Source organism: Leptonychotes weddellii, chromosome 12, assembly GCF_054177405.1.
Source record: "Leptonychotes weddellii isolate Sample4059 chromosome 12, ASM5417740v2, whole genome shotgun sequence".
Taxonomy (NCBI): Eukaryota; Metazoa; Chordata; class Mammalia; order Carnivora; family Phocidae; genus Leptonychotes; species Leptonychotes weddellii.
The window spans coordinates 33,318,201-33,390,289 of NC_138380.1; the positions used below are offsets into that span (position 1 = coordinate 33,318,201).

A 72,089-nucleotide genomic window follows, 5' to 3' on the forward strand; every position below is an offset into this window, starting at 1 on the left:
ACTTAGAGTTGTTTATCCTTTCATTTCACTATTGAACAATAAGCACAAATACATACTTATGGTCATAAATTAAAAAAGAAGAACAAGTACAGTTTCCCCTTTCTAGGAAGGCTGGGAATATGACTGGAAGAGTTCAGAGCAACCCATATGTTATGGACTAACTCCGTCCCCCCAAAGTTTGTATTTTGAAGCCCTAATCCCCAGTGTGATGGTATTTGGAGACGGGGTCTTTGAGAGGTAATTAGGATTAGATGAGGTCATGAGGGTGGGACATTCATGATGGGATTAGTAGAGACTGCCCTTTTAAGTAGAGATTGGGAGCTTGCTTCCTCTCTCTGCCATATGAGGACACAGCAAAAATGTGGCCATGCATAAGTCAGGAAGAGAGTCCTCACTAGAACCCAACCATGCTGGCACCTTGATCTAGATCTGCTAGCCTCCTAAGTTGTGAGAAAATAAATTTCTGTTGCTTAGCCACCCAGCGTATGGTATTTTGTAATGATGATCCAAGCAGATTAAGACACCACGAAACCTGGCTGAGTACATGGGGATTCTGAAAGGGATGAGGCAACTCAGTGTTGAGAAGGCAAGCTGAGAAGGTGGGTTACCCCTTCAGCCATGCAGATATTCTGTGGATATTTAAAGCCAATGTTTGGAGTGCCTGGGTGGGTCAGTTGGTTAAGTGGCTGCCTTCAGCTCAGGTCATGTTCCCAGGGTCCTGGGATCAAGCCCCACATCCAGCTCCCTGCTCAGTGGAGAGCCTGCTTCTCCCTCTCCCTCTGCCTGCCACTCTGCCTATTTTTAAAAAAATAAATAAATAAAAATAAAGCCCATGTTTGTTGACTCTATAGCATCCTCTCTATTCCAGCCCCATGAAGGCTGGAATAAACTCCTCAGGAAGAGTCCACAAAAACTGCCTCACACATTATCACAGATCAGTTGGAGCTATCCCTAGACACCAGCCTCTGCCATGCCACCTTCCCCATGGTCCCTGCATGGCCTTGTCATCATCCTGCTGACCTCATTCCCCCCCTCCCCCCGTGTAGGCCGCTCAGAGGCTATCTCTGTCAAGGTACAGGATATAAGGGTGGCCTCTATCTGGGAAACACTCAGTTGCTGAGCCTCACAAGCCCCAGTGTTACAGGGCTTGGGCCTTGATTAGGACCGCTTAGACTCACTCAAAAGCCTGCATTTTTCCTAAAACAAAGTCCTCAATCTTCATGGCTTCTTATGCAAACTGATCCATCTTTTCCCCAGATTTTCCACACCAAGGGAGAGGGCAACTCTTCTAAGTTAGACAGAAACTGGCCTCACACCCTTTGCCCAGAGCAGGGGCCAGCTGATCTTACACTAACGAATAAGAGGACCCACTGCACTGAATCTTCCATTAAAGATCTGGTCCCATGTGATTCCATTAAGAATACAGCTGGAAGGAAGGAAAGGAAGGAAAGGAAGGAAGGAAGGAAAGGAAGGAAGGAAGGAAAGAAGGAAGGAGGGGCACCTGGTGGCTCAGTCGGTTAAGCGACTGCCTTGGGCTCAGGTCATGATCCTGGAGTCCCGGGATCAAGTCCCACATCAGGCTCCCTGTTGGGTGGGGAGCCTGCTTCTCCCTCTGGCCCTCCCCCACTCATCCTCTCTCTCTCCCCATCTCTCTCTCTCTCTCAAATAAATAAATAAAATCTTAAAAAAAATGAAGGAAGGAAAAAAAAGAGAAAGAAAGAAGGAAGGAGGAAGAGAAAAGAATAGAGAGAAGAGAAAAGAGGCTCAGAGAAAGCACTCTGTGGGGTACCTTGTTATACACGTTGAGGCAAATAGACACATGAAGAGGAAGGCTGTCACTCCATATGCCAGACACAGCTGTATCTCTGTTCTAGTCCAGGCCTTGTGACACAGATACACAGTTACCCATCTGGTCTCTGCTATTTTGAAGCCCATTAATGAAATTTCCACTCAGGTAATTCTGGGAGAAGAGCTGAGGGGCGGTGTGAAGGTAGTGGCCCCTGGCAGAGCACAGCGAGGATGTTAAAGGTGGCCAGTTACCTGAAGAGTGTGTGAGAGAGACTGACTTTTGAGGACCCCTCTTTAATAGGCTTCTCCCCTACTGAAGACTCTGCCAAGGGAATGGGGAGTTCTGAGAAACAGGACATTTAGGAGCCTCGTCTCCTTTCTAGATGCCAAGAGGCATTAGCCAGCCCATCCGTGCAGGGAAGGGAGTCAACAATAGGGGGGATTTGCCATCTTTCAGGAGAATGAAAAATGTGATGTATTGCCTCCTCCAGCTCTGAGGTAAGGGGAGCAGAAGCCCCCGGTCTCATGCCGCAGCCCATCCTGTTACCTCCCTGAGAGCTTGGCCATGTTTGTTTTCCAGCCTCCAGGAGCATCTGCTTAGAACTTTGCCGAGTCCCGTTTACATCCCTGGCTTCGCTCTTAGGTAGCTTGCGGTTTGGCTGCCATCATCAGGAAGGCTCTGGGCAAAGGCAATAGCAATTCACTGACTATGTAGATGAGATAGCCCAGGGAAAGTTCGCTTAGTGGAGAAAACACAGAAAGCAGAAGCATACGCAGGGGAGCCATTTGTGCTCTGCTAATCCCCAAAGCATCTTTACAAAGAAAAATTAAAGGCAAATTTAGACCAGAGTTAAGTAAGGGATATTACAAACAGAAAGCTTTATCGGTGTGCTAGGACAATGGACATTTGGAAGTTACCAAAAGAAGCCAGTCTGAGGTCTGTATGTCGTGTGCTCTGAATTATCTGGCAGGTAGCACTGGGACCTTAGAAATTAAAATTGAAATGGGGGCAAAATACCTTAATGGAAATAAACTTCAAAGATTTTTTTTTTATTTCGTTAAAAAATAATTCACATCTGGGATGCCTGGGTGGCTCAGTCAGTTAAGCGTCTGCCTTCGGCTCAGGTCATGATCCCAGGGTCCTGGGATTGAGCCCCACATCGGGCTCCCTGCTCAGTGGGGAACCTGCTTCTCCCTCTGCCTGCCGCTCCCCCTGCTTGTACTCTCTCTCTCTCTCTCTCGGACAAATAAATCTTTAAAAAATAGTAATAATTCACATCTATATGGTAGCTAAAACTTTACAGTGTGACAGAATGGCCCAAAGTGACAGGTTTGTGATTGGAGGCATTTATAAAAAGAGTGATTCCCCCAAGTGCCTGGCAAGGGGGCTGTTCACAGGTCATTTTCGTAATCTGAGACTTGCCTGGCAGAGAAAGTGGTGGTTACCGGTGCCCTGGACACCCCATTCACTCTCTCTCTCTCTCTCCCTCTTCAGGGTCTCCCCCCATTTGCCCATGGCCTCTCCCTGCCATCCTACTGATGCAGCATTGCCCCCGTCATGCTGAAGTGAGTTAAGATTCTTGGATATTGAACCATCATTTCAAACTCAAGAGTTCAATTCATGAACATGCTCCTTTCTTCCTGTCCTCCTTGTCTCCCAACCAGCTCTACTTCTTGGCTTTGTTTCTGATAATAGCACCTCTGTTGTCTCAATCACCTGCAGCAAAGCCATCAGGTTACTTTTTACTTTCCCTCCATTAACCCTACCACCAACCCCACTGGGTAGCAAAGAACTAACCTCATGCAGAGAGAGGTCTGGCCTTTGCCTTGGCTCCTGAAAAGTGATCTTAGGCCCTTTAGCTGGCCTTCCTGATAAGAATGTCTTTGTTTACCTGGGGACCCTCAGCCTCAACAGATCATCTAATAGTGTGATTTATGTGGCACTAGGTAGGAACTGGGTTAGGAAGGAATTTTCCAAAGATGGCCACGACAGTATCTTTTACCCGCCCCTCCCCCCCATGCTCTTTGGATCCCTGAGCTGACCATGTAAGTGATCCGACTATTCCAAGGCTGTCATGTTGTGAGGAAGCCTGGATCACAATGAGAAGCCATGTGTTGGTGGTCCAGTTCATAGCCTCTGCCAGGTGCAGACATGTGAGTGAAGACACCACCAATGATTCCAGCCATCAAGTTATCCCCAGCCACTCAAGTCTTCTTGGCTGAGGTTCCAGACATTGTGAAGCAGAAGAGAACTGATTCCGCTGTGTCCTTCCCAAATGCGTGATCCACAAAAAAATTCTGTGAGTGTAATAAAATGGTGGTATTATGCCACTAAGTTTTGGGCTGATTTGTTGCCCAGCATTACTAACTGATACACTTTCCCGGCCACACAGGTCTGGGTTCGGCTTCCATTCTCTGGACTCCCATGGCATCTTGTACTTTTTCATTCTACCTTTCCACACTGAATTGTCATTGCCAGCCTGCTCATCTCTAACCCACACTAGGCATTAAGTCTGTGAAGTCAGAGACCACATTTACCTCTATGGATCTATATCTCCTCAGCACTCTGCACAATGCCTAGCAAAAAAATAGGGAATCAACTGGCCAAAAGCATCAGACAACAGGAGAAAAACAGTCTGGAACACACACCCAGTGAATCGGATGTATCATCTTCTTGTATGAAGGGAAGCACCTCAGATCACTGAGGGTTGACAAGAGCTCCAGCCCAAATCTTCTACAAAACCAGCTTTCAGGGTGTGAATTTTTCATGAATGGAAGGCAAGCTCTGCACTGGAAGAAAGACCCAGATTGTAGAAAGGCTAAAAGGTCAGGACTATGATTCCAGATGGCAAATTATACTGTGAGTTTAGACCACAAAGGGACTGAGAGAGAGAGAAACAATGTCTAGCTGACCTTTATCTAAGGCCTGAAATTAATTATTAATCATAGATCCTGACCCACATCTATTGAGCTGAATCTTACTTCAACAGAGGCATTTATGGTGCTCAAAAGATCTAGGGAAAAGGGCCAGGGTGTCACACTGGGGAATGATGAAGGGATCAGGAAGACTCACTTCCTGGATAAAGAAAAATTAAAGTTTGGCTAAAAAGCCAGGATTTTATTCAGGAAAACTCGATGGAAATGAAAACATGGGAATTCCTTGGCCAAGTAAAAACCTGCTAAAACAAGGAATATTATCTAATCTTATTTCCTAATTAGATGTAGGAATCATGGATTGCAAGCGTGTTTGGTGGTATGTGAAATAATGACCTGCCAACACAACAGCATGTAAATACAGCAGTCAAGGGAGCTTAGGTACTAGAAGGAAGATTTCCTTAGAAAGAAAACGAGAAATTCAATTTAAAAAACTATTTTGGTAGTAAATAATTCTACCTTTTGACATTTTCCTCTCTTCAATTCTCTGGAAGGTGTTAATTAAATAACAATTCTTACAAATCCAGAATAGCAGACTTGCTGAAAGGTAGTATAATCAGAAAGGACTGGGGTTTCACAGAGGTCCAAGATGGTTCTTTAAAAATTCACATCCACGTTCGTCTATGGGAGTCACTCAAGCTGAGAGCCATGTCTTTTCTCTTCCCTCAAGCCTGAAGGAGTCAAAAGTTTACGAATTTTTTTGAATATGTAAAGCATGCACATGGTATAAAATTCCACAGGTATAAAAGGGCATAAGCTACAACTAAGTTTCCCTCTAAGGGTGTTTTTTAAATGCCCAGCTTTATTCTGGAAATTTAGAATCTCTGATGCTTTATTTTGGACCTACAGCAAGGATAGCATTAGGAGTAATTTTCTGTTTTTGTACCAAGAAAATAAATCTATTCGATCGATGTGTAGTGTTATTATTACAGTCACTTTCTATCTTAATTCAACTCTTCTTAATTAAGTTACTTTCCCTCCTCACCATATTTTGAGACTTAGGACCATGGCAAAATCCTACCACCTAGTGGAAAAACTCTCCATCTTTCACTCTGAATCCTTTTTAGAATTTAGAATACATTAGCTGTTAGCCATGAGCTACCTATGTAGGTCACTTTGAAAACTTTGCTTTAAGGGAATGAACTGTTCAAATGCTTTAATCAATGAAAGATGCTGTAAACTTTGGTCTCAGAGGCGTCAGCAATGTTTCCATTTCTCAGACAAGCAATAGCTACTGGGACTTGCAGAGATCTACTTTCATTGTTAGGATTTTTTCCATTTTTGTATTCATTTAGTATTGATAACCTCAAGATATAGGCACAAGTGGGTGACATCAGGCACAGTTTTAATCTCTTGGACGTGCTAAGCATGATAAATTCACAGCCATATCAATCTATGGGAGTCACTCAAATCAAGAAAGAAGGTCTTTTCCCTCAAGACTGTGAAGCAGGACCCCACACTTTCAGTAGATTGTGAGGTTGCAGTTCACAATGACTGGACAACAATTCTATGTGTATTCATAGATAAGGATTTTCCAATGATTATTTCGTTTGACTACCCCATCACAGGCAGTAGTTTTGAAGGCACAAAACTTGATGCAGAGGTTAAGGACTGAGGATCCGACTGAGGCAACAGAGAAGAGAAACAGAGAAGAGAGGGAATGAAAATAGTTCATTTTCCTGAGAGACTTCAGTCCATTCTAGCATTAAATCTGCCTCAGTTGACACCAAAAGAAAAATAATATCTTTGCCCTTTTCCACATTTTCTTCCTTCTTCCAGATGGAATCTTGGTTTTAGGTCATTCCATCACTGGCCTCAGACGACAAAGAAGGGGTGGGGGAGGGGAAAACACCTGCCAATAGGGACACAGAAATAATACTTCCAGAAGTCCAAGGTCCTACCTTACATGGGTGATGCCTTATCTGCTCCTCTGTTTGAATATCCAGGTGCCTGCACATCTCTTTTGGTATTTGATTCATCATTTTGGGGTTCCTACACCATGAAATAGAGTGTCCCACTCCCCCAGACCATCTTCAACCTTCCTATTTCAACTGCCTCAACTTCCTACCCTGTATGAGTGCCCTGCATCTGAATGTACGTCATTCCTTTTCCTCCTATCTCCTCAGTCAAGGAAAATGCTGGCTGTCTTCTGTCAACAAACTCCCTTCCTGTGTTTTTAAAGGGAGCCTTAATATTTTCTGGATTATCCTGTCTTAATGAGGAGGTGAGGTCCCAGATATCCTCTTCTCTCTTCAGCTCCCATTTTCATACCACACTCTTAGTCACCAACACCAATTTACCCCCACGTTCAGAATTTCTGTTCTGAAAAGTCTGAACCCAAACTGATGTTACCTCCTCCTTCTCACTTTATTCCATCAGATTTGGTCATTGAATTTCCATATTGATAATTCCCTGGCATCCCCATTTCTCAGTAAACATTAGTATTAATCCAGATCGAGATGTTTTGAGGATGAGTTCAATGGAGGGATGGAAAATAAGACAGTTTGGAGGCTTGATTAGTCACTTTCAGAGTGTATGTCCAGCTCATAATAAACTTTTTTTTCACTGAGAACTACCCTTTTCATACAATATTGTCCCACACTCCAATTCAGCCATATGTGAATGGACCAGAAATAGTCACCTAGTAAAAACTGAGCCACAGATTCTCCTGGAAACTTGAAATGGGGTTCAAAGAGAGCCAGATTGTTTCTGGAACTGAGGACATATGAATTTACAGGCTATGATGAAGTTTTTGCACAGTAAAGCAAAGACTGATCTGCAGAGAAAGAAGAATGAAGCAGAGACAAAGGAACCACATAGTTCCAAAGGAAACAGACCAAGGAAATGCTCTCATTCCATCTGTTCTTCCTCATTCCTAAATCCTCTCACTTCCTCCTGGAAAAGGAACTTTAGCACTGCATGCAGTGTGTGGATCTGTTGGTGGTGAATTCTTTCAGCTTCTGTATGTCTGAAAAAAAGTCTATTTCTCTCTTGTTTTTAAAAGTTATTTCTGATGGGTACAGAACTCTGGGCTGACAGTTGTTATTTTAATTTTGGTACATTAAAGATATTGTTTCCCATGAAAAATCTGTCATCCTTATCACTGTACCTCTGTATTTAATGTGTCTTTTTCTCTGGCTGCTTTTAAGATTTTCTCTTTATTACTGGTTTTGAGCAATTTGATTACAATATGCTTTCTTCATGTTTCTTGTGCTGTGGTTTCATGGAGCTTCTTGGACCTGGAGATATTCAGTTTCCATCATATTTGGAAAATTGGGAGCCTTCATTTATTCAAATATTTTTCCTTCTGTCCTTTGAGTTCTCCAACCACACAAATCTCAGACTGTGTGGAGTTGTCCTACAGCTGACTGAGGAATTCTGTTCTGTAAAACAGTTCTGTTTACTTCTGCTGCCTTCTCTCTTTGCTTCAATTTTTATTACCTTGCCATTGAATTCACTGAAAAATTCTTCTGCAATGTCTAATCTGCTATTAATACATCTAGTGCATTTTTCATTTCATGCCTTGTAGTTTCATTCTACATGCTTTAATTTGGGTTTTTATACTTTCCTTTTCTCTAGCTTTTTAAACATATGGAATACAATTCAAGGCAGTAAACTGGGGCAATAGTAGGGCTTACCTTGTTTGTTTCCAAGCTCTACAGATAATGGTCCTCCAATGCCTGATGCCCATTATCTTGAAACCATAGTTGCATGTATCTTGGGGGGGCAGGGGAATGGTAAATCCAGTCCTAGTTACTCTGTCTTGATCAGAAGCAGAAATCCCTTCTCCCATTTCCTAAGGTGTAATGTTTGACTTTTCCTTGGATTTCAGCATATTAGCCAATGTCTTTCCAAAAAATTCTCTTCTTTGCCTAAGCAACAGTATCTGATACATTGAACAAGTAGAACTCATGGGGTTTCCTGACGACAACAACAACAACAACAAAACCCAAAACTATATTTTCATCTCCTGTATCTTTAAATCTCTTTACTGGGTCGGGGGAGGTAACCATTCTTCTCTTGATCTTGGAAAAACAACTCAAGGCAGTCTAAGTGGGGGTATTCAATATTAGTACTGTCCCATGTATACATCACTTCCTAAAAAGGGACCAAGAAAGCTAATGGCAGAGGACATCTTACATCTCTGAAATAGATGATAGATTGGCAGGGAAGGTGGGAAGTAAAAAATGAAAATAGAATATATAAATAAGCAGCTACAAAGAACTTAAGTAATATCATAGGCTATACAGCTCTATAATGTGTTTTTAATTTCGAATCATTCAGAGGAGCTATGGAGAACCACCATATTCACCCATAAAATATCCTTGAGTGCCACAGGCAGAATCCTAAACCAAATAAATCTCTGATCTGACCTAATATGGGTGGCCCTCCTTACCTTAACACAACCATTAAGGCCAAAGAGTAAGTTGATATGGAGCCAAAGAATGCTGAGAAATAGACACAAAATCAATTGAGATTCAACTAAAGGTGAGTGCTAACTAAAAGAATTTGGAAGTGAAACTCTACCTAAGAAACTGATACTTAACAGATGTTTGAAAAGATTAAAAAGAGGAAATGCCAAATATATTGTATAACAGGAGCCAATTATGAGAAAAGAGTGTGGATATAATTTGGACCATAACAATGGATGGGGGCTGGTGAGCCATCCACGGGTAAGCTAGGTTTCCTAAGATAAGGCAGCCAAGTGCTGCCTACACATCCATGGCTCCTCGAACACCACACTCCATTTTAAGCACTTTATTTGCTGAGGAACAAATGAAAATTGGAAAGAATCCAAGGAAACCTAAAAGTGATCATAGAAGAGCAGATTTTTTTTTTAGGACAACCTAAGTTAATTAAAGATGGAAAATCTGGTTGAAAGACAGTAAAAGCAAAGAAGGATGCATGGATGAAATTTCGTCATAAAAACAGGGCAAAAATCCTAACAGGAAGAGAGCAGGATGAGAACAGGACAAAAGAATTAAACCTGGAAAGACTTATAATGCAAAGAGTTTTGGGGTTTGGGACAAATGAACAACTAGTGTGAATTACAGGAAGCACAAGCCAGCCTTATGAAGGAGAGATGACTTGCTGGCCAGGTATTTCTTTTTCTAAACTTCATGAGTCAGAAATTGAGCTCAACACTGACTAAGAGCCAGCAACACAAAGATTTTCTTGTCTCCAACACAAGTTAGAGTCTCCAAACCAGGTCAGTTTCATGGGCAATCAACCCATGCAGTCGCACAGGACCCTTTGTTTAGTCTAATAATCTCCTATCATCATCTTGGAATTAATAATTTACAAAGGGCTGGGGCGCCTGGGTGGCTCAGTTGGTTAAGCGACTGCCTTCGGCTCAGGTCATGATCCTGGAGTCCCAGGATCGAGTCCCGCATCGAGCTCCCTGCTCGGCGGGGAGTCTGCTTCTCCCTCTGACCCTAACCCCTCTCGTGTGCTCTCTCTCATTCTCTCTCTCTCAAAATAAATAAATAAAATCTTTAAAAAAAAAATAATAATTTACAAAGGGCTTGCAATTTCATTTTACACTGGACCACATAGATAGCTGATCCTGTAATAAACCCAAGACTATAAAGAATTTTACCACTTCTCACAAAATGTCTTTTTCCCCCCATATCTAAGATAATGGATAAATCTAGAGAGATATTAAAGCAAGAACAAGGACCATCCATTCACCCCCTTTCTCTGCAAGACCCCCCACCCCCCTCTGTCATACCTGCCAACTGACTTTCCCCAGTCTTCCTTCCCCAGGACAATAAGCACAAGATTAATGAGATCGTGCTTTGACAGCCTGAGCTGCATCATAAGAGTCCACAGAACAATGGGTTCCTCCACAGAGATCACTCCATGTTAATAAAATCTTTCTCTGATCAAGCAACATCTCTAACCTTTCCAGATTAAATCACCTTTCTTCTTGCAGAATCCACAATCTGTCTTCAGTAAGAAGCTACATTAGCAGAAAGGACAGCAGGCTTACAAGGCCTAAGAGAGTTAGAGATTTCTTATCCCAAAATAGTATTAATAACTAAGAAGTTGTAGGAAATACACATGGTTGTAATATATTCCAATAGCTACAACCTTTTATTCATACATGCAAAAAGCCCCCCTCTGGCCAGGCACTGTCAGGTACTGAGGATTCAAGGATGAACAGAGCATAGTTTCTACCCTCATGGCGGTTATGGTCCAGTCTTTTAAACATGTTCCATTTACCTAAGTCCAAATATTGAACAGGCAATTCATTCTATATTTGAAGCACAGTAGAAAGATGTGGATTGAAGAAACAGATATGGAAATCATCTATATATAAGTGGCATTTAAAACCGTAAGATAAACTAACCCAGAAATAGTGTGGAGAGACAGAACAGTGGGCAAAACCCCAGGGAATGGCAACTTGGAGAAGGGAGGCAGAGCCAGAGGGGCCCCGGCAGGGAAGGGAATGGAAACACCAGGAGTACAGAAGGGAAACCAGGAGAGTGCTGACCCAGAGGCCAAGAGAGTGAAGAGTTTCATGAAAGGAATGTTTAATAAGGTCAAATACAACAAAAAGAAGTCCACTAAGAAAAAGTTTGGGAAATGGCCATTGGACCTAGCAATGACGTCGTAAGTTCTATTACCTCAGCAAGGACAGTTTCCACAGACAGGTAGGGGTGAATGCTCAATTGCAGCAGGCAGTGAGAAATGGATGGGAGGTCCACCTATAAGAGACAACAGGTGTAGCCCACCATTTCGAGAACTTCAGATACGAAGGAGAAGAAAAAAAGACTGGCTAAAGGAGATAGCAGGAGAAGGATTTATTAGGGTAAGAGAGACATACGTGGGTATCAAGAAGGAGCTAGTGTGAAAGGACAGACAGACTAGAAAGATCATGGTCCCAGGTTAGAAAAAGAGACTGAGATCAAGGACAGAAGGCGCTGCACATTGACGAAAGTCTTGAGGAAAAGCCACAGTTGAAATGAGGCTGTAGGTAGGTCTGTTGAGAGAGAAGATGGCCATTCAGAGAAACCCTCCTGATGGCTTCAGTAGTCTCTCTGAAGGTAGGGTGACAAACAATCCCAGTTTGCTGGGGACAGAAGGCTTTAGCAGGACAGCTGGTCAGCGTATTGTCGGCTCAGGGACATGCCTTCCCTCCCTGAACCTTTCTAGCTCTTACTCTCTGGGTCACAAAATTGGGGTTATGCCCCAAATGGTTATGCCTTATTTCTTGTTTTTCCATTGTGTAGTGATCTTATCTTCCCACTTAGGGGTAAGTTCTATGAGGGTGGAATGTCTGTGCGGTGAAAAGACACTTAAGGAGCTTGATACATTCCTCTGGTTCATAGGGAGATACTTCCTGACAGACCTGAAACAAGATTACCTTGTTAATCTTCTTAAAAGACCTTCTTAAAAGTGGGATCAAAGAGGCCCCCTCTATGGACTTTCCCAAAATTCAAGAAAACTATGAACCTCTCACCAGAGCCAGCAGAAAACCCACTCCTTGGCATCAAACTCTGCTCTCAGCACTTGGCTGTGAATGAGAAAAATAACAGCCACTCTCCTTAATTAAGTGCTTACCAGGTACTAGGCATCATTTTGTTCAATTATTATAGCAACCTTATTAGGTGGGATCATTCCCATTTTATAGTAAGATAACCAACACTCAGAAAAGGTAAATAGCTTAGTCAAGGTCACGTAGCTGGCAAGCAGCAGAACCAGATTCAAAGGAAGGTCCTTCAACCCCAAAGCACAGAGTCTTCACCACTATCTATGTGATCTTCTAGTCTAATAGCCTTTTCCCCAGACATAAGCCCACAGATGTCCTATGTCTGAAACAACCATTCACCCTCCCATGGATATCAAACTATATTTTAACACTCACCTCCTTTCTTCCTTTCAAAGTGACCTCCTTCCTCTGAAATAACCAACTGCCACCAGGTGTCCCTCCTCTCCTATTAGTGAGCACCACTTTGTTCTAATTGCAAATCAGAGGCAATGCAGGCAAACTGGAAAGACTTCCTAGCTTGATTCAATTGCACACATTCACATTATTGAGCAACGTACTATGCCCTGAGGAAGCCCAGACGAGAGAGCCATGCAAAGGGTACAACGCAAGCACACAGTGACAAGGCAAAATCAGGGAGGTTCAAATCAGGTTCTAGTTCAAAGGAGAAAGAGATGGCATCAAATTGATGGGGGTAATGATTATGGAAGATTCCTTTGTGACTTGTACAAGTAATATGGAAAGAACCCAGGTTTTCTACCACCTGTACCGAATGAAGGTTTGAAAATAGATCCTAATGTCTTTTCCTTGTTTATTTTCTGAGTCTGTAAGAAACTCTTTCTGAGCCCTTAAGTGTGATTCAGAAGTTGACCCCCAACTCATCAATATTAAAGAAGTCTGGGGGAGTGAGGATGTGGAAGAGAATTATAATTTAGTCTGTGGCAATATTTAAAATGACTTTAGGGCATGGAGAATTAGACATTTTTGGTATTTAAGAAGCCATAATTAAATTATTAACTGGTCTTTCAATTGTTTGGCCTACTCCCTTTGTTCATCAGACAATAAATGCTCTGTGGCAGTAGCGCTCCACTATCAGGAAGAATATTCCCGATGGAACAAGGTTGTTCCTATGTCTTTGAGGACTCGTCCATGAATAATGCATCATGTTTTGAAATTTAGAAAGACATGAGAGTCAGAGGAAGCCAAAAAAACAAGGAAAAGCTAGGATCATGACTTCCTTTCCCACAGCCCATGCCTTCTTCATCTCTGTGGGAAGACACAGAGCAGCTAGCCCATGTCTCCCTCCATCTGGGAAGATTGCAAACACAGCAGCCTTGCCCGTGGGCTCTCTGTTTCACACCACGGCTGCTTTCTCTGCCCTCATCCCCTTCACGTCCTACTCCCCACATTCCCGGCCTGAAAGCAAAGGTCTACAGAAAAATCTTTACTATTTTATTGGCAAGACCAACTTAGAAGGGGAAAAAAAAGAAAGAAGAAGTAAAACAAAGGTAAAAGTTTCCTCGAATTTCCTTCTGACCAATTATGTGACTTCCTATAGGTCCAGCTTGGTCTCTTTTAGATGGTGAGGGAAATTCAGGGGCAACACAAGCTTTGCCCCAATTAACTCTTGCAAACACGGAAAATTCAACGACACGTAAGCCCAGTTTTCATCTCTTGGCAGTTTGAAGAGCTGCACCACTCAGTGTAAACGGAATCACAGCTCATTTCCACTGCTTGGTTCTGCTCCTCCGTGCTGAGGACTGAATTCATCATTTGCCTCACTTCATGTACATGATTGTCACTGGTTTCAGTTGATTGTTGAGTATTTTGGTATTGATTCTATTTTGTTATCTCACCACCTCTGTAGAGTTATTTCTAAGTCACTTGTAACTGTTACATCAAAGAGGAGGGACATCTGACCATTCAACAGTATTTTTAGTCCCTAGGGAACGTCAGTAGTCTGTCAAAAGACCTATAAAATGTCTTCAGCTGAAGATGTCGAAGACAGGAGGTTCTCATTCGAAATGAAGACAAGGTGGAATCTGAGAGAACGAGCGGGGTTGGGGCAAGGGAGGGTCATTCTCACGTGCAAACAGGCCTCTCCCTTAGGCAGCGCCCAGAGCAGCACTACCTCTCTCAATCAAAAATCTAAAATCTGAATCCTTTGTGTCTTTAGATCAAGGTCAAAGACACCACATTCCAATGTATGTGAAAAGACAAACTGCTGGACAGTCTACCTGCCTGGTCAAGTTTGTGTGTCTCACATTGCCAGGAAGCCCACAGGTCATGGTATCACAAAGCTACTATTTCAGGAATCATCCTTCTCTGCTCTCCTGGGGCAGGAGTCCCTGTCTGGCTTTTCTTCAGAACCCTTATCTCTCAGGGTTCCCGGCATCTCACTCACATCTGCTATCAGAATGGCTCTCAAAGGCTCTTCAGAAAAGTGAAATAGCCCCTTCAACTGGAGCTTACGCCAAGTGCAGTTGAGAAGGTCTGGATATGGGGGAAGGGAAGGAAATGAAAAGTAGAAAGTGGAGTGTTCTTCTGAAAACATTCATAGGTCTTTGACAAGAGATCATGAATGTTCCCTGGAGATTAAAAATAATATCCACGAATGACCAGATGGTCCCCCACTTTTTTCAAAGATTTTATGTATTTGAAAGAGAGAGAGACAATAAGAGAAAGAGAGAGAGAGAGAGCATGAGAGGGGGGTGGGTCCGAAGGAGAAGCAGACTCCCCGACGAGCAGGGAGCCCGATGTGGAATTCCATCCCGGGACTCCAGGATCATGACCTGAGCCGAAGGCAGTCGCTTAACAACTGAGCCACCCAGGCGCCCCGATGGTCCCCCTTTTTAATGTACAACTTATTAATGACTTATAAACACTACAGAGCCTGAAGAACTTTCTATCAAATTCCCCGTTTTCACCAGAAGCAATACCCTCCCGTGTTACCGAGGAACAACCTGAAAGTCAGGGAAGTTGAGGAAGTGAGGAGAGGTCAAGGCAACACTACTCATGCATAGTACCAGAATCCAAACCCAAGTTTACTCCAAATCCATGATCTGCTCAGCCACCCATCCAAACGGAGCACCAGAATCATCACAGCAACTTTTTAAAAACATGAGCTCCCAACCCCACCCCCTGCCTGCTAGCTCAGAATCTCTGAGAGTAAGGTCAGGACTCTGGGGGATTTTTAAGCCTCCCAGGTGATCCCTCAATGAGCACGCTAGCCACTGCGGTCTCCTGTTTGTGGCTACAGGTCAATACTGGTTTCTCATGTCTTATTTACACAAACATTCTCCCCCCTCCCACCCCATTTCCAGTGATTACAATTCACTTGTTCTGTAGAACCAAATTGAAAACAATAAGAAAAATTTTTTTTCAGGCTGAAGTAATCATCTAATCCATTTTTAAGAAACCGCACACGTTCTTGTGATTAAAAAAATTATATAAAGAAACCAGCGCAGAGCCAAGCGTTTAGCAACACAAGTTAAATGCTTCCGTCTGTTTTCTCTAGCTATTCATAATTTAAAAACCAAGAAATATGGGGGTGTTAACCAAATCTTTTGGTTCAAGGACCAAAATTTCTTTTAAAAATCTTAAATATCAAGGCCTCTCTGAGTAAGACATTAAGACAGCATATTATTATCAGGTGCTGGAAGTATTACCATTATAAGCAATTGACATGGATGTATTTGATGAGTTGTTCTCATAAAATCTATATGCTTATCAAAATGCCCTCCATCCCCAACCAAAGGTAATGTCCCACCTATCTTCCCCAGGTTGGAAAATAATTTGTTACTAACATACCATATGACATAGATCAGAAGCCCATTTGGAGAGAGGACCACACCTCACTCAGCCTCCTCTTGGATCATCTGCAGTGTTGGCTCAGGGAAGCCCAGCACAACCCACACCACTGGGTGCGGCACTTACGCGCAATTCCCACTCGTTACATAGAATTAAGTTTGTTCTGACTGACTTTTTCATCACGTCTTTAACAATACTGTATACCTGAAATGTGTTAAGAGGACAGATCTTAAATATTCTCACCCCCAAGTCCCCCCAAACACAAATGGTAAGTATAGAGGTGATGCATGTTAATTAATTTAATTGTGGTACTCATTCAACAATATATGTATACCAAAACATCAAGTTGTATACCTTAAATATATACAATTTTTATATGTCAATGATAGCTCAGGAAAGCTGTTTAAAAAGAAAGAAAAGTGGCGCCTGGGTGGCTCAATCAGTTGGGCATCCAACTGTTGATTTTGGCTCAGGTCATGATCTCAGGGTCCTGGGATTGAGCCCTGCATCTCTCTCCCTCCTGATAAATTATTTTGCCACAACCCATCAAAGTGCAATAAGAATTTTCCAGTAAACACAAATTTTAGATCAAAATATTCTATATGATAGCTATCCATATGAAGAGAGTAAGTATGCAGGACAAATGTTTTTGAGGGCAAAAATGGGTAAGTAAAATGTCTTGTGTTTATTTCATCAACTAGTGTTGTAAAATGTAAATGTGTGTGTATGTGTTTAATAGTTAATGACAGGCTTTTGATCAGCCCAAAATGGCAGAATCGCAATTCATTCTTTTTTTTTTTAAAGATTTTATTTATTTATTTATTTATTTGACACAGAGAGAGAGACATAGCGAGAGAGGGAACACAAGCAGGGGGAGTGGGAGAGGGAGAAGCAGGCTTCCCGCTGAGCAAGGAGCCCGATGTGGGACTCCATCCCAGGACCCTGGGATCATGACCTGAGCCGAAGGCAGACGCTTAACAACTGAGCCGCCCAGGCGCCCCATCGCAATGCATTCTTCAATAAACTTGCACAATATATTTGTATTAAATAAAAGATTTTCTAAGACTCATATGCTTTTTAAGCTCATTTATATCACACCATATCTTATATCACAAACTGTGTACCTTACCTTTTGGGCTAAAACAGGGCAGATTTCAAATATTCCAAATACACAATTTCCTACTGTAGCTTAGTAAAGACCACAAACCTATCAGATTGCTTCAAAATTAAGCAGCAGAATACTGAAGGATTTTTCATGAGAAAGAATGCCAACAAAGCTTATATAATATATATATAACCATACATTTCCTTTGTTCCCCAATTGAATGTAAACTCTTCTAAAGTAGACAGATGGTTTGCACAAAGAGCTCAATAAACATTGGTTGAATAACTTAGGCTCTCTCTACTGACCCCCACCCTACCATATATCATATCAATACTACTAGCAAATACCAGAAGGCAATTGGCTCTGAAACCCACCCATCCCCTGTCCTTGGGGAAGAGTCAGAGTTTAATCACCTGAGCAGAATTTTTTATTGAGAAGAGTCATCACCTGGTTCCCTTGAATACAAATAACTCACTGGATTCATTAGGCTGTCACAGGAATTCATAAAGGCGCATGAGGTGCCATGAACCTCACTGGTACAGTGAACTTATTCTGGTGACAACACTCCTTTTGTAAGAGAAGGTGTAGGTACAGAGCCGAATTCTCTTGCTAACTGTTGGTTCTCCTTCATGCCAGCCACCCTAGACCCCAATGAAGCAAAAGGACCCTACCATAAAAAGAGCCCTTTTCTGGCTGCTATCCCATGCCCCTTTGCCTTGGAGTTGCTCCCATCCCTGTAGCAGAAAGTTGGCCCCAGGGTTGGGATCACGAACCAGATATTCTGTTGCCTGCAGAAATGCGCATGCTCACTTCATAACCCTGTGCACGCCCAGTAAAGTGTGAAGCTCCGGCGTTAGCAGCTGCTTTTGGATGCTCATTTCTTTAGTTTTGTTCAGCATCCAGTTGATTGAGTCGCTTTACAATCAGGCTGTTGATTTTCTTAAGATCGTCTATGTCCTTTCCCTCAGCTGTTAGTCTTCTTGACACATCATCCATCTTGTTTCCAGTTTGAACTTCAAAATAGAAAACAGACTGTGTTACATTGGTTTCCAGGCTGTTCCATAGGGGCTCGTTAGTGCCTTGTGTTGGAGCTTAGCTGAGTGCTGAAAGGTCCCCTTGGCAAGTCCCCTGCTCCCATATCCCAGGCAGCCCAGAAACCCGGGAGAGAAATTGCTGAAGACTCAAGTTATCTACCAAGTGGATTATTTTTATAATTTTTTGGGGCCAGCCTCGACTACCTTTGGAAGCTCTGCGCAGATTTTGGCTGAGAAACATCACTGTGAGCAACCGAGGGAAACCCCCAGCATGTCTCATTATGAGCACGTCAGAGAAGGGATTGTTACATTGTCTTTTTCAGAGACCTCTTCTCAAAAGGTTTTCGGCTCCTCATCAGGAAATGAGGTTTTCTGGGTTTCAGCCTCTTTTGACATAGCTCTGCTGGTTCTGGATTACCAGCCCATAAACGAATATGTAAGAATTCCCCTCAGACCCTCCTAAGAACAGAGACAATACTTTCAAAATAAACAGAACTGGCAATGAAGTCAGCTATGGAACGGAACACTCTGAGGTCTGCTGATCACAGAGTTAAATTTTCCAAGGCATCTTTCAGGAACTAATGATGTTGGTAACATGCCACGAGGCTTTCGTGGATCAACTAATGTGGGAAGGGCAACTATACATTAGCGCCTCCCCTCCAGGCTTGGGACAAATTGTTGCCCAGAAGCTGCTTCTTCCCCAAGTTTAAAAAATTAGGATGGATGAATTAGGGTCCAAGACATGAAGGAAGGATCTTAATTGAGATTTGCTGCAGAGCAAGGCAGGAATCCCACTTGCTCCTGGGGGAGAATGTGAAACACATGAGATCCTTTCCCCTCTTGGGAACCTCCTAGAACATTAGTCAAACAGAGAAGGAAGCAGCAGTCGTGTTGGCTTAAGCGTGTCCCATGATACACTGATTCCAAATTAAATTCCAAAAAAGAAAAAGAGTTGCATGGGCAAAAAAGTTTACCGAAAAATTATATACTAACTTGCCTCTTGGAAACTCACAGGAAGTAAAAAAACGCTTTGAGCATTAGCTCACTCAGCAATTCTCAAACGCATTTGACCATAGAATCCTTTTTTTCTCCAGGCCACACTTAATAATATCCCATGCACGCAGTATTCTCTGGAATCCACTGCTTGGCCACTAGAAACTGCTACCAGAGGCATCCATAGTAATCTACCCTTGCTGTCTATTATTCCTTTTTTGGACAGAGATTATGACAAAAACAAAGGCCCCATAGGGTTTTTATTTTTCTAAGATTTTTATTTATTTACTTGAGAGAGAGAGACAGCGAGAGAGCACAAGCGGGGAGGAGAGGGAGAAGCAGACGCCCTGCTGAGCAGGGAGCCCGATGCGGGGCTCGATCCCGGGACTCGGGGATCATGACCTGAGCTGAAGGCAGACGCTTAACCGACTGAGCCACCCAGGCGCCCCAAGACCCCATGGTTTAATAAGAAAGTAATCAGTATAAAATAAGTCTTCTCTCTCTTATGTAAAAAGACCAGAGTTATAAAGAATACGGGTTCTTTCTCATCGGTGAAAAGGCTACAAATTTGCACTAAATCCCACTGAGAGCAAAAAGATTTCCTTGTTAAAGATGAGCACAGGCCAAGTTCAGATGCCTGAACCAACTCTGGTCTTAGGTTAAGCTTTGTCCGAAAGCCACAGGAAGTCCTTACTTCATTACTTCAGCGTAGGCAATGGAGGGCAGGGGAGCTCTGGAGCCAGGCAGATGAGGGTGTGGATCCCAGTTCTGCCTCTGATTAGCAGGGTAAACATGGAGAGGTAAACTCTCTGGGCCTTAGTCTCGCATTGATGAAATAGAAATATTAAATACTATCTTAAGAGGTAATAACTGAAGATAATGGATTTATGTGTCTGGCACAGAGCAACTGCCCAATAAAGACATTCTTTATTCATGTCTTCTTTCCATTTCTTCGTATGACTTTGCCCTCAATATAAAACACCAGCGGCAAATTTAAAATAAACCATATTTATAATGACGGTGACAAAGTGCATGCTCTTTGAGGTCGGGCGGGAGTGTCTTTGGGCACTTATCAGCTGTGGACCTCGGGCACGGTAAATAATCGAAGCCTCAGGATCCATAAAACCAGAATAATAGTAGATCCTACATCAGAGAGCTGTTATGAGGTTGTGAGCAAACAGACATCAAGTGCTTCGCCCAGTGCCTGCGACAGTGAATGCCCAATAGATAGTATATGTTATCAGCATTACCCCTAATCTTACTACCTATCATCCCACAGAAGAGAGGAGGTCCTTTGGGTGGCTCTCCTGTCTGTGGGCATACCTAAAATTTCCTCATAGTTTAACTCAGCCATTGTCCCAGATGCGTGTGGCAGAATGATAATGGGAGCATTCATTTTGGCTGGTGTAACATTTCAGAAGAGTAACCCATGGGCTCTTTCTGGCCCTGAAGGTTCAGGAACAACCCACATCCAACAGGCGGTCAGATACAAGGGCACCATTACTGTGAGGAGAATTGCCCTTGCAGCTTCAAGTGCAAGAAGGCAACGGCTGGGCCAGAGAGAAGCGATTAAACATCATACCTCCCTACCTGCCCCACCCCCGAGGCTGGATAGAGACCTGTTAGCTGGAAGGCGGGAGTCTGGGGAAGAAAAGGCGTCGGAAGCTCTAAAAGAGTCACGCCCTCTGCCCACCTGTCTCCCCCCACATCACCACCACCTCTACCTCTAATCCTGAATGAATTTAAATTAAAGGCATTCCAAAGACATGGGCTCTACTTCTCCTTGAAGATTTTTGAAGGCTACACGGCCTGCAGAGTAAGAAAGGGCAGAAGAAATGACAGTGTGGTGGATCCGGGGGGGAAAAGGTATCAAAGATGACTCCCTCCTCTCGGATCTGGGAAGGAGCTGAAAAATCCCGGATGATGGCCCGCAGGGGTCAGCTGAGAGAGAAAACTGGGGGGCTCGAGGGGAGGGGGCAGCAGCCCTGCCGCTACCAGGGCACTGAGGTCTGGGGGGGGGTCTCTTGGCTGAGGAGCTATGTGGGACAGCCCGGGTCACCAGGGGTGGGTGGTGGCAGCTCACACAGCCCAGGCAGTGTCAAATAGGAGAGAAGGGCCTAACACCTCCCTAACGCTGCCTCCGGGACCCTGCCCCAACCCTCAGTGCTTCCAGCTGATTCCTGAGAAGTGAGAAAACCTGGAAAGGGGTTCGAAGCCTGAATGTGACTCTGGTACAGAGCGGAATTAATGGAGGGGTTATGCCCCGGATCAAGCAAACCGAGAATCAGCAAGGGTAAGCCGCCGACCGTTTGACAGCGAGGGACTCCAAGTAAGACAGTAAAGTCATAGTAGGCATTTGTGAACTTTGGGCACTGTGGGCTCGTGTCCCCGTGACCCTCCCAGAGCTGCAGGGCTCACTCAGGGCACCTGCCCTCCCTCTGTCTTTCAGGGAGCGTAGCCGTGAGTGCCAAAAAGCAGGGACCCCTTGCCGGAATAAAGTTAAACAACCAGCCACAAAGTAAGAGTGTTTAAGTAATGAGAACATGTCGGTGGTACTTACCTATTAGAAAAATCACAAAGGAAACCAGGGCCAGGCTGACAATCAGCACCATTATCAGCCCCATAAAAAATAGACTATGACTTCCATTTCCTGAGTTAGTGCCAACGTCTGGGATTTTCTCCTGGAGCGCTGATAGGAAACAAACAAAAACAACAATGACAAAAACTCCTCAGCAGGCAGCTTGTCCGCAGACCTGACCGGTCCCCCATGATTAGAGATGTGAGTAGGGGATATGTCCATTTTCCCCTGTCATCACCCTGGAGAGTAACTTATGTTTTAGGAATGTCTTTGGGCTGGTGCTCTTTGTGAATTTTTTACCTTCTTCAACATTGCTATTCAAAAAACAAGCAGGGTTAAGCAATCTCCTTGGAAAGTTCTTTGAAGATGGTGTTAACACTGAAGGAGCAGGACCTGGGCTTTTCTCTGGGTGAGTAGGGGAGGCCACATGCGTTAAGGGTTCAGAGCGATGGAGGCTCTATCACCCTTTCCCCCAATGTGACCCCCGAGTAAAACACAGCTGGCTGGGACACCTCTTCTGAGTAGAAGGCTGAATACTCTGGAATGTCTCCCAGGAAACTCCTTGCAACATAGGAGTGATCAGTTTAGCCCACACCCATTTAAACAGAAAAATGGCGCCGACGTATTTTGGTTTCTTAGAGCTGTCTCTGGGACGGACCTGCTCTGGAAACAAGGTTCTTTTAAATGTCCTGCAGTTAAACTGAGACTGTAACCATGCTCCTAGAGCAGCTTGGGTCAGCCCGAGCATGAAGTGTCTGCATGTGGCCGTCATTTTGTAAGGCCTGCGTGCCTGGTAACACCCAAATTAAATTCAATAAGAAATAGAGAAACTTGGGGTAACAGAGACGAACGACTTCCTTTCTGTACTCTCTCCTACTTGGCATCCGTCCCACACACTGTGCTGCTCGACTGTAGCTCGGTGGGTGGCTTGTGTCCTGGGCTCCGTCACCCTGAAACAACTTTTGCTTCCTAATCAAAGCGATGGCCTAAGCCGGCACCCAAACACCTGTTTCTATTGAGACTGACTGCAATAAAGGCAGGTGAAAACCCGACTGCATTAAAATGAAGAAAAAAGCGAAACCTCAGGAAGGATTGAGAAGGGGAATGATAGATACAAATGTGGGACAGTCCGAGTTTAGAACGGGAATGGAACAAGCGGCCAGGGGAAAAATTAATGCTTGTGTTTGACTGTCAGAGTTTAAGCTGGAAAAATGGGGCTCAGAATGAGCTGATCGAGCTCGTTTACAATATTTAGGGAACAAAGTACACATTTAGTATTTAGCAGATTTTTGTTTTGTTTTTCCCCTCCTTTTTTTAACCCTTTAATTGGGGCCATTTGTAATTTGTAAGCAGAAAATGAAGTTGACTTCTTTGCCCGGAAAAATTCTAATGACTTTTTAAAAGCTGGAGGAATGCGTGGAGCATATTCCAGGAACCCACTACGAAGTCAGAGCTCTCTAGGAAAGTGGGCCCCACCGGTGACCTGGCTGGGGTCCCCAGAAGGTGCAACAGCCGCCAAGAGGGAGAAGCAAACCTCTTGGAAGACCTGCAGCCTCTACCCCTTTCCAGGGAGAGACACTCCACAGAACGTCTCAGAACTCTTGAAGACAGATTCCACATCTTGCTTAGGAGTCAAGCCCCGAAGCCTGCCAAGTATTAAGAAAACAAAAACAAAACTTGCCTGATAATAAATAGCCCTCCCAGAGCTGAGGTGTTCCTAATGCCTCCCCTCCCCCCCGCCCCCCCCCACACCCCCACAGGGCCAGATTAGCATTTGCTATTTTTAGGTGGCCTAGAAGCCAGGAAGGGCCACCAAGCCTGGGAGGGCACACATACGGAAAAGGTGCTGTGATCCGGCAGGACAGAGGTTTAGTTTGTTTAAGTCATTTATGGAATCCACAATATAAAGTTTTCTGTCTTCAGGCATGCCTCGAGGGCCGGTGTCCTGGGAATGATTCATTGTTCCTGGAAGAAAACAGTGACAGGAAGCAGAAGGCTGGGCCCAGAGCCCGGAGTCACAAGAATCACAGGCCACAGGCACATAAAGAACCCCCCACATGCATTACTTCCAGCTGAAGGTCTAGAAAAGCTGTGCTTGTCCAGAAGGAAATTTTTCCATGTGGGGACAACTTTGTACCTTTTTTTTTTTTTTTTGCTTGGCTTGCCAGGAAGCCCAGACTCAAGTGTGTGGCCCAGTGTGAGCCCTTTATACCTTGCTTCTCTGAATATCCTCCTCCTCTGATTTCTCATTTCTCACTGTTTTTCCTGGGCCTGCTTTTTATTTTGTAAGTTATTTTAAAATATTTTTTCTTTTATTACACTATTTATATTCTGGTGAGATAACTCAAATCCTTTGCCCAAGAAAGATAAAACTAAGCTAGTCAGCCTGTGGCCCAAAGATTCTGAAGGGGGAAGAGAGTATTACTGTGAACCATTCTAATTGCATGAGGCTTTAAAACAAAACTGCAATTTTCTTTTAAAGATTTTATTTGTTTTTTGGGGGGGGTGGGGGTGGGGCAGAGGCAGAGGGAGAGAGAGAATCTCAAGCAGACGCCACACTGAGCATGGAGCCTGATGCAGGGCTCGATCCCACAACCCTGAGATCATGACCTGAGCTGAAATCAAGAGTCAGACGCTCAACCAACTGCACAAAACTGCAATTTTTATATTCTCACTCAATATGGCATATGAGTTTCTACCTTAAATGTATCCTTTAGCCATGAGATGCTGGCTGGGAGTCCTCAAGACAACATCTTCACAAGCTTAGGTGCTACAGACAGGAACTCTATGGCAAGCTGGAGGCTTGACTCTGGGACATCTGAGGTCTCTTCCCCCTGAGTTTCCTTAGATCGAGGTCACTTACATAATACAGAATTTTAAAAGTGAGGCTTACATTTTCTAAAGACAGCACAACTTCAACCCTGAAAAGCCTGAATGGATTTAAAAGGTCTATTTTAAGATGTCTGTCCAGCACAACAGAGAACTTGCAGCCCTTTAATTACATGAAATACAGGGCTCTAGGAAGACAAATTCAAATTACTATCAAAGCCGTCTCTTTCACAGTTATCTCTTTTCATAAAATGAGTCTAATAGTGATACATGGCTTTTTGATCTGAAAGGGATTGTAGACATGTTCTAGTCTGGTCCCCATCCTTCCTCCAAGTGAGGAAATCGAAGCTGAGCTGGTGAATGCCCAGGATCATACATTTAGTTAGCTGCAGAGCTGGAAGCGGGCCTCTTGCTTCAGAGTTCATGTGTCGTCCCTTTCTTCTTCACATCCCTCCCTAACCCTCTTTCAAGCCTCAGCTCAAACCTCACCTCCTCTAAGAATCAACCTGCCTTTCCTTTGTGCTTTTGCCGGATGCAGTACATTCTTCCACCAGGACACTTACACTATTTTATAGCATTTATTGCTCACATCTTTGACTTTCCAAACTGACTGAAAACTCCTGAGGGTGGGCACCAATCCTATTCTCCAAATATCCAGCATCAAATGTATAAGCCAGTGACTTACGGTAAGTGGGAGCAACTAAAATATTTTATTCAAGAGTTGAAGCTCACTATTTTCAAAAGAATTTGAGGCAGTTAATCATAAATACACTAACAGAAATAAAACTGAGTGTAAAAATCATCATGTGATATCTACCTGGTCTCTGGTAAAGTCGATAAACCTTGTGCCTGCTGATAAGCAACACACTAATTCCTGTGAACATTTTAAATTTTTCTTTCAATAGCAGTTACAGAATGAAAAAAAATGGGAGAAACCAAATTCAGAGGAAAGAAAGATGTGAACATCTATAGGAGATCTGAAAAAAGAATCAGCCATTTCCTAAGTAGATTAAACTGCATTCGAAAATATTAAAAACCAGGAATTTCCCAGTGATATTTCCCAGTGATACTTGAAACCCACTAGTACTTGTGGGGAAAAAAAAAATGCTCCTGAAGCCCTAAAAAAAACCAGTGAGTTCAAAATGGACTGGGGCGCCTGGGTGGCTCAGTCAGTTGAGCGGCTGCCTCTTGATTTTGGCTCATGATCCGCGCTCAGCGCGGAGCCTACTTGAGATTCTCTCCCTCTGCCCCACCCACCACATGGGCTCTCTCTCTCTAAAACGAATAAATAAATCTTTTAAAAAAATGTCATGGACTAATTAAACTTTTTCTCAATCAAAGCTAAAAACTGAACAAGGTGTTTCAGTTATCCTGAAATTTTAATTAACAAAAACACATGATTCTCTGGGTACTTTAGATTAGCTACTACTAAAGCACCTTAGATACTGATATTACTGAATCCCAAATACACCCATGGAACATTCCTTTTTTTTTTTTTTAAGATTTTATTTATTTATATGAGAGAGCACATGAGAGGGGGGAGGGTCAGAGGGAGAAGCAGACTCCCTGCTGAGCAGGGAGCCCGATGCGGGACTCGATCCAGGGACTCCAGGATCATGACCTGAGCCGAAGGCAGTCGCTTAACCAACTGAGCCACCCAGGCGCCCCCATGGAACATTCCTAAGGGAATGACACGAAGTGATCATTTTTTAAAAAGCAGCAACTGCATATAAAATAAAAAAGCCTTAGAGATCAATCAAATCTTATCCTCTCACAGACAAAACCGTAGGGACTGAAGCATGGTCACAGAGTTCTGTTCTTCCAGAAATGTTTCACATTTTATCATCTCTTACACTTTACTATCCCCAATACTAATATCTGATGAGGCATAAAAGTTGTATGCGTCACATCATAAGATCATCATTCCGGCCACAGCTTCTATTTTAGGCTTGGTGACTGACGCCTGGTTCATTTTTGGGTCTCTGACTTAACGTCCTTGAGCCTTAGCTTCCCCGTTAGGAATGGAATTCCTAGTGCTCAAATCTCATACTGAAGCTTAATCGACATTTACAAGTGGAGGGCCAACTGGAAAATCATAGCCACAAAAGCTAACCTAAGAGCCGTGCAGCTAATTAAATCTCCAAATTAGCCTTGCTACTGACAAAGATGACTAGTGCAACATCAAATCCAAAAGTACAAAGGCAGCAACTTCGAATAAGCTATGAAGTGCCCTGAAAGTAAATTTCTTCTTCAGGGTAAAGTCACAATATAAATAGATGCCATTTTCATGTATTTTTAGATTAACTACAACATGCGAATGGAAAATAAAGAACTGGCAAAGAAAACAGAGTTGGGTGTCTGTGGTTCATGGCCACCAAGGGCTTATCAATGACTCCGTGAGTAAATGGATACAGGATCACCTGGCCCTAAAACCAGGACCCACGGCTGTTGGCATCCAGTTGTTGCTATCTTTGGCACCTCCATAGAAGGGCAACAATCAGCAGGGCTGGTTACTAAATTCTGCATCACACTAGCTCAGCCCTCCTCCCTGACCCTGGTGTGCAAATCTGCTCATTGAGATTGACCAAAGCAGTATCCTTTTAACGGAGCCCTTTCTGAAACCTTGCACTGAAACATGTAAGTAATTTCATTTTCCTCCAGCTTAGATCAATGTTCACAGCTGATTCTTTTCATCATTTAAGGACTCTCACTACGTACAAATAAATATTCTGACGAAATAGCTGTCTATGAAAAATGGCTTTGCTCTTTATTTTTTTCCCATAAGTGCTCAGTATCAAAGCTCAGAAATTACACACCTGTATTGCTTGCCACAGAATCATTATTTTTATAATAGGGCTTAATTCAAAGCTAATAGGAAGCTTTATTGAGTGAGTCATGGTAATTTGTTCTTTAATTCCATTTCAGAGTCAGTGCCTCTTCACATTCAGGAATTAATTTTTTAAGTCAAGTCTAAATCATTTCTATCAAAAGTTAAAAGCACAGAGCACAAGCCACAAAAAACATCCCAACCTCAAGGATCATAATTTAGGGTCGGCAGAGTAATAGCATGCAAATTACTTACAAAAATGTGAGCTTTGACTGCTAGGTTGCCAGGAAAAAAAAAAAAAAAAGAACCAACTATTCAGAAGCAACTGCAATAAAACTTTCTACAAATTCTGTGGTTCTTTCTTTGCCTTCCTTCGGCGCACAGGTGCTCCTACAGGGCCCAGAAACCCCAGCATGACGTCGGTCTATATTTAGTGTTAATTTAGCCAAGCAACATAAGATCCCAAATACTAACTTTTTTCAAAATGTCTGAGGTTTTTCATGAATATATTCCTGAAACTATGCTTTAAAAAGAAAAAGCCACCCTGCCTTGATTCAATTGGTAACTGATGAGGTTCTTATTGGACCCAAGTTAATGTCCTTATTTGGCTCCTGTGTCTGTGTAACGGACACATTTCTAGCGCTCCGGCCCCGCTATGCTCCCATATATGAATATGCAGTAGCGGACTGGAGCTGCCATTCTGACAACTAACTTGCACAGGACTCCGGGCCAACCAGACGACGGCAATCAGCAAGGACAGAGTAAGGGTGTGGTACTGACTAGGGGGATGGCGCCTCGGAGAGCTCCTAGGGCTTCCAGTAGCTACGAAACAGGATTGTGAGCGGGAGATTGTATACAGGCTTCAGACCCACTGCAGGCGAGGGAAGCACTTGGTCTCATCCACCTCCCTCTCTACTTGAAGGCTTTATTTACTCTGTGGGTTTTGAGGCATCCTCCTTTCTCAGGAATGTCAGGCTCTCTCTTGTGTGGTTCCCTCACACACATGCCAAGGAGCTTCTGCCCTCTGCTGTACATAAAAGGAGCTCCTGTGAGTCCCATTTGCTGGCCACAGGGACAGGCTATCCCCGCAGGACGCTGAGGGCTAGGTAGTAAACCGATACGCAGTCCTTCCGAATCCCACCTTTCACTGCCACTTCTAGATGGACATGATTCGTCCTTGAAACATTTTGTACCTCATTGAGAAAATGTTTGCTTCACAGAACTTCGTTTACATTTATATTCAGTATGGACCTCATCCTACTTTTAGGAGAAAGGAATGCCTTTCTCTTAGGCTTCATCTGTACCAGCGGACCAATTCATGGAGGAAGACGATATAACTAGTAACTGTCTTCTCAGAGGTATATTGTACATTAAAAAGCTATGCCAAATTCCATGAAAAATGAAAATGTTTGTTTGCTGCTAATTATCATCCTGTTTTTGAAATAATCTCCCAACTACCTGTCTTAAACCATCAGACTTTTTTTTTTACATTTTTTTTATTCTTATGTTAATCCCCATACATTACATCATTAGTTTTAGATGCAGTGTTCCATGATTCATTGTTTGTGCATAACACCCAGTGCTCCATGCAGAACGTGCCCTCCTCAATACCCATCACCAGGCTAACCCATCCTCCCACCCCCCTCCCCTCTAGAACCCTCAGTTTGTTTTTCAGAGTCCATCGTCTCTCATGGTTCGTCTACCCCTCCGATTTCCCCCGCTTCATTCCTCCCCTCCTGCTAACTTTTTTTTTTTCTTAACATATATTGCATTATTTGTTTCAGAGGTACAGATCTGAGATTCAAACCATCAGACTTTTGAAAAAATAATAGAATGGCCTCATTTTGAGCATTTACTGTTTTTCTCTCTCCTATAGCCTTACAACCCTGTGAAGTATCAGTCCCCCTTCAGGGATGAGGAATATGAAGCCTAAGCAATTCCTTATACCAAAATCTGAATAAAACCATGTTTTTTTAAGGATTGTATCTATGTATTTGAGAGAGAGATCACAAGCGGGGAGGAGAGGGAGAAAGGCTCCCTGCTGAGCAGGGAGCCCGATGCGGGGCTCGATCCCGGGACCCTGGGACCATGACCTGAGCTGAAGGCAGATGCTTAACCAACTGAGCCACCCAGGTGCCCCTGAATTTTTAAACCAGTGAAGGGGATGAAAGTTTTTATGGCTTATGACCAATTGTCTCCACTTTTCTGGAGAACCACATTAAGAGCAAAGCAAGAGGACATACCTCATTTTATCTATTACATACCTGAAAGAGCACATCAAAAACAGTTTAGAGCCACAAGAAAATAGGTATTCCCACCTGAATTATCCAGGGGCATCTTTAAGTATTTGATTTTTATTTCAAATAACTTTATTCTATCTAGATTCAACTCCCAGGAAATTCAGTAAATGTCATCAAAGACTTGAATCATGGAATGCTGGTGCTCCAAAATTAATGTTTGAGCCTCAAAATAAAGAACTTAGTAGGCAGGGACCATTTTAAATTCCTTTAAACCAGCAAGATTAACAAAGAATCAAGGAATGAACTGGCCTATCATACACCATTTTACTACTTTCCAGAAAACTCAAACATTTGTATACTCAAACATTTGATTACTGAGTCCCCAGTAATCCTTGTTGAGCAACCGCCTTTAATTTCATGAAAATGTACCCATCTATAAACTTAATATGCAGATTAACACTCATTTCTCTCTTCTTCCTCCTAACACCCCAGTAAAAAGGCAGAATAGGTATAAAAATTACAAAACCACAAGAATGAAAATTGGAAGAAACAATACTGAACAAGATTTCAACAAATGTATTGAATATGGAAGAGACCGTGGTTGTTAGCCTGCCTTCGCAGGACTCCAGAGGACGATCACTAATGAGTGAGGGGACCTGCAGAATCCAGGCAGGCTCAGGAATTGGAGGCAACATGAAGTATGGAGCAAAACACAGGCAGGTCATTTCATGAACATTAGAAAACTGCATTACAGAAATCTCCCAGAAAGAAAAATATATGAATGAAAAATAAGGTCAGAGGCTGAATCCAGCTGCTCTAGTTGTCATGGGGTTTGGGCACAAAGAAAATGTGTGTGTGTTCAGTTGGGTTTTTTGGTTTGGGGGTGGGGTGCCGTGCAGGGCAGGGTCAAGAACTTACAAATATTTTCCAGATTGCCAGGGACCATCAAAGCACAGTATCAATTTTAGAACACTAAAGAGCCTCTAACAAAAAAACAAATCAGAAATAAAAACTGCATCACACTTTAATTAGAATAGAGCAACGCCTTTGAAATTCTTGATTATTTACCTGAAGTTTTATATGCCAATCCATACTACCTTTCAGACATGTAGTACTCTCAAAGTAACTGACCTCGGGCGCCTGGGTGGCTCAGTCGTTAAGCATCTGCCTTTGGCTCAGGTCATGATCCCAGGGTCCTGGGATCAAGTCCCACATCAGGTCCCCTGCTCAGCGGGAAGCCTGCTTCTCCCTCTCCCACTCCCCCTGCTTGTGTTCCTGCTCTCGCTCTCTCTGTGTCAAATAAATAAAATCTTAAAAAAAAAAAAAAGTAACTGACCTCCCATGCACCCATTTCCGGAGTTACTGAAGGAAGTGTTCCACTTTAACAAGTAAGTAATCTAATAACCAAGACATAGGGCCCAGGAAATGCAGACTCCAGCCCAAGAGAGGAAAACAAATCCCAGGACGATGAAGTCTCAGGAAACAGCTGTATACATGGGTAAGAAAGAAATTAGTTTAGACTAAAACAAGTATATAGTAGAGCTTTGACCATGTCGAAAACAGATTTAAAGAAAGTTTTACCTATTTGGGACTGTTTTGGAAGAATTAGTGATGTGTATGTAAAACCAAGACAAAATGTTGAGAATGGAAATACAAGCACAGTAAACTAGTTCAGGAATGAACACAGAAATGTGGTCGCTATAATGCAATGATGCCAGTTTAATGAAAAAATACTGGGAGAATGAGAAAAAAGTAAAAAGGCAGAAACCTTCATCTATCAAATAGGAAGCTGTCAGAGGTTTCTAAACATAGTAAATTATAAATAAGCAGTATAAGCCTATTACTCAGAAATCTGAAACCAAGGCACTAGGAAAAACCTCAAGGCTGAAATGCCCTCCTAGGAAGGGAATGGAAAAGGAGGAGCCAGGAGCTAACATTTTTCCTTACAGTCCTTGCAGTACCATTAAGCTATGTATATAGATCATTTAATAAAAATTCATTATTTAAAAGTATGTATACATACAGGAAATTGACAATTTAGGGGGCAAAAACACTACTTGCAATCTCTTTTCCACAGTTCTAACCTACTTGGGAGTACAAGGAGGTGACAGCATGCACACTCAAGTTCTGGATTCGAAGGCGGTCTTCCTCTGCACCGGATCTGAGGGGTGGGCCGGACACTCGCAGCAGCAAGAGCGCCCCCTCAGGCCAGCCCGTGTGCAAGGAGGGGCCCCATCAGACCTCCCAGAGATGTGGAAAATGCAGGAGAGGAAGAACGCTAGTTTGTGAAGTACCTTCAATGATTTTGGTTCTTCTCTACAGTGTACATGCTTCCCCACCCCTCGTACCTCTTATTACTGTTTTCCGTATCAATACCAAAGAAATCAGTAACTAGAATCCCAATGATATGCTATAATATTATTCTACAGTAATATTCCCAATGACATTGCTACATTTTTTTCATTTATTTTCATGTGTCCAAATATACAAAGTAAGTTTTGTCTCACTCCCTACCTAGGTTGGTCATTTTGAACTCTACTTCAGACCCATAAATGTTTCTTCTACTAGAAAAGAAGCACTTTTTATGTGAAAAGATCTTTATTTCAAAATACAAGAATATAGCAGATAAAATGTGTTAGTACCCTCAGAGGTCAACGTTAGCAGCCTTTCTGGCATATGCTAATTCTTCATGAACTCCCAAAAGCTGGACTGAATGACCTTTAAGTGCAGCTGTTAAGGTCTCATGGTATAATTCTCTATGTTGATCCCAGTGACAAAATTAAATTAGGTTCCATTTAAAAGTTAAAATATAGCAGCTTTTCCAGAAGAACTAGCTCCCAAAACTGTATCCAGAACTCACCTATCTAACATCTTAAAGTTAAATACCTTGTATATTTACATCATTATAATCAATATTTTTGGACAACCACAGTATAAGAAATTTAACCTTGGGTAATAGTTTTCCTCATTATGAAATCAAGTGAAATACTGTATTTTTGCTCTCTTCATAAATAGAAAATGACCAAACATTACACTTTATTTATGTTTAATGATTTACAGAGAATATTCAATAATCAGAACTCACCATTTGCAATACTGTACACATTAAATTATAATATAACCCCTGCTACAAAAGCTATCTAAGCTGACCCTAGAGAAAAACTGTCTCTAATTTAAATACATTAGAAATTACCAAAAAAAAAACACCAAAATTAGAAAGTGGTCTTCCAAGTGCTGAAAATCTAGAAGAATTCTCCAACATCTGCTCTCTTATCTCGACATTTGCTTCGAGCTTTCGTTCGCGCTTTGAAGGCTGCGGAGTTATACAGGTGCTGAAATGAAGGAAACGAAAACACACGCGGATCACTAAAGCTTAAGATAATCTGATAAAGACAAGGATGAATAAAAATCACAAAGGAAAGAAATGAGCTAACTCAACCTTATCAATATTTTATTTTATTTATTTATTTTTTTAAATTTATTTATTAGAGAGAGAGAGTGAGAGAGAGAGCGCAAGAGGGGGTAGGGTTAGAGGGAGAAGCAGACTCCCCGCCGAGCAGGGAGCCCGATGCGGGACTCGATCCCGGGACTCTGGGATCATGACCTGAGCCGAAGGCAGTCGCTTAACCAACTGAGCCACCCAGACGCCCCTCAACCTTATCAATATTTTAAATGTTTATAAAACACACACAAAGAACCAGAGGGAAAATTAACACATAATAGATGATAGATGTTCTGTATTAAAGAAAAAAATATTAATCAAATATGTAAAATACCAAGAAAATGCCAACAAAAAGTTTTAAAAAATGCATCAACATTTAATCTGTTCAAAGAAAAAACACATCATGAACTAAAGTGAAAATACCCAAAATATCCAGTTAATTAAAATAGCAAGGAAAAAAATAAGGTTCCATCTTAATGCCAATTAAACTAATGAATATTTTAAATCATAAAATTCAATGCTGTCAAATATGTAAGAGCTACATGCCTTCATTCATTACTAGAAATAATTAAAAATGACAGAGTAACTTTAGAAGGTAATTTGGCAGTACATATCAAAAAAGTCATAATCTGGCCCTATATTCCCATGTAAAGATTTCTTCGGAGAAAAAATTCAAAAGAGAAATAATGTAAAGATACTAATACTAATCCAACAAACAATTATATGACCATAAAAATGATTAACTATAAAGAGTCTATAAAAATATAATTAAGCACTTCAGGGGTACCTGGGTGGCACAGTCGGTTAAGCTCCGACTCTTGGTTTCGGCTCAGGTCATGATCTCAGGGTCGTGAGATCAAGCCCCACACTGGGTTCTGCGCTCAGCACGGAATCTGCTTGAGATTTTCTGCCTCTGCCCCTCCCCCAAATCGCACACTTACACGCACTCTCCCAAATAAAAGCTTTAAAAAAAAAAATACATATATGATTAAGCACATCACTCCCACTAGTATGGCTATAATTTAAAACAAAACAAAAACAAAAAAGCCAGAATAACAAGTGTTGATAAGGATATAGAAATTGAAACTCTCATACACTGCTGGTGGGAACGCAAAATGGTTCAGTCCCTATAGAAAATAGTTTGGCAGTTCCTTAACAAATTAAACATATAACTACCATATGACCCATCAACTCCATTCCTAGGTATATACCTAAAAGAATTGAGAACACGTGCTCTAACAAAAACTTGTACACAAATGTTCACAGCAGCACAATTCACAATGGCCAAAAAGTGGAAACAAGCTAAATGTCCATCAATGGATGACTGCATAATCATGTGGTGTATCCATCCAACACAACGGAGTATTATTCAGCCACAAAAAGGACTGAAGTACTGGTATGTGCTAGAACATGGATGACCTTAGGCAACATAATGCTGAATGAAAAAAGCCACACAATAGGTCACACATTATTAGAGCCTATTTATATGAAATATCCAGAAAAGGTAAATGCAGAGACGGAAAGGACACAAGTGGTTGCCAGCAGGTGGCGGGGAGGGGAGAGGGGAGAATGGGAAGTGGATACTTAAAGGTATAAGTTTTCCTTTTGAGGCGATGAAAACATTTTGAAACTAGACAGACAGTTGTACAACATTGTGAGTGTACTAAATGCCCTGAATTGTACACTAAAATAGCCTGTTACGTGAATTTCACCTCAGTAAAAACATAAAAATATAATTAAGGATTTTTGAAAGGTTAAGTGACATTGTAAGTAACATCACAAATCTCTAAGCACATGTTTCCTCAACTTGCAAAATGAATCTGGTACTTACTAAGTAGGTTTAGTTATCTGATACAAAAGAAGCACTATGTAGTAAATATTTATTCTTTAATAAAGGAGTTAACAGAATGAAAGAAAACAAAAAAGGAAAATACTTTCTATGTTAATAGGATTGTGGATAAAATTTATTCATTACAAACCCTCCGTACTCTAAATGCAGTTAAGTTTCTACAATTTTAATACAGCTGTTGTGTCTGAAACAGCATGAGGCACCAAAGGCCCCCAGACTCCACTAAATGCCTATCACCTGGTAGAATCAAAGCGTCAGCTCCACTTTTCTTCAGGGTACTTAGTTCTGATGAGAACAAAAACAAAACCTACCCTTTCAAAACGAGAAATCTTCATCGTTTTAAGTGTTGCAGCATCAAGCATCACCGGGGGTCCAAGTTCAAATACATTACGAAGGAATTCATTTGACTTCGGTAAAATAGAAAGGTAATAAGGCTCATTATTAAATATCAGCTCTTTTTTACTACATAAAGTGAAATCTGATTAATAGAAGTTATGTGGAGCTTATAAATAAGAACTTAGGTCACTTATTTTCTGTTTCTCTTTGTAAGACTAAATTGTTTCTAATGCCTTGAGTCCAGTAAAGTTATGAGGAAAGCAACAGCGCTCTACCGAATTTATAGATGCTCCACCGGATTTATACAATACAAAAAGAACAGTTTCATACTTACTCAATTCTACTTTAAAAAATAAATGTAAAATAAATACATAAATAAATTGTAGTTTTGTATTATGCTGAAAGCATTCTGCCCATTCAGTGAACTACATTCAAAACTGCTCCCTAATTTAAAAGCAAACACACAGAAAAGAGGTCACTCACTCACCTGCAAATGATACTGCATCCCTGATCCAAGAACTTCCTTAAAGGTGTCATAGGTATGTTTTTTGACCCAGCAATCAATATACATTCGTTCAGGGCCAAATTTAACAGTTTCTGTTGGAAAATCCCGTTCCTAGACAACAGAAGAACCAAAATTTTAAGAGGAATTAAGATGACTTAAAGAGATCCTACAAAAATACAATTTCTAAACAGACACATTTACGTGCTGAGGTAAGAAAACAGTTTAAACTGATATTTCCATCCCTGAGATGTGAATAGACTAGAAAGTATTATCCTAATAAGGGTGTAGAGCTTGTCTAGTTGTCACAGACTTGGCACAACTGAGTTCGGATAAATATTACTGGCCAAACCACATTGTTGTGAATGTCTTTAAATTTCAGTAGCACACAAGAAACCTGAAGAAAAAAAACAGTTTTCTGTACCGGTCTACAAATGGGGGGTGAGGTGGGGAGGGAGGAGGAAGAGGTGTCAATGATAAGATGCCAGTGGTGGAGCTGAGGGGAAGCAGGGTCGAGGGAACATAAATGGGGTCAACAGACCAACCAAAAAGTAGAGGACCAGCAACTGCAGGGCTCCAAGGGTCTAAGAACAGGCTTATTAAGAAAATGAGAGCGGGTGCGACTGGGTGGCTCAGTCGGTTAAGCGTCCGTCTTCAGCTCAGGTCATGATCCTGGGGTCATGGGATCGAGCCCCACATGGCTCCCAGCTTAGCGGGGAGCCTGCTTCTCCCTCTCGTTCTGCCTCTCCCCCCACTCATGCTCTAATAAATAAAATCTTAAAAAAAAAATGAGAGGGAATACCTGACTTTAAGACTTCAGAGATGGAACAATTTTGCCAGAAGACAATTTCTAAAGTATAACCCTGAGAGAGAATCAAGTGAATGGAAATAAATGGAAGTAAAGATCACTGGAACAAATACAGGATAGGGTTTTCCAAATGCACAGAGGAGTCACCCAGAAAAGGGGGCAGAACTTGGGATGAAAAACACTGGCCACTCCATTGTTTGATGAATCATGACTATGAAAGAGTAACAGGAAGAGAACAGGAAGAGATCACCAGGGACAGGAGAAAGGAGACGGAACCTGATCACTCCAATCGTCTTCCCCACTACCAGCCCCCTTCTTTCTCAGCAGACACAGCATCTAACATGGAAGAAAATAACGTGAACTCTAGACTTACCCAAGTGCGTCACTCATTGGCTTGTCATTTTAGCAAGTAATTTAACCCCTTTGGGTCTGTTCCCCCGCTCGCCAAGTGGGGCTTTCCATCCCTCTACCACAGTTATTACAAGTGTAAGACAAAGTCTGTGAAGCACACAGAGTGCCTGGTCTGTTACAATAGCTCAAAAAAACCCACCAGGGTTCTATTATTTCAGCCTTCCTTATTTCAAAAAATACTGAGACACCAGGAAGGAACTCCCTCTAAACTCAACTGCATCCTCACCAACTCCTCTCCTAAATCTCTCCAGTTCAAGGCAAATCATACCGTTTACATCATACTCTCAATCTTTCATTTATATTTTCAAATGCTCCCTTCTCCACAGGTTCCTTCTCCCATAAACCCCATCCAGCATCTTAAGCAAGACACAATAATACACCCTCCCCCAGTCCAGTGGTCAACTCTCTTCCCCACGTTTTAAAAAAGAACAGTTAAGACACACCATCTCCACTTCTTCACTTCCCATCCACTTTTCAATCCAACCCAGTCAAGCGTTTCTGCCATCCCTCTACTGAAGCGGCACCTGTAAAGGTCATCCACCAATGACCTAACCGAAAAATCCAATGGACACTCTGACTCTCTCTCACTTGCCCGTCTGCAGCACTTGGCCCTGATGAAAGACAGCACAGTACAGTGGGTTCACATTCCAGCTTTGCTACTTACTGCTCTTTAACTATGCCTTTAGTCTCTGTTTTTCCTTAAAAAGATAATTCTGTTGCTTAAGTGTTATAAAGGAACTGAAATAAGAAAACTGTATGTCAAGGCACCCAACATATTAAATGCTTGCTGATTTAAGAAATACATGATCTTAAAGAATGATTCCTTAGTGAAAAGAAATGACAGGCAGCAACAACTACATCTAAAATGGAGAATTCTCCTCTGTAGCAGTTTAATAACCTCCATCCATCAAGGAAGCAGCATCCTTCAGAAAAAACTGGGTTCCAGTCAAAGCAAAGAAACAAACACCTAGCGAGGCTGTAGGGCCAGCCCTTTCTCTGGCAGGTACATTGAAGCAGAGCTGGAGCACAGGAAAGCCAGTCAAAGGGTAGGGGAGGAACAGAAATCCTGAGACGGAGAGGAGAGGGTGTTTAAGGCCTGGGAGGGAGAACACCACAGGTCAGAACTGTGAGGCAAAGAAAGGGCTTTTACTTTTTGTAGTGCTGGGCAAGAGCGATGGGCACACGAGAGACCTGTTAAGGCTGGTGTACACTGAGATTTGGCTTGTGTCTTTCTCAGGAGAATCAATACTGTGTGCTGTGGCTGGCTTACACTGATGGATTTGTCAATAGGGTCTGCTCAGATCCTTTTGACTCTTAAAATCTATTATCCAGAGAGAATGCATCCAGACAGAAAATGTGATGTTAGGTCTAAACCAGAAAACCCACAACATGCCGTTATCTTATCTTTGGAGGCAACATTATCCAAATAGAGGAGTAGTTTGTAAAGATTTTACTTATTTATTTGAGAGAGCGAGCGAGCACGAGCAGGGAGAGGGGCAGAGGGAGAAGCAGACTCCCTGCTGAGCAGGGATCCCCATGCGGGACTCGATCCCAGCACCCTGGGATCATGACCTGAGCCGAAGGCAGATGCTTAACCAGCTGAGCCACCCAGCCATTAAGAAAATGGCTTAATCTGGGGATACCACCGAACTAAAATTTTAAGATCAAAAGGATGAATTGTTAACAGAGATGTCTGCTCAAGTTTGGGGATTTTATTTTGTGTTTTAGATTATAAAAACCAGAGTAAATATAAAATATTATTATAATGCAATTAGAGTTAGCATTAACCAAAATGTTCAGATCCTAGAAGATCTCAATACTTATACCCTAGGTTTTACTTAGATTAAAATGAAGAAAGTAGTTCTTAAGCAGGCTGTGTATGAGAATCACTGGAACATTTCAAACCTGGACCTGAATGGGGTCTTAGCATCTTTATTTTTTTTAATTCCCACTCTAAATTTTCATATACATGTCAGGTTGATGACTCTGGTGACATACTTATTTCTAAATGAACTGCCCTATCAGATAGCAAGAACCTGAGATATTTATTCTTTATATTCAAGAAATACTTCTTACCTGGCAAAAAAAAAAAAGACTTAGGTATTCTCCACAGTAAAACTGCCCATATCCTGCAGTTCCTTTTAACCGTGCATTCTATTCAAATCCCTGAAAGTTTCTTTCTTTTTTTTTTTTTTAAATATTTTATTTGACAGAGAGAGACACAGCGAGAGAGGGAACACAAGCAGGGGGAGGGGTACAGGGAGAAGCAGGCTTCCCGAAGAGCAGAGAGCCCGACGTGGGACTCGATCCCAGGACCCCGGGATCATGACCCGAGCCGAAGGCAGCCGCTTAACCGACTGAGCCATGCAGGCGTCCCCCCTGAAAGTTTCTAAATCAATTTATTTGCCAGGTAGATTGAAACAGGTTAGAAGACTGTAGAACGTACTCAGGCATCAGATGATTTTAAACCCTTATTTAAAGGCTGGGTTTTGTTATTTCAGTTTTTAGCACGTAGGCTTCCCTGAGAGAATACAAAGGTCTTTGTTTAAAGTACTGAGGGGTAGGCAATAATCTCCACTCAGAAAAAAACTGTACTAAATACCTATGTGCTAAGCACCACTGCTTAAATGATGGCAAGTACAACAAAGTGAAATATGCTTTTGTAACTATAAAATTGTCGTATTTTTTTTTTTTTAAAGATTTTATTTATTTATTTGACAGAGAGAGACACAGCGAGAGAGGGAACACAAGCAGGGGGAGTGGGAAAGGAAGGAGCAGGCTCCCAGTCGAGCAGTGGGCCCGATGCGGGGCTCGATCCCAGGACCCTGGGATCATGACCTGAGCCGAAGGCAGACGCTTAACGACTGAGCCACCCAGGGGCCCCGAAATTGTCATATTTTTTAACCTAAAAAAAAAAGTACCTTTATGCATCAGAATTAAATTTTCCTTTGTTTAAAAAAAAAAAGTCATCTTTATGTATATTGTTAAAAACCAGGCTTAAAAGGAGGAAACTGTTTTGATCAAAAGTGAAGTTCAATAAAAAAAAAAAAAGACCCAATCATCCAGTGTAGCCTAAAACAATCTCATTTCAAAATGAGTAGCAGGTGCCTGGCTGGCTCAGTCAGTGGAGCATACAACCCTTGATCTTGGGGTCATGAGTGCAAGCACCATGGTGGGCACATGCAGTCTACTTTAAAAAAACAAAGGAGTAGCCATTATAGCATTAAGAGACCTACCTCCACTGCCCTCAGGATGTCTCTGAACACCGATCGCTGCTTTCTCTTGTCCACTTTGGCACGGTGCTTGTTTCCATCTGTAGCCAAGGCCCTAAGCATCTGCGTCAAAGATTCCATGTCTTCGTAAAAAAAGTCCTGGTCAGGAAAAACAATTTTGTTTAGTTCGTTATTGGGTTCCCCCACCCTCAATCTTTCCTAGTGCTAACAAAGAACACTCCACTCTGGAAAATACCCAGCAGGGGTAAAAACAGCACCACAAATCTCTGAACTCTTTAAAGATCTTGGTGCACAGGCACACATTAATGCATTTATAACATCATGCAAAAGTTTTAATCCAGAAATGCTGACTATAAGATGATATACTACCACTAAAAAGTTAACATTCCCCTTCCAAGTATATCCAGATACATTCAACAAATACTTATTGTGCTGTTGTGTGCTGTTTCAAGACATTCCTGGGATTTCAAAGAAGTTCAGTGAAACTGAGATACCACAAATACCAACACAGCTTCTATTCTTTGGCTCTTCAGTCCCCAAAGCACACAACCCCAGAATTCCAAATATTCTTATTCCAAAAGTACAAGCTATCAGTAATGCCTAAAGCACCTAATTTCTAATATACTGGCCATATTTCAAATAAGCAATAAAGCATTTAAATCAAATTGAGTCATTAATTACTCAAGCTAAGAAAATATTTTAATCCCTTTTGAAGAGAAGCCACGAAATGTATTACTATTTGCTATTACTTTGATTTGACCCCCCTCCAACAAAAAATTATCCAGCCCAGTAATATATCAACAGTGCAGAGGTTGAGAAATCCCTCTGTAATTGACCTCTGCAATCAGGAAAACTCAATCTAGTTTACAGTCTGAATCACTGAGTTCGATATAGTACTAACTTGGAAAAATAAATATTAAATATTGTACGGAAATGTCTCCCTAACATGTTTGGGCATTAAAAAGAAAGAAAATGTAAAACATAAAAAACAGTCCATAACTAGCTTCCAAAAGCCAATTTACTGGAGTTCAGGATAACTCTACAGTAAAACTATATGCCCAGGGACAAATGGGCTCTTGGAGGTACAAATAAACACTTTAACTCCTATCAATAATATAAAGAAAACAGCATAATCATTATCACACAAAGGTGTGTGTGTGTCTGTCTGTCTCTTTCTTGCAGCACTTCCCACATCAGGTTAGGTGGGGGATAAGAAAGGAAGAACTGGGGAAGGTCTGTCTATACTATATTTCGGTATATTTTCTTGAGTCGGCACATTATGTGGCTCCCAAGATCTTTAACTCTGCCCAGTAAATAGTCTTTGTCTTACTATAGGTTATGCTAGAGAGCCCCTAAAAGGCTACTACTAAAAGATCACTGCCAGAAGGGGGAGTTAATCCTCACTTTAATGAACAGTTACGGTAATAACCACCACTTACACTGTATCTATCTATGTTCTCAACAACCCTATAAGGTAGTTACTATTTTATTCTCCATTTTAAAGATACCGATACTGAGGCATAGAGAAGTTGCCCAACATCATCCAACTAGTAAGGGTGGAAAAGAGATATGAACCTGGGAGTATGGCACAGAGTGCACTCTTACCTGTTTGGTTATAGAGCAAACAGAGAGCTCTCACAAATAATTCCTAATTCTTCATGTCAGCTTATAATCATCTTAGCAAAAAGCTCTGTATATTTCAATGCAATGAATTTGCTACCAAAACCCTAATTTAAATCAGCCTATGTATTCATCAACACACGGTTTAATTAATTTTTTGAACACCCTGTAACTACCCCCACCGCAACCACACACTCGCTCCTTTCAAAAAGCTTACTTAACAAAAATAGCAAACAAAACACTAGGCTCTGTTTTGTAACCCAGGTCATTTTTGTCCTTAAACAAGGACTTATCCAAACATGTTTAATCTGATCTGAGTTCTCCTAGCTATCTCATATGATTTATTAAATGCAGAGAACACAAGCTATGTGAGCAACAATAAATGTATATTTACAAATTTTTTTAAAAATTCAACATGTATAATTTAAACTGTATTATTACTTTACTTTTAAGATACACTTCAGAGGAAAAAGAAAAGAAATTACCATTTCTCGCCCACCGAAGAACAGAAGATTAAAAAACTGGGACATCTGGCTTCTGTGCCTTGAGGTTAAGGAGCCATTAACTAGTTCAATAAAATTAAATTGATTGCTAAACTTGAGTCAATTTCTCATGTAAGTAGATTCATTCACTACTGAAAGCATTAATAACTTCTTTCCATTCCTACCCTGCTATCCTTCAAAGAAAAGGGGAGAGGCTGGGGGAAGCCTAAAAAAGACACTTCCCAGATATTTTTAAACACAGGACTAGAATGGAATTATTCACTGTTAAATAACATATTTAATTCCAGAAAAGGTTTCATTCCAGAAATATAGTCTTTGTTCTTACATTAAAAAGCAGCTAGTAAGTAAGCCAAGGTTCACAACAGAGGATACAAACCAGGGTGACCAAATGTCCCAGTTAGCCTGAGATGAAAGGTTTCCTGGAAGACAGAATTTTCAGTGCTAACCCTGCAACAGAACCAGGTAAACTGGTAAAGTTGGTCACCTATCACAAACTCAAATACCTTTGAGAGCCAAATTGAGGTAATAAACATCCATGGACAGACAGTGGGTGGGGAACTGCAAAGCACATAATCCAGTCTAAAGGGCCATGTTTGCTTTCAGCTTTGGCTTAGAGAAGTTAAACAACCGTGACTAAACTCATCTGATCTCAAACCTATCTCGACTCAGTATTTCATCCATTTGTCTGACATTTATTATAAAGCATCCATGACTAAGTCACCTTAATGTGCCCTGTGTCTGAGAAATCCAAGCAGATCCACACAGACTGTAGTAGACAACTCTCTCCATGAGTAATAGCGTCCCTAAACTTGAGTTCTACAGACAGCAATAGTTAAGTGTAATAAACTACACTCAAATGTTGCTCTATCAACCCCTACCCGTTTATGCTCTTAAAATTTTTGTATCACCACCGCCAAGAAGCAGGGCAATCAGTCACTTTATTCTCAAGGTGGCCATACTCCAAAGTTATCATCCAATTCTTAATTATGAAGAGAATGGCAGAATAATGGTCCTTGCGACACAATCTTTTTCCTCTATTCATCAGATACTTACACTCTCCATCCCTCTGGCCAATTCAAACATAAGTGCCAAAGATTCACCAGCAGCTATTCTCATGTTGACATCATCAGAAGAGAGGAGGCTTGGAAGTTTATGGAAATGCCTAAAAAACAGTCATTACTGTGTGAACACAATCAGTTATGTCAATAAATGTTGTTTTTCTAAAATATGAAGCTAAGAGTACATACATCTCAAGCTTTTTCTTCACTTCATTGATTGGGCATATGGTCAGTAATAATGTCCATGCAAGAAGAGAGCTGATATGAAGCACTGTATTAGGGGTGCTGCATATAACATTAGTGTCTTTCTCTTTGAGATAGGACTTGGTGAAGATACTTTCCAAACATTCCAGAGTTGAATACAGCTCCTAATGCATAAGAACATGAAATAAGGTAACCACCTTCAAACCACATTTGAAATGTGCAAATAAGAGGAGTCAAGGGTTTTCTACTTACAGTAATGTCATCTGTAGCAATAAAACAGCAAACACCAAAGCAAGTTGCACACTAAAAAATAAAAGAAAAAAAAATACAGACATTAATGTTTATAATTTTCTTATTATTTCCATATCTTCCTGCTTTTATAATTCAATGTGAAATTTTTCTCAACTACACGACTACATTGGTCCCAAGCATAGAATAAAAAGAGAGAGGGGTGCCTGGGTGGCTCAATGGGTTAAGTGTCTGCCAGGGTCCTGGGATAGAGAGTCTGCTTCTGCCTCTCCATCTGCACAGCCCCCCTCCCCACTCATGCTCTCTCTCGCTCCCAAATAAATAAAAATCTTAAAAAAAAAGAATACAAAGAGAGAAAGAATACAGGATCAAGAATTAAGGGAAGTGGGTTTCAGCCCAATCTCTGCTACCAAACTGACAATACAACTTTAGGAAAGTTACTCAACTTCTCCCAGGTCTTCCTTCTTTAATCCAACAGATCCTTTTTAAACTTCCAACTCCAACTCAAAGACAGAGATGAAGTCTGCACATTGGAGATAAAGAAGCCTACTCTATTAAAAACCTTTAAAACACATTAAGTTTGTTTTAGGCTTTTAAGCATTTAAAACCATTTATATTCATCTCTTTTCACGGAAGACTCTACTATGAAAACTTCTAAAAGAAATCAGTTGCCAAGAAATAAGCACACCAGGAGCAGAAATCTAAAATTTAAATAACTGTCCTCAAACTTGCCACCTAAAGAAGGGTCTTATTAATTCGGATTTCACTTTTTTCCACATATGCTGAAAACTGGTCAGGAATCCTATAACTGCCTTTTGTTAGGGGAAAAAAGAGGCTTTGAAACAAGTGATGACACTACAGGATTACCACGGTATAAGTTACCTAAGAAAACAGAGCTCAGAATACAAAATTTATATACAATCTGCTTGCAACATAAACGGGAGCCATTAGTTTTCAGAACACTGCTCTAAACAAATAAATCCTATGAAAACAATTTCTAATCTGTGAGATTTTTTTTATTCTCTCCATTTCCCTTTTCTCCATGTTTTCACTAAAATCCTCTCATCTTGTTCCAAGTGCCACTAAAGCGTGAAGTCTTTAAGTCACCATTCACACACCCAACTTCCCGGTATCCTGAAGACATTTGTGGCATTCATCTGTTCAGTGTCACTATTTTATTTTCATTATTTCATCCTAGTAAAAACTGGACACTGCTAAAATTAAAAAGTAGTCTAGGCATTATTCTCGATAAAGGAAACTTCGATCTATAATCGCTCGTCCTAAACAAGCAGCAGAGGCAAAGCCACAGCTCTCCTTTTGAGGCTTCTAAGACAAAAAAGGTAGCTTCACAATTAGAACTGCCTACATTCCTTCTGCTAATATAAGACTGTCAAGTACTTTTTTTTAATTCACAGCAAGCATCAAACGTATTAAAAAAAATGACAACATACCCACACGCAACGAAAATTAAGGGCTCACTACCAGTATCCACCCAACAGTGTTTTCTGTCAAACATTTCAAAAATACCTCTATAGTCCTGCATGATTTAAAAGTTGCATGAAAACCCAAAAAAAGGGGATAAAAATGTAAACAGCAAAAGCTTAATTAGCTATTTTGGGATTACGAACTGCTAGAGGGAAAGAGATTCCTATGAAGTCACCAAAATTCTATTTCTTTGCCTCTGGGGAAACAGCTTAACTATTCCAGCCTCCATATAGTTGGTAAACCAAGGAACCGGTCACTAAAGTGATGTGTTCTGGCCTAAGCATCTGTCTTCTTTCTTTCCCCATCTAGCCACCATAGCTGCCATATGGAGGACCTAAAGGTAGGACAGAGCTGCAGGATGGACACCCAGGGACTCTGCCAACTTACACAGTGATATGAGCACGAAATAAACTTTTATTAAACCACTAAGATTTCAGGGTTTATCTGATACAAAGATCAATGTCATCTACTTTAAGTAATACTAAAGGGAAAGCTAATGTGAAAAGTCAGTATTAAAAGTATTAAAAAGTTTCAAACTTGAACTGGTTTCTTGTTAAGAAAACAGCGTAAGATTCAAATCTACTAAGATTAAATTCTTAAGATCCAATAAGATTCTTAAGATCCATTAAGATTCAAATCCACTTTCCAAACCCAGAAAGATGTTTGTGATAATCACTTAAGCACACCAAAAAAAACAAACAAAAAAAACCCCCACAATCTAAAGTCAACTGTGATGAGTGATAAATATCAAACAATTAGAGAATGAAAGGTTTTTCAAAACTCATGACATGACCAGATGAGTATCTCACAAGTTACAGATTCCCACATCTACTCAAATCCACCACCCATGGAAATAAAGCATTCAGTTTTTTCACAAGGACTTGTAGGCCACAGCAGCCAAAGTTTTTTAAAAATACCTATTATGTTTCTTTGAATAAAAAATAACCACCCAATAAACACTGTCTAGATCATTTAAGTTCCAACCAAAATTATTCTTCAATCATCCTAAATAACTCAAGATAGCATAAAGATGAAGAGATTTGCTCTAGCTGGGATGTTCTATGGTATCTCAGAAAATTTAAGAAAACAATTGTCCTATTAAGTCTGCTCACTCAAACTAAAAGGCAAATGCAAAGAAAACGTTAAAAATCTACTATTTTAGAAATGTAACCTTCCTAGATCATTCATCAGAGTATCTGGATATCATGCCTAGACAGATTTATAAATTAAAAAATCATTGACTTACAGTTTGCCTAGCCTGGATACTAGCTGTCCCATCACAAATTATTTTCTTTAGGATTGGTCCAAGAGTTTTTAAAACCTCTTCACTTTCAATTCCAGGGCCCAACTGAATACAAAGAACCGCTGCTAATGCTGCAGCCGCACGCTGCTCATCACTCTTACCTATGAAAACAGCAAAGGTGAAACCATGAAAAATTGTTTGGAGAGGACTAATTTATTAAGACAGCAACTTCCCAAATTTGTACAATTCCAAAATATTATCTACCGTTTACAAAACCCCATAATACATTCTAAGCTTTGACATGAGCTGCAAACCTAGTGAGCTCAAACTCTGGAAACCGACCTGTCTCAAATCCTAGATTCACCACTTATTAGCCAAATGACTTACAACTCTTATTCTCAAAACATATTTCCTCAGCAGTGAAATGGAGATTAACATCTGTCTTAAGGGAGCACTATTAACAAGTCAGCAAAATAACATGTTTCAAGCTGACCTGACCTTCCAGATCTTTCATGTACTCATAGAACAGTGCTCAGGTAGCCTTTGAATTCGTCTCTCAAGCATTTCAGATGTATGCAGCCCATGAAGTAAACTAAACCTTCAAGGTTTCCCCTCCCCCAATCTTTTTTTACAATAAATAAGGGATTAAAAATAAAGGATTCCTGGGGCACCTGAGTGGCTCTGCTGGTTAAGCATCTGACCCTTGATTTCGGCTCAGTCATGATCTCGGGGTCATGAGATCCAGCCCTGTGTCCAGCTCCGCGCTCAGAGTGGAGTCTGCTTGCCCCTCCCCACCCCGCTTACACGTGCATGCTCTCTCTCTCTTTCAAATAAAATCTTTAAAAATAAATAAATAAAGGATCCTTTAAAACCATACAAAAACTGCACACACCAAATTATTACCCAACAAATTAAAAATCTATAAAATAAGCAGATTGGAATGGAATTTTTAAAGGTCATCTAATCCAACGACCATTACAGGAAATAGTTTCAAAACAGTTGGCTGTGCTATCAATTATACCACTAAGAAGTTATATAACCTTAGACCAATCTCACGTTTCCTAGGCCTGTATTCTGTACAATGAGAGAGATGGAATGGATGAAAGGTTTCCAAATACCCCTTCTATGACAAAGCTTTCACCTGAGGTAAAATGAGAAAAACAAGGACATAAAGGTAATAAGCTCATTCAATTTAAAAGAGCATGTGTGCTTCCCACATTTCTGGTGCTAGAAATATTTTGTTAATAAAGACCTAACAATAGAAGATCATTATTCTCACAATGTTCTTCCTTGGCAAAATAATTAAGCTGGCAGCCCCAGATCTTTTTAACTTTGGTGGTTCCTAAAACTGAAGTCTGGTGATACTAGACTTAATCTTCAAGGTCTCTCTTCATTCTTAAAAGTTCTATGATTATAATATGACTTCCAGAATCTCTATTACAAAGTTCTAGAATTCAAATATTCCAAGGGATATCCTGAAAATGATGTCATCCACAGGTATGACTGAGGTTTTAAGTAATTGCAAGGGAAAATGAGCTATGTGATTATAATACTTTTTTAAATTTCAGGAAAATGAAGTAGGGTGGCTTTTTTAATAATAGCTTTTGTTAAAATCTGACACAAGCTTTCAAGACTTTCTTATGCATGAGAATGGCAATCACCTCTTCCAATATAAACAAGGATGACAATCCACCACAATCCTAGTTTCAAGCTGTTTATTACATAAACAAAAACAAAGCTTCTAACAAGTCTCATTTTGAATTTGAATAAGCATGGTGTATTCCTTGACAATTGTAAAGTTAAAAGACTGAGCCAGTCTTCCATTTCCATTAATAAATATTACTCCAAAGAAGGTGGCAAATTCCTTTTTAATTCTATGCCTGACTCAAAACATTACCTTTTTTCAGGCAGCGTTCAATGCTGTCAGTCAAAGTCATTCTTCTTTCCAGAATAAATTCATAAAGCATTTTTGAAGCCAGTGCATTTTTAATACTTTCAAGAGCTGCCTGTCTTGTCTTCGCACTATTTAAAAAAAAAAAAATCAGAAGATCAATTTGGAGGGTACCATAGGTCAATGACTTATAAAAACTACACTATTTCCCTCTCAATTTCTCTTTATAGATTTGTAGATTCTTTCTTTCTATATAATTGTCATCAAGCTCTAACTATTTTTCAGTAATTTAATTTTTATCCACAATTCACCTTATTACACAGAAGACATGTTCTCCTGTATTACGTATTTAAGCAAACTCACATTTTTTTGACACTACAAAAGTCTAGACTTCATGTTTGCATCTTCGGGGCTTTTTACTTCTGTTTGTTGTAAGTCAGGTCTAGAACTACTGTGAAATAAAATTTAGCTTTGCTATTTTTCACATCTGCAATAAAAAGTGGACAAGAGGCTTAAAGCAAAGTTTAGCTGTTCTTTCCAGCTGAAGATTAACTTTTAATCCAACAAATCCATTTCAGGTGTAATCAAATACAGTTATATGCTATTATGCTAGAATAATGACTAATCTGAGTCCATTTAAATTCTAGTGGCATGTTCCTGTCTATGTTAAAAGTCCAAAGGAACAAGAAACATTAAAAGATCCAAAGTAGGGCGCCTGGGTGGCTCAGTTGGTTAAGTGACTGCCTTCGGCTCAGGTCATGATCCTGGAGTCCCTGGATCGAGTCCCGCATCGGGCTCCCTGCTCGGCAGGGAGTCTGCTTTGCCCTCTGACCCTATCCCCTCTCATGTGTTCTCTCTCATTCTCTCTCTCTCAAATAAACAAATAAAATCTATAAAAATAAAAAAAAAAGATCCAAAGTAAACAAATCAGGCTTTAGAAAAACATACTGTTAAATCAGAGAACTGTATATAATACACATAAGTGACTGATCAAAATCACACAGAAGAACAAAGTTTCCAGTATCTCCTACCTCTTATCCAGGGTCAAATCAATGAATCCCTTCAATTTGTACTCTAAGTCTTCTTGAGTTCCTTCCTCATCAAGGACTTCCGGTCCTAAGGAATAATATAAACTAACCATTGTAATTTAAGTACAAAAAAAGCAGATAGGAAACAGTGATAGTGTACCTTAGCTATAAGAATTCTTCTACCTAAAACACCCTTTTATCTAAAGTTGCAAATTTAAATTCAAAACTCATACCATCTTCAGCAAAACTGGAAGGATCGCTGTAACCACTGCAATGGCTCATTGTTTCAATTGATGCATCCTCATCACTAAAAGGTTGAACATTTCGATGCTGGCCACCTATTAGGTAAAAGAGGATGGAAGTAGATGACTATGTTGCCACATGCTCAAAAATTTAACTTGGGAATTTTTAAATTTATTTAGGAGAAATCCAGTAATAAAAACCCAACCTTATTTAAAAGGGATGATTACGCTACAAAAGAACATACTAAAATATTCTAAAATAAGTCAACTCACCTGTTTTTCACACCACCAACTGTTTATAATATACATCAACTTCAGAAATATATCAAAAACTGGTATTGTGGTTGAAGAAAGTACTTCCAAAACATGACTTCCAATCATGAAGACAATGAAAATAGATCCAGAAAGAGTATGAAATAATAGGCCATAAGAATGAGAAAAGCGTATTTTTCAAGGAGAATGACTGAGCTTAATAAACATAAACATGGTAAATGGGTTAATTTTTAAGTTATACACCATATGTGAAGAATTAAGACATTAAGAGATAGTAGTTTTAAAGATAACTTGAATTATGGGGGGAAAAAGGGGGTGCCTGGGTGGCTCAGTCGATTAAGCATACAACTCTTGATTTCAGCTCAGGTCATGATCTCAGGGTCATGGGATCAAGCCCCATGTTGGGCTCTGGGCTCTGAGTTCTGGGCTCAGTGCAATCTGCTTGAGATTCTCTCTCCTTCTGCCCCTCCCCCTGCACGTGCACGCATGCACATGCACACTCTCAAACCAATAAAATCTTTACTAAAAAGGGGGGGTAAAATAGAAATTGTGGCTTTTGATATGGTATAAAAGCCTGTTAGATGATTCACCTTTAAAAGAAAGGTTAACACATCCAACAGTTTTAAAAACATCAGGGCTGTTACTGAATAAAATCTTTTTCTTTTTAAGATTTTATTTTTTTAGTAATCTCCACACTCAACTTGGAGCTTAACTCACAACCCCAAGATCAAGAATCGTATGCTCCACCGAGACACCCAAGCGCCCCAAAATAAAATCTTTTTTTAAAACTAGAATCTTTCCTCAAATTAACTTAAAAAATAAATCCATAGTTATGTTTTGTTTTGCAGGGATTTAATAATAAAAGTATGCTAGTCACGAATTACATTGAGCAATGAGTTAAAGTCATTCCCAAAATCTGCCCCAAAAGTGACTTTGAGTCACCTGATTCACCTTTGAGCCCAAGTTCCCTTATCAGTAAAATCAAAGATTGCACCAAACATCACCAGGTGCCTATGTTCAAGAAATTCATGGCACTTACTACTTTAAGAAGAGTTTTTGGTTTTTTTTTTTTTAATCTTCTATGTTGAAACTTGCTAAGTTCAGTTTTTTGGGGATATTTTTATAGTTTTTTTTTAATCAAAATAGAATTTGGCTGATTTTTAAATCAACACAAGGTGGCAAGCAGCCTTCAAATTTGCTTGCTATCTCAAAGGAATAACTTCGCCAATCAAGGTAGGAAAAGCATAAACAATAAGCTTTGAAGCCGGGATACCATAACATATTAATCAGAGTGCTTACGGCAGGAGTAAACAAACAAATAAACCAAGATCTATGACATCATATTCTATTTCTGGATCTATCTTCATTGTCTTCATGATCTGAAGTCATGGGAATAGTCGAGAGTCATCTGATTTCTATTAATACATGTTTACAAGCAATTCATATTTTTTACTTTTCATATTCAGTCTGCTTCTAAACTGCCAAGAAGAGTATTCCTATACAGCTCTTACTCAGCTTTCTCTAAGTTTCAATCAGTTTCCAAGACTACAGGAAAGAGAAGTTAAACAAACAAAAACAACAAATCAAGAAAAAGAACCCTGTATGAATATCTGATATCTAGATCAAATTCACCCACCATGCGATCCCAAGTAATATTAGTTAGGTGACACTCTAGACACATAAAGTCCTTATATTTTAGGGGGTTTACTTACTAACAAGGTTCTGTTCTTTCATAAAAAAAGGCTCTCCTTAAGTGCAATGAAAAGTATGCATACTTGTCAATTTTATCAGCTTTCTAGAACCTTCCACTAACTTAAAAGAGAAAGAATTTAAATGGAAAATCAAAGTGATAGGAAAGTTGGTTATCTTTTGATTGTACATGTTAAGATCTCATTTGAATCCCATCTCTTCTAGATGTCATTTAAAAATACCAATAAAGTAAATGGCTTGTAAGTACAAATTTGTGACAACTTTGTCTCTTCTACTCAGTTATTATTTATTCATTTAAAAAATAATACATTCACATGGAACCAAATTAAGGTCTTAAAAAAGTAAATCCCACTGCATACCCCACTTACCGGAGGTAAGCACAGATAACAAGTACTAGCGTAAATTTCCAAAGATATTCAAAGCCTGTACAGTTTTATAAACTCATCGAAGAATTCTTTTCCATTTGTTTAAATAAGCTAAAATTCACTGTTTAAATTTACCTTTTCTACCGGGAAAAAAAAAAAAAGCAACAGCAATAAGGCTGATGAGAGATGAGGAAAGAGCCTCGAGGTAAAATTTGAAAGGCAATCCCCCAGTACCACCTGAGGTTATTCGGTCAGCACCAGGAAGAAAGGAAACTTGAGAGCCTCTGAGGGAATAAAGATTTGTTTGTGATTCGAGGAAGCCATTAGTAACATCGTTACAACTTTTAAAATGACTTTGGCTTGCTGCTTCACCATCATTTGTTCCAACAAAAGGTAAAACTTAGAGAATAAAATGAATAAGGACCTCCCAGACAATTCAAATTGACTTCAGAGGAGGAAAAGCTGAAATACAGAGAAGAATAGAGGTATCCCCTATTCACACAGAGCAATCAGATGCTACAACAAACTAATTTTGAATTTTAATCTTGATCAAGAATGAATTTCATGAATATCGAGGGCATACAATCAAAATAAAGAGCGATATAAAGAAAAGGAAAAAAAACCTGCAACTATAATAATTCATTCCTATTGTCAATTATTAAATGTTTAATACAGGAACACAAGTTTTCATGCTGCTATAAATCCCACAGGAAAGCGTTTTAAACGCCAGTTTCCAATTATCTTTAACAAGAAAACCGGTCTACTCACTAACAAAGGCGTATCAATCCGAGGATCGGATTAGCAACTGTGTTGACAAATACATACTGGCTAGTAGTAGTTTCGATGGGATAAAGTCTGAGAATTCCAATGTTTAACTTCAAAATCTCGACCAAAAAATTACTAAATGAGATGATTTCACCCAGTTTAACTTAATACTCGATTTAAGTTTAGTGGTGTCTCATAGGACTTTCCGCTTTGAAGTTCTTTTTTCTTAACCCTATATAGTTAGTAGTAGAGAATCATGAGTTCATCGAAGCACCTACCCATCCAGGAAAAGCTTCAACTTTGCAGTGAGAACACACACACACACAAAAATCTCAACTTTTGGCCAGTTGCAACCTGAGTTCCCCACCACCTCGCCCATCCCTGTCTCAGGGCACAGAACCTATAGAATGCAGCACAAAGGAGAACGCGGTTTCTGCCCCGGGGAGAAGGAGGTCGCCGGGACCGTCCGGCCGCAGAGTAAGCGGGGGCGCGGGATTTCTGCAAGTGCCAGTTGGTAGTAGGAATAGAGCCTAGGCTGGGACAGTGGCCCCGAGTCTCCTACGCCTCCGCCCAGCCAGGTAGACACGCGGGATGCCCAAGAAGGCAACTGAATGGGATGCCACACGGGCGCCTCTGCGTCACGCCGGCCCCACAGCGCAAGGGCCAGGCCTCGTGACGCAAGAGCCCGGCCAAACCCGCCGGACCTTTGGCATTCCCGAGAACTCCATGCTGGAGTCGGTGGGTCAAAGGCAACCACTGACAGCAAGACGCAAATCCTATCTCGGCCCCACCCTCCGTCAGGGTGAGAGCTCTGAAGAGCAAGCACCAGCTTCTCAGAACAGTGCCTCTCCCGCCCATCAATCCGTCACCCCGGACCCCGATCCACTCTCAGGCCCTAGAACCTATTCGCGCCCCCCCTCCCCGCCCCCAAGGCCGGTGCCTAAGAGTTCGGTTCGCCAGCCAGATCCAAATCGCGCGAGGTACTGCCCCCAAGGCACGCTGGGAATTGTAGTTCGCCAGCCAAGCAAAGCGCCCCGCCGATACATATGTCCAGAGGGATGGAACTACAAATCCCACAGTGCCCGAGGTTAAGAGACTCGCTAGCCCGGCTGGCAACTGGGATGCCGGCGGCTGGGATACCCCCTTACCTGTTGTCGCCGCCGTCGCTGCAGCTGCCCCTGAGCCGCTGCCACCACTGCCACCGCGGTGGGGAGTGTTCCGCTTCTTATTCTTCGGCATCGTGGGACGCCCGGTGCCGCCTAAACTCGGAGCTTAGCGAGGATCAGCCGATGGAGCTGCACTTTTTACTCGTGCGTCTGTGCGGCGGGCGGCTAAGAGGCGAGTCTTCGGCTAACAACAGAGGCGAGAAGCGGCGGGGGTACGAGTGGGCGGTGGCAGCAGCAGAAATCCCCGTGAAGAGCTGTGGTCGGAAACGATACATGTTTCTCTCTAGCGCGGGAGCTAAGGCGGGGCGGGCTGGGCCACGACGCCTTAAGTAGCAAGACCGCTGCCTGTCGTCACCATCTGTGGGCGGGACTCGAACTCTCACCAGCCAATCCCAATAGCTCTCCCCACCAGAGTCCTACCTCCGGTGGCCGATGGATGCTGACTACCAATCCCATGTCGCAAATCTGCCAGCAGCGCCCAGGGAGCAAATCTTCACTGCCGCACTGAATTCTGGGAAATGTAGTAAGGCTTGGGGGGAAGTTCGCTTTGTATCTCCTCCCAACGGGCTTTTCTGAGCACTTGCCTCCCTACTCGTGACCCCTCCCCTGCTTCTCAGCGGCCCCGCCTCGGAATAGACCGAGTTGTTCCCGGGCGATGAGCAATGGAGCGAGTATGCTTGATGACGAAGGCCAGCTTCCAACTGGGAGCTACGCAATCAGCTTAGCTCATCTTTGTCTCGCGGCTTGCGTTCTTCTGTTTAATCTTTCCCCTGCTTCCGTGCAGCCTCCGCCCAGGCACAGACATACCCCTCCTCGGAACACCTCCAAGGTTTTAGTTGTTGAATTAGTTTAGCGATCACCAATATCTGTAACTGAGGGGCTGTGTGCTCCCCTACCTCCAAAAAAAAGTGTGCTTTAATCTACTTAGTCGTGTAGTTCGTGTAATTCTCCTACTATAGACTAGAAAGATCTGGCGATTCTGTGTCACAGGAGTCACATTTCTACACAAGAATGAGTCCTTTAACAATTCTACCTGCCAGTTAGGAGGTCATTCTGGGATAAGAGTTGGTTTCTGAGAATTTAACAGCTGGTAAAACAAACAAACTATAAATACCAATATCACAGTGTTTTTTATTTTCCAAGGCGCTCGTAGATACGTCTTCCTTGTTACATTTGGGACCTGTATTTGGGACCTGTCATTAGGTTCATGTATTATGCTTATGATAGCCCAAACTCACTGACTCACCTCAGTGTAGGTGACTCATCCCCCACTCCACCTCTCTCCTGCGCTCCTTCTTTTATTTTCAGCTGCCTGTAGCACATTTCCACCTGAATGCGCCACCAGCACCTCAATCCAATATCGCTAAAACAAGAACTGTTTCCCTCTTCCTGTGCCCTTTGTGTGTTCACAGTACTACTATCCTCCCATATGTCCAAATTCAAAAACTCAACTTCATACATGGTTCCCCGCTTTCTTTAGTGCCCCCCAAAACAGTTTTACAATAAAACTCAAAATTCATGTCCTATTCTCCAGTCACACATGGCCTCAGTTCAAACCTGGGCACCTAAAGGGATCTTCCAGTCCTTTCACCAAGGTTTCATAAATGATAATGCTGCCAGGTTTATTTATGATCCCCTATTTTACTAATTCACTAATTTAATAGTTGCTCAAAAACATTCCTTTGTTCCATCACCAATATGTTCAACACCAATCCTCTTAGGTTGGCCTGGACTCCCTTTCCAACTCCATCTCTCACTTCTTCCCCATACACATTCCATTCTTCAGCCATGTGAAGCTTTAGGGAAGCCTTAACCAGAATTGTTTCTTCCTCCTCACAACTCTTAGCACTCTTTGTAATGCTCTGTTGCCATTTATTATATCCCTACAGGTCACATAGCCCATTCAAAGATGCTCTCCAAGGGGCCATATTTTAGGGTGGCTTTTCCTTTGTTTAATCCTGAAACAGCAAGTAAGCCACACAGAGCATGTAAACCAGATAAGGATGCAGGTTGGGGGACACAGCTCCCATGATTTCCTTCCATCATCCCTCCAAATGACTACATATCAGAAGTGTAGCAACCTTGGCCCACATTGAGTGAGATGACCCCAGGTTGGAGGAGCACAGAAATCCATACCTTTTATAACACCAGGCTCTCCATCATCCAGAAATAACTAATACTACACATAAGGCAATAATTTTGCTACAGCGTGAGCCCATTGCCATCCATACAAGCTGGATGTCCAGGTTCCAGGCTTTAAATGTGTGCTTTGCCTGCATTTGGGGGCATGTTCCTTTTTTCTGCATCCATGTTCATGTCCACTTAGAGGCTTTTCTGGGATGGCCTACCACATGATATGCATACGTGTTTTAACATTTATTTACGAACACATCTGTCATCTAATAAAATTGTTGGCTCCCCAAGAACAAGAACCTTGGTCTCATCATCTCTGTTCCTCATGGCACATAAGAAAGTGTTATCTTTGTGATTATAGATACTCAGTATATGTTAAATGAACGTTTAAGAAATAATTGTTGACTATATTTCTCTAATTCAAAAACAGGGAGAAACATGACATACATGGAAGATACCTCAAATTACGAACTCTGAGAGGTACTTTTGATAGAATCATCTTAATATATTTTTTAAATTTTTTATTGTTATGTTAACCACCATACATTACATCATTAGTTTTTGATGTAGTGTTCCATGATTCACTGTTTGTGTATAACACCCAGTGCTCCATGCAGAATGTGCCCTCTTTAATACCCATCACCAGGCTAACCCATCCTCCCACCCCCCATCATCTTAATATATTTTTTATGTCTGTAGTTACCTCAGATCAGTACAAGTGCCAGAAAGATTTAGTCATAGACCTCATAAGACAGTTGTCCTTAACTCAACATGTTGGCTTTACAACATATTTAAAGAAATTACAAGACTCCCAACAACATTGAGTCACCAAATGACTACAAATAGCAGGAGGAAAGGGGAACAGGACACAAGGGCTTTTTCCTAGTCAGGATTTGCCTTTTTATTCAGGAAAGAATACCTTCTCTAGGGACTTCCGCCTAGATCTCACTGGCCAGACTTTTGTCACACAATGATCCCTGGCCAAAAGGGAATCTAGAAGACAAGTATTTTCAGCTGGGCTTACTGACAATCAAATCTGAGGTTCTGTCAATAAGAATAAGGGGGAGATCATGGATGTCGGGTAGGCAGCTAGCAGTGTCTCCTTCATGTACTATGAGGCAAAGTTTTCCCATGCTCTAATAAAATATCACATATTTGTTACCAACTTGACATTATGTGCTGCCTCCCACCTCTTAGTAGTAGAAAGATGTTTCCTCCTCCTGTAAAATACAACCTACTCAGTTTAACATTCTATCTAACAGATATCACTATCAAGTAAATATCCTCGTTGTTGCAAAAATAAATTGTACATTAATCTGAATTTGTGGGCACACCTGAGAAGAGTTCTAAGCTCCCAACAGGTCTGTATATTGAGAAATATGGTTCAAGAACAATTAACACAAATAAGACTTGGTATTCAAACCTCCTTTAAGGCATAAACATAAAGGTTGTCTTTCAATGACTTTAGTCATGGCTTCCTTGAGATTCTTTGCATAGCATTAAGCAAAATTAAATGTCTCCCAAATCCAGCTGAGACTTATCATAACCTAGTTCCTGCCTATCTCTCCCAACTCACCTCTCATCATCTAACAACACAGTCATATGGCAGAAGGGAAGGGACTGTGTTGTTAGAAGTTCTTCCTCTTACCCCCTCTATCAGCTCCTAGTCAAAAGATCTCCCTTCTGCCATATGGAACTCCTGGCAGGTCTCGGAACTTATCATGCTCAACGCCTGGTTACTTCTCCTGCTCCTCTTCTCACCCATACACTTTGCCTAAGTGTCTCCTTTGCCACCTCAGAATACAAAGTTCACTTCCCCCCTTAAGACTTTTGTAACAGCCCTCCCTCATCCCTGAGCTTCCACAATTGCCATTCAGATCTCACCTCAAGTGACAACTCCCTGAGGAGGCCTCCCCTACTCTCCATTCAGACGTGGTCCCCTCACCCCACTTACCACCACCCCATGCACATTATTCCCCTAAAGCACATCTTGCCACCTAATGTTTCTCAGGTGCAGTCATTATTTCCTCTTGGCCCTACTACAATGTCAGAATGACGAGAAAAAGAGATTTCATTTTATTCACTGCTGTATCTTCAGTATTGGCTCTTAGTAGATATTCATGTTTACTGAATGGATAAATGGATAAATAACTCAGTGTCACTCCTATGCCTGGAATATCCTTCTCCCCTCATCTTTTATGTCACAGATCCCGCCCCAACCCCATCAGGTTTAAATGTCTCTCTTCCATGTTCCTATAGTGCCTTCCCTAGAATAGCATTAATTATATGTATTATAATTCTTGATTACTGTTTCCCCGTCAGACAAAGTGGGCAAAGCCCAAGATCATCATTACTGAATCAGACACCAGAGCTTTAGAAGCACCCGAACTTTACATGTAGCACCTTTGTGCAAATTACAAAGCGAGGCCAGGACACCTGGCTTGATGGGTGATAATGAGCTGGAATTCAGCCCCCTCTCTCCCTTCATCAGGGAACAACCTGTCCATCCATACACAGTGGCCCTGGTAGACAATAATTGTTTAATTCAGTGAGGGGATGGATTTCCTCTATATCAGAGCAGTTTTCTTAAGGACAGAAACTAAGGTGGAGGGAAAGGATGACACTAACAATTACTGGAAGTTCCCTCCACTGCTGTGCTGTTGTAGGGTTTTTTTCTCTTTTTTACCACTTTATTGCAGTATGATTGACATACAAAAAGCTGTACTTGTTTGATGGATACCACCTGATGAGTTTAGAAATAAGTATACACCAGTGGAACCATCACCACAATCAATGCAATAAACATATCCATCACTTCCAAAAGTTTCCTCCTACCCTGTGTATGTGTGTGTGTGTGCGTGTGTGATAAGAACACTTCATTGTAGGTTCATCTCACGCATCTCATACACTTCTTACAATGACCGTATGCAGGACAGATTAGTTTTAACATTTTGTGGATGAAGAACTGGGCTCAGGGAGGTTTTGCCACTTTCCCACGGTTGTACCATAAGTATATAGTTTGTCTGTGATTAAAGCCCAGGCCCATCTGATTCCAAGGTTGTCCTTGGCTGACCTCGGCCACATGGGACCCTGAATGCTTCTTCCCAGGAGTCATGGGTTATGAATGTAGTCCTGCTAGGACAGGCCCATGTGGGCAGAATCTTGCCTTGCTCCCCACCCCTTTTTTAGTGTCCCTTGACCCCTAGTGTTGTTGATTGCTTGTTTGTTTGATTGTTTGGCAGATTTAGAGTTTTCTGATAAGTCAAAGGCTATAGCAGAATTGAATTATCAAATAGCAATGTTATTCAATCAAATAAGGTTTAAAGGGATTATCACTTATTATGTTTTAGGTGTGTTGCTTTCTTTACCTGTCTGCAAGTTTTGTTTTATTGCCAGGGAAGGTGATAATGCAACATGCTAAATATGAAGTCCCTGTTTATTTCTTTTAAAAAGGGACACAGTGGCAAAGTTAGTTAAAACTCCTAAGCCTTCAAGTATATTTTGTTTGCCTTTTTTCTTTTTGTTATATAGGAGACATTTCTTTGTGGTTATCGGTTTTGAAATTGCATACACCTTCTCTAATGAAATTCCCGAAAAATAAAAAACAACAAGGTTGTCAATTATCTTCTAAAAAGAGAATGTTGCTCATCTCACAAAGTTGTGGTTTTATCAATAATACAGTATAAGGCTATGTTAGAAGAGGCCTGTGAGCCATAAATACTATAATATACATGGCCAGACAATAATGTTTATCACATGTTGTATTGAAAGGGCTTTTCATGAAAACAGCATACATATGGATTTTCTTTTCCTTGAAGAGAGAGATATCATTGGACTCTTTCATTTGGATATCTTCTGACACTACATACCAAACCTAATCAAAATCAATTTGTTCTCTGCTGACCCCTCTATCCTAAAACCTACAGCCAGTTCTCCTTCCCCACTTTCTCTGGTAGCACCAATCTTCTGGCCAAGCAAACAGAGAATCTCAGTCAAAAAAAGACTTGAGGTCATCTACTTCAAACTCCTGTCTCATCTAGGAAATGCTTTGACAACACGACTGAGATCCTGATCTCTAACTCAGTCTACCAGGATTCAAATCTTGGCCACTTGCAATGGTTTCTTGAGCAAATCACTTCACCTCTCTGTGCCTTGGTTTCAATTAGAATAATAAGAGAACCTATTGCATCGACTTGTAATGAGGAATACATGAAATATCACTATGTAGAGCACTTAGCCCAGTGCCCAACACATAGTAAACACTCAATAAATGTTAGTCTTAATATTAGGAAGCAGATATTTATCCATCTTTTCTTAACCTCTGCCAGTGCTAAGAATCACACAACTTTCAAGGCAGATCATCCCAATATTGGATAGTTATCATTTTAAGAAGTCCCATATTCCTTCAACAAACATTCATCAAGTGTCTGCTATGTACAAAATACGATCCTAGAACCTGAGAATGAAGTGATGAGTGAGAATAGTATCTGTCCTCACGAAGTTCCCAATCTATCGAGAGTTCAGCACCAAGTGGCCTATGGCTGTCCTGCCCTCCTTGGAAGTGATACTTTTATGTTCCTCAGGGATGTGACCAATGAGATCCTCCATCTATCCCTAAGCAACCAGCCACAGGCTCCCCAGGGAGGTCAGTCCTCTCTTCTGGAGCAAATCACTTTGCTCTTGTGAACCTCCATTTCCTTATGTCTAAATAGGAGTAAATAACCCTGCCTATTATGTCACTGGATTGTAGTAAAAATAAAATGAGATCATTATATAGTCTTTGTAACCTGTCAGGTACTCAGTAATGATGAGATATTCCATATGTTAAGCCAAAGAAAAAAAATGACTCTCATCATGATGGAATTGTAGATATCAGTCAGCAAGGGACCATCTTAGATCTTTTGGCTAGAAGCTGATAGAGGGGGTAAGAGGAAGAACTGTACCAAGCCCCCAAAGCCCCCTTACTTATCAGCAGGGACAAGACTAGACTGAATCAACAAAGCATCCAGCACTGCTCCTGAAAATCTAATTGGTGGGCATATATTTTGTTGGAAGGTCACCAGGTTTTAGATCCAGACAGACATAGACTCAAAAGGCCTTATCTACCACTTACTAGCTGGGTGATCTTGTGCAAGACACTCAATCTAAGCCACAATTTCCTCATTTGTCAATTATATTCTCTTTCCTGGGAAATTCGGAGTTAGAATGTAGAGACATTCAGAGTCTGGACTAGTCTTTTGAGCAGAGGGGATGTGATATCAAGGAATATAAATTAGCTATCATCTGCCCACCACAGGCTTGAAAAAACAACAAAGTCAGTGTGCAGAGAGAAAAGAACCAAACAGCACTGCAGAGAGAAGTAGGGACAGGTGATGAAACTGCCCAGCTCCTGATGCGCTTCTACTTTCAGAGAACAGAACTTCCTAAGACTCAGTGGAATTTGGGTTCCAGGATCATCCCTGAACTTTTAAAATAAACCGTTTCTTTAGGCTTAAGTTAGGTCTAGGTTTAGGCTTAGTCAGTTTCTATTTCTTGCAAGCCGGAATAACTGATAGTTTTTTCTTGGCACTCCCCTGTTTCCTTGAGTTGTTGTTTCTTGGAGACCCAGGAAACTGTTCAGGCAGTTGCAAATGGGACTTCCAGAGCCTATCCTCTACTCTCAGATGAAAGGCAGTAGGAAGTAGGAACAGATTCTCCAACACTTTGGAGGCATGTTAGCATGTTAGCATTTTTCTAAATTATGGAGAATGAGCGAACTGCCAAACTTCATTCATCATCAGTGATATTTACCATGAACCATCCCAGCCAAAAGAATCCTGAAGAGCTAGTTTAAAAACCTAAACCAAACTGAACTGACCTTACCAGGTTTATTGCACTGAAATATTTATATTAGGTAGTTCTAAAATTATAATTATTTTATTAAAAATAAGAGAAAATTGGCTATTGAACACACTGCTAAAAGACTGACAATTTTATTAATAAGATGCATTTAATAATTATTTTGTCATTCCATTTAAGAAAGGCTTTTGTAGTTAATTTGAAACAGACACCCATCAATTGCCTACCCCAAATTTATCGAACCTTCCCTTCTCATTCACAAAACCCCAATTTTGTGCAGATTTCCAATCCCCTTTGAGTGGCCATGTGCTTCAGGGAAGGATGGACCCAGCCTCAGCATTGGGTCATAAACGATCCTGTGATTGATTCCTACTATGAATGGTTGGTTTAGTCTTGGATACACAACATAATTCTAACCAATGAGGTGTAAGAGTTGAGGGGTTTGGCAGGAAGACTTCTCTTTCCCAAGAGAAATACAAATGAAAAGGTGGTCTTCTCTTTCTCTGGATATTGTCATTTGAGACCAATGACAGCAAACAAAGCTAACATACCAGGAACTTCAAGACAGAAGGATTACAAAAACTGGGTGAGATTTCTGAGACACTCAGTTACCAAGTAGCATCACCTACTACCTCTAGACCATTCATTATGTGAGATAATAAAAGTACTTAATATTTAAGTCAATTTTAACTGGAGATTTCTGTGACTTGGGGCTGAAAGGATCCCAAGTGATATAGTTATATCTAACAATCTCTTTAAAATGATGGTAGCATTTGGCAATTTCTAACATTCTTATATGTGTTTAAAAGTGAGTCGAATAAAAATAATTCCTCAACTATTCCCTTACAACCCTTCAAAGTTCCATATGTTCCAAGAAAGAAAATGTCTTTGAAATCCTCGCTCCTGTCATCTGCTGTTTTGTACATAGAATGTACCAACAGAGTGCCACTGCCCACTTCATGCCGCCTCCGGAGAAGTCTGTCCAAGGACACCCTGTTAAAACTCTTTATTTGGAGAATTTCCTTTCCTTCATTCCCACTATTATTGTATGAGAGTGTTTTCTGGGCTTTTTTCCCTAGTATCCTTTTCTTTCTCCCTTTTTGCCATTCCTAATTAAGAGTGATCTTCCTTGGGGCACCTGGGAGGCCCAGTCAGTTAAGTGTCTGCCTTCGGCTCAGGTAATGATCCCAGGGTCCTGGGATCGAGCCCTGCATCAGACTCCCCGCTCCATGGGAAGCCTGCTTCTCCCTCTCCCACTCCCCCTGCTTGTGTTCCCTCTCTTGCTGTGTCTCTCTCTGTCAAATAAATAAATAAAATCTTTAAAAAAAATAAATGTAATAATGCTATGGTTATGATTACAGAAAATCTATGGCTTCCATTGCACCAACTTCTCTATATTTTTCTTTACCAGGATTTGACTTACTTGCATCTAATTCATTTTTGTAGCTCAGCATCTAGCACTGGCCTGAAAACTAGTAGGCACTACACGAACACTTTTTGAATGAATGACCGTGTTACTGCCTGGCTCATAACCCTCCATTGGCTCCTGATTGCCTGTAGTATAAAATCCATACACTCTAACATCATTTACAAAACTTCTGCTACTTGGCTCCTATACACATGTCTCACCTCATCTTCTACATTCCAGCTAAGCAGATCACTTGTAGCTCCCCAAACACTGCCTTCAACTGGGAATGTCTTCCCAGGCTCTTTCTCCTAACCTGGTGAATTTCTTTTGACATTTGAGACCCAAATCAAGTATCTTTTCCTATAAAGTCTTTCCTGACCATCTTAGAGCTGGCCACCAAGTCCAGAAACACAGCAAATACATAATAGTTTTGCTGGTATTCTGTTACATTATAGGATGAAATAATATATCTGCATTCCCAGACTTCATGGCCACTCTGTAGCTAGACCTGATCCTTCCCTCCTTTGTACTCCCGCAGTATCTTTTGCCTCTTTCATAAAGTACTGATTACCCAGGATGCAACACACAGAGGCCCTGCCTTACTGATCTGTGTATCCCAACCACCCAACTCCGTGACTGACACAGGTGAAGCACTCAGCAAATATTTGCAAATAAACAAAACGTCAACAAATATTATGGATCATCTATGTGTTAGGCAAGGAAAACTGCCACCCACTGAATCATTGATAGTGAATATCCTTAGCATACAAATCCTGCCTGCAATCACTTTCATCCTTGTTGCTCTGGATAGTAAAGCAAAATTGCTTGCCATGTGCCCTGGTGATTTCATATTGCATTGCTTATATTCAGCTTTCACTCATGGTTAAGACATGTCTTCTTTGAACAAATATTTGCATGTTTTAAAAAGGAAAACATTAAGGAAATGTGGCTTATAATCAATGTTATTTGATGCCTTCAAGAAGAAAAATATCAATAGAGTAAAATGAATAAAACATTTCAAAATTAATGATACACTAACGTATGAATGTTCTTATTAATAAGAGAAAATTAAAATTTTACAAAGAGCTATTATCTAAACTGACCAGATAAATGCATTGCCATTAAGGTCAACTTTAATTTATACAGGGGCCTCAGTTGGTTAAGCGACTGCCTTCGGCTCAGGTCATGATCCTGGAGTCCCGGGATCGAGTCCCACATCGGGCTTCCTGCTCAACAGGGAGTCTGCTTCTCCCTCTGACCCTCCCCCCTCTCATGAGCTCTCTCTCTCTCAAATAAATAAATAAAATCTTCAAAAAAAAAAATTTTATACAGGGGCGCCTGGGTGGCTCAGTTGTTAAGCGTCTGCCTTCAGCTCAGGTCATGATCCCAGGGTCCTGGGATCGAGCCCTGCATCAGGCTCCCTTCTCCGTGGGAAGCCTGCTTCTCCCTCTTCCACTCCCCCTGCTTGTGTTCCCTCTCTCACTGTGTCTCCCTCTATCAAATAAATAAAAAAATCTTAAAAAAAAACCAAAAACTTTAATTTATACTGGCTGATAGAGCTCATGTATATAGTTGCAGTCAGATCATGTGGCATTTCAACTAGTGAACTAGTGGTCCCCCACCCCCTCTACCTGCAGCAGATTTCCTCTAGATTATGGTAAAAATTCTAAGTGAGGGGCACCTGGTGGCTCAGTCAGATAAGCCTCAGACTCTTGGTTTCGGCTCAGGTCATGATCTCGGGGTCGTGAGATCAAGCCACATATTGAACTCCATACTCAGCAAAGAGTCTGCTTGGTATTCTCTCTCTCTCCCTCTCCCGCTGCCCTTCCTCCTGCTCACATATGCTCTCCCTCTCCCTCTCTCTCTCAAATAAGTAAATCTTAAAAAAAAAAAATCCCAAGCCAGTCTCCTCTCAGCTAACTCTCTAATGAAATGGTATTTCTTAAAGATGACATTTGGCCAGAAAAATAAACACTTAACATGACAGTTTCATGAGACAGTCTGTGAGGTGGAAGACAGCCTCCGGCGAGTGATGGAAACCACACTGTCAGATGCATGTTTCACAGTTGCACACTGGCTGGTCTAAAGAGGCAACCATTTAGAGGCTCTCTCTGCTTTAATAATGACTTATTGTCCTGGGAAACTTCACTCTCTCCCACAGTAGAGTAGCTCATCATTTCATTGTCACTATGACCATTCTTAACCTTTAAGAGATGCTCCAGATCTGGAGGAAGTTATATTTACAACCTGATTTTGAGTATTGCAGTAGGGAGGTAATGCCATCATCACTCATTGAAATCTCAAGTAAAATTACTGTCATCCAATAAAGAATTACTCTGTTCATCATTAATCCAACCTATAAAATGTCTTCATGGCACAGGAGCACCCAAAACTAGGACTGCCAAGTTGGACTTAAAACCTCTCACAGGAAGTTGATAAAATGATACAGGGTGATTCAAAAAGTACTGAACACTTCCAAAGTGGACTACTCAGTAACCAGGTAATATGCAATCACATATGTATTAAACTGTGGGTGACCTTTTAAGTGTCTAGCCGTAGGGAAAGTATTAGGCTTTTACCACATGTTTATATTTGTTAAGTGTTCAATTCTTTTTGAATCATTCCATACAATACTATGGGTATTCTAATCTGAGGTCCAAAAATGTGATTTAGATGGGCTGTAGAATCCCTGAAATGATATTTTATCTCATATTACAATTTGTCTTTATGTAATAACATGGAATCAATAAAACTTTTCATTAACAGATTTTTCAGTGATATTATTTAATCTTAAATTTAATTTAGGATTTAATAAGGTCCTACGTCACTTTAGGTCTATTAGTAGACATATAAAAATAACATGTTGTCATATTAAGTACACTTCATTCAATGCAATCCCTAACATAATACCTATGGTATTTTTCACAGAACTAGAACAAATAATCCTAAAATTTATATGGAACCACAAAAGACCCTCAAGAGGCAAAGCAATTTTGGGGCGCCTGGGTGGCTCAGTCATTAAGCATCTGCCTTTGGCTCAGGTCATGATCCCAGGGTCCTGGGATCGAGCCCCACATCGGGCTCCCTGCTCAGCGGGAAGCCTGCTTCTCCCTCTCCCACTCCCCCTGCTTGTGTTCCCTCTCTCGCTGTGTCTCTCTCTGTCAAATAAATAAATAAAGTCTTTAAAAAAAAAAAAGAGGCAAAGCAATCTTAAGAAAACAAAGCTGGAGATATTATGCTCTCTGTTTTCAAAGTATACAACAAAGGTATAGTAATCAAAACAGAACGGTACTGGCACAAAAACAGACCCATAGATAATAGCATAGAATTGACAGCCCAGAAATAAACCCACATTTATATGGCCAATTAATCTATGACAAAGGAGGCAAGAATGTACAATGGGGTGGGGGGCTGGTGGCTCAGTCGGTTAAGCTTCTGCCTTCAGCTCAGGTCATGATCAGCAGGGCGCCGCTTCTCCCTCTCCTCCCCACTAGTGCTCTCTCTTGTTGTCTCTGTCGCTATCTTTGTCTCTCTCTCTCTCAAATAAATAAATAAAATCTTTTTAAAAAAACAAATGCACAATGGAGAAAAGACAGTCTCTTCAACAAATGGTGTTGGGAAAACTGGACAGCAACATGCAAAAGAATGTAACTGGACCACTCTCCTACACCATGCACAAAAATCAACTCAAAATGGATTAAAGACTTAATTTAAGACCTGAAACCATAAAATTCCTACAAGAAAATATAGGCAGTAAGCCCTTTGATATTGATCTTACCTATATTCTTTTGGACATATCTCCTCAGGCAAGAGCAACAAAATAAAAAATAAACAATTAGAACTACAACAAACTAAAAGGCTTTTGCACAGCAAAGGAAACCATTAACAAAAAGGAAAGTCAACCTACTGAATGGGAGAAGACACTTGCAAATGATATATCTGATAAGGGGTTGATACCCAAAATACATTAAGAACTCATACAATTCAATAATAACAACAAAAAACCAACCTGGTTAAAAAATGGGCCGAGAAGGCGTACAGATGGGCAAGAAGCACATGAAAAGATGTTCAGCATCACTAATCATCAGGGACATGCAAATCAAAACCACAATGGAATACACCTCACACAGTCAGAATGGCTATTATGAAAAAGACAAGTATTGGCAAGGATGTTGAGAAAAGGGAACTCTAATGCACTGTTGGTGGGAATGTAAATTGGTGAAGCTAATATGGAAAACAGTACAGAGGTTCCTAAAATTAAAAATAGAACTACCATACAACTAGCAATTCCACTTCTGGGTATTTATCTGAAGAAAATGAAAACACTAATTCAAAAAGAAACATATACTGCTATGTTCTTTACAGCATTATTTACAACAGCCAAGATATGGAAGTAACCCAAGTGTCCACTGATAAATTATTAAAGAAGATGTGTTATATGTGTGTACATATATACATAATATTCCAATATCACGCCACCATAAAAAATAATGAAACCTTGTCATTTGCACCAAGATGGATGGATCTAGAAGATACTGTGCTAATAAAGTAATTCAGACAGAGAAAGACAAATACCATACGATTGCAGTTATATGTGGAATCTAAGAAACAAATGAACAAACAGAAGAGAAACAGACTTATAGATACAGGGAACAAAGTGGTGGTTGCCAGAGGGGAGGGGTGTGGGGGGTGAAATAGGTGAAGGGGATTAAGAGGTACAAACTTCCAGGTATAAAATAAATAAGTCTCAGGGATGATAATGTAAAGCATAAGGAATACAGTCAATAATATCGCAACAACTTTGTATGGTCACAGAGGGTAACTAGACCTATCGAGGTGATCATTTTATAATGTATGAAAATATCAAATCACACTATGCTGTACACCTGACACTAATATAATACCATATGTCAATTATCCGTCAACTTCAAAATAACAAGTACACTTCAACCCTGCCTGCTGCAGTGTTGTTATCAGCATTCTTGCTGTAGGACCCAGGGTCATTGCTAGCCTCTAGAGAATCTCTTCTAACTTCTACAGAATTTAAAAAGTCACCAAGATGCCCTTCTCTTGGTGAGAGGGAGGCAGTCCTCCAATGGCGAGCACTGTTTGGCATGGGAGATGTGATTGGATTTCAACCCCCTCGCACCCCCTCAGCTGGGTACCTTTGTGTATCACACAAAGGGTACAACTGTAAACAGCACCCCACTGGGGTGCCAATGGAAGTGAAAATATACTAGGATTCTTTCATACTTTTTCTACAGGGAAACACTTTGAACAAATACAGTATACACTCTTACTCAAAAAAAAAAAATTTGTATTTGATTCTAAGATCCACATTTTTTAACAATTCATTGTCTCTGAAATTAATGTTTCTTACAGTGCTATACCCAGTCAGCCACTCAACAAATTTTATATAATGAATATATTTGCTAAGCAAAAAAAATTAAGGAAGTGAAATAATTATAAATTCTATTTTTATATTTCAGTCAGAATAATAGGTCATTTTCTACTTGAAAGATGACACCCTGTAGATCTATCAAATAGAGTACTTTCTCTTATCCTCTGTTTTCAAGGACTCCTTGGACTAACATAATTCCTCTTCAACCTCAAAGCACTTTGTTTACACTCTTCTTGTGGCCTTACACTATTCTGCTTTTCACTATAATTATATTTTGCTTCTCTTGCCTGTAAGCTCCTACAGGGCAGGGCTCGTGGACCTTTGTCTTCTCTGCTATGTAGGGCAACAGCACAGTCAAGTGGAAGCAAAATGGGCTCTGGAGACAGGCCAACCTGCATCCAGGTCTTGGCCCTGCTGCTAGTGGCTCTATGATTATGAGCAAGTTATTTAACCTCCCAGAGTCCCATTTCTTCACTTGGAAAATGGAGGTAACATGGGATTGGTCTCAAGTTTGTTTCTTTTTTAATTTTTTTTTTTTTAAGATTTTATTTATTTATTTGACAGAGAGAGACACAGCAAGAGAGGGAACACAAGCAGGGGGAGTGGGAGAGGGAGAAGCAGGCTTCCCGCCGAGCAGGGAGCCCAATGTGGGGCTCGACCCCAGGATCCTGGGATCATGACCTGAGCTGAAGGCAGACGCTTAACGACTGAGCCACCCAGGTGCCCCTGGTCTGAAGGTTTAAAACTGAGTTGAGTTATAAATGACTGGCACTTAGCATGTTCTTTGTAATGGACTGTCACTATTTTTCAGAGTTCTGGAAACAAAAAGATTCACATTCAGGCTTGGCCACTTATTGTGTCCCCTAACTACCAGTTACTCCTGGATGCCTCGGCTTCTAAGCACCATGAAGGTAGGATGCTGTCTGTCTCATTCACTGTATGTCCTTAGCATCTAACACAGAGCCCGGATGGTGTTGAATGGGCCAGTGAATGAATAAAAAATTAAAATAATCCCTTACAGCACTATTGTAAGAATTACAAAAAATGTATATAAACTGCCAGTCACAGTTACAGTGCCCGGTACATAGTAAAACCAATAACTGATTTTTGATTTTCAAAACCAATAGATACAAAAAAAAAAAAAAAAATAGGATGCAAAGAATGCTATGCGCATTCACGCCCTTGTTTTTATCATGTAATTACTGGACTAGGCAAGAGAGGACACGGCTAAATGGCTGGTCTGATGACTAATACGTTCCATCCAATCAAGTAGATTCAAAAAGATCACAGTGAACATACAGGACACTTAGTAGCCGCTTTCCTCTTTATTTCAAATACTACTTTCCTAACTGTGACCTTTCTGCTCCCACCCACTTAGACAGAAGGAGGTGGCACCTATGACCTTTGTCACAAATACAGAAAGTGTAGGAGCCGTGACTCTGGAGGTCAGGACAAGGAAGGTTCCTACTGCCCTGGATACTACCCTCCCATTATTACAGCACCATGGGAAGGAGGGCTGTGTAGAAATGAAGAATGGGTGGAGGGAGGGTAAATTGTAATGGTGAGTCTAAAGATAAATGATTACACCTCATCTGTAACCTGGCTTCTCGGTGATCTCACCTAAAATATTCCATGCTGATCCGTGTCATTCTTGTTCTCCAAGACAGATAGGAAAGTAGAGTCCATAAACCTTACTGGAGTAACTATTGATCAAAGAGGAGGAAAAAGCCCAGGGCTGTCACGCTGAATTACCAATTTAAATTTTGAAGTCATACATCCTTATATTGAGATCCTTAATTGCAAAATATAAGAGGACACAGAGTTAAAACAATGTGATAGGTCTTCATACAAGCCCTTCCTGGCAGAAAGGTCTAAGCAGTAAACTCAAGGCCTATTCTTAAGCTTCCTCAGCCTCCTGTGTCCTCTCTAAGCCTTTAATGATGGATGCAGATTTCTGGCCACAACAAGGAACACAAGACACAGGAAGCAGCAGCAACATTGCCTGAAAAAGAATGAACAGAAAATTTTCTAAGACCAAAAATGCAAGAAGGGAAGAAGGGACAGCAGAGACAAGGGGGGAGGGGAGAGAGAAGAAAGGCAAGAAATAATAAATTAACCTAACAAAGTCCAGCCACATCAAGGATTAATTATGTAAAACACTGAGCTGAAGGAGCTCTGAGGAATGGCCCTTTCACCCCCCACTGATCTTTGGGGGGCATTTGCACTTGTTGGCTGAGGAATATGATGCTGTGGGCACCTGGGTGGCTCAGTTGGTTAATCGTGTGCCTTTGGCTCAGGTCATGATCCCAAGGTCCTGGGATCGAGCCCCGCATCCCGTTCCCTGCTCAGTTGGAAGCCTGCTTCTCCCTCTCCCTCTGCCTGCCCCTCCCCCTGTTTGTGCTGTCAAATGAAATAAAATCTTTAAAAAGTAAACAAATAATTAAAAAAAGAAAAGGAATATGATGCTGACCTACATGAAACAAGATGCTGGGAGAACCCTCTATTTCAGACACCAGACTACATGAGTGCCCAGGGCCACTTTTGGGGGTACCAAGCTACAAACAGGTGGTCAGCGTCTGACATCCTCCTTGCTCTGTTTATATAAAATATCTTCTAGTCTTCCCCTTCCACTTGGGCCACTCCAAATGGAAGAGACAGAAGTGGCATGAATGGCAGCTGGGAGGGAGTGTGTATGTGGAAGGGAGGTGGGGAGTTAGCCCCATTCTGGACACGCGCTCATCAGTGTTTGTTAAAAACTTCTCCAGTCTTCCAAGGGCAACAAGGATCAAAGCTGAAGGTCCTGTCATGTGTGACAAAAAGGAAATTTTTCTTGTACCAGGTTCTCCTTCCAGGTACTTGTGAGAAGTACTGCCCAGCTAGCAGCCCAGAGCCCAGAGCCTGGAGCCAGGCCACCACTCAGCTCTCAGCAGGTTACGGCTCCCTGTGTCATAAGCAGGCTCCCCGGGCTGCTGCCAGCCTTCCTCTTCTGCTTTACCGCCACCAAGGACACGTGCCTCTGCCCGAATCCCTCAAAGCACCACGAAGATCAGAAGGCTTGTGCCAACAGAAAAGAACTTCCACTATAGAAAACGATATTTCGGGGCACCTGGGTGGCTCAGTCATTAAGCGTCTGCCTTCAGCTCAGGTCATGATCCTGGAGTCCTGGGATCGAGCCCCGCATCAGGCTCCCTGCTCCGCGGGAAGCCTGCTTCTCCCTCTCCCACTCTCCTTGCTTGTGTTCCCTCTCTCACTGTGTCTCTCTCTGTCAAATAAATAAATAAAATCTTAAAAAAAAA

General features: G+C 41.2%; 3 protein-coding genes across 3 annotated transcripts; all 3 read right to left on the minus strand.

Annotated features, from left to right (window-relative positions):
* Nucleotides 1-16,807: 16,807 nt before the first annotated feature.
* Nucleotides 16,808-28,971, minus strand: LSMEM1 (leucine rich single-pass membrane protein 1). The gene is made up of 4 exons (XM_081800227.1): nt 27,646-28,971; nt 23,571-23,699; nt 21,717-21,845; nt 16,808-18,142 (listed from the first exon to the last, which is right to left on the minus strand). Exons 2-4 carry the CDS (start codon nt 23,692-23,694, stop codon nt 18,012-18,014), a joined length of 384 nt encoding a protein of 127 aa, XP_081656353.1. The 5' UTR covers nt 23,695-23,699; nt 27,646-28,971; the 3' UTR covers nt 16,808-18,011.
* Nucleotides 28,972-32,209: 3,238 nt separating this feature from the next.
* On the minus strand, nt 32,210-54,281 carry IFRD1 (interferon related developmental regulator 1). Its single transcript, XM_081800226.1, has 12 exons — nt 53,996-54,281; nt 49,726-49,830; nt 49,496-49,580; nt 48,471-48,595; nt 46,577-46,734; nt 43,849-43,899; nt 43,582-43,760; nt 43,388-43,496; nt 40,215-40,349; nt 35,745-35,873; nt 35,233-35,328; nt 32,210-32,962 (listed from the first exon to the last, which is right to left on the minus strand). Exons 1-12 carry the CDS (start codon nt 54,084-54,086, stop codon nt 32,873-32,875), a joined length of 1,353 nt encoding a protein of 450 aa, XP_081656352.1. The 5' UTR covers nt 54,087-54,281; the 3' UTR covers nt 32,210-32,872.
* On the minus strand, nt 54,130-54,331 carry LOC145716508 (uncharacterized). The gene has a single exon (XM_081800228.1). The coding sequence runs from the start codon at nt 54,286-54,288 to the stop codon at nt 54,130-54,132; it is 159 nt and encodes a 52-aa protein (XP_081656354.1). The 5' UTR covers nt 54,289-54,331.
* Between the last annotated feature and the right edge of the window lie 17,758 nt (nt 54,332-72,089).

Bases quoted from the DNA above. Each gene is read 5' to 3' on its own strand.
- IFRD1 (XM_081800226.1), bottom strand. From the start codon at position 54,086: ATGCCGAAGAATAAGAAGCGGAACACTCCCCACCGCGGTGGCAGTGGT. The intron at 48,596-49,495 runs GTAGGAGATACT...TTTTTTAAATAG, and splicing joins GATTTGACCCTGGATAAGAG to TGCGAAGACAAGACAGGCAG. The intron at 43,761-43,848 runs GTAAGTAGAAAA...CTTATGCATTAG, and splicing joins TTGCTACAGATGACATTACT to GAGCTGTATTCAACTCTGGA.
- LOC145716508 (XM_081800228.1), bottom strand. From the start codon at position 54,288: ATGTATCGTTTCCGACCACAGCTCTTCACGGGGATTTCTGCTGCTGCC.
- LSMEM1 (XM_081800227.1), bottom strand. From the start codon at position 23,694: ATGAATCATTCCCAGGACACCGGCCCTCGAGGCATGCCTGAAGACAGA. The intron at 21,846-23,570 runs GTATGTGTGCCC...GTTTCCTATCAG, and splicing joins CGGATCACAGCACCTTTTCC to CGCTCCAGGAGAAAATCCCA. The intron at 18,143-21,716 runs GTAAGTACCACC...TCTATTTTGAAG, and splicing joins CTTTGTGATTTTTCTAATAG to TTCAAACTGGAAACAAGATG.